We start from the raw sequence: 53,076 nt of genomic DNA, 5'->3' as shown, positions 1-53,076 counted from the left end.
CAACTATCCCTTCGAGGAGCTCCCAGAATAGGTCAGCTCCTATAAGTACCTCAACAGGCTGACTTTCATAAAAGTTAGGATCTGACAGACGTACGTTGTCTGGAATGCGGTATTGATTACGTTTGCTCGGAAACGTAGGCAATGACGAGGTTAACTGCGGTAAAACTCGACATTGTAATCGCGTTTTAAAATCGGTAACAAGTGAATTTATTTTTATTTCACATACTCGCGAACTATGTGTAGCTAAATTCATGATACCATTTAGTTCTTCTGTGGACTGTATAGATGGCGGGTTTAATTTGTTAAACAACGCTTCGGTAATTAGACAACCTTCGCTCCCATTATCGAGAATCACTCGCGTTTTATGATAATTACCGTAACTATCTAGGATTTCGACAATAGCGGTTGCTAAAATTACAGGACGCTTCGAAGACAATCGCGCGTATAAGTCTTCGTCTATGTGTGCGTTCGATACCTGCAATACGTGTTGTGCGTGTGCGACATTATTATCAGGGATCGAGGAGGCGGAGGAGGGCGACCTTGATGCGTTGTCTGTTGCCAGCAATGCTACGGAGCGCTTGTCACTGGCACCTTCCTTCTCGTCCTCGTGAATTATGGAATTGTGTTTTTTGTTACACTTCCTACACGGGCCATATCGGCATTCACTGGACGCATGCCCTGTTCGTAAACAATTCTCACACAAACATTTATCGCGAACTAACTTTAATTTATCTTGCAAAGTTAAATCAATGAATGCTTGACACGAATACAAAGGATGTTTACCGTTACACATCAAACATAATTTTTTGTTAGGTATTTGTTTGGAGTGAGATTTGTCCACGGACTTTTCGGTAACAACATTGCAGTGAACCTTTGGAGCCGTGTGCGTGTTTTGAGTGTATGATTTTTTAGCATCATGCTGCGGATAAGTGCTATTTGAGTTAGACCGGCTGTGCGTAACCAATAAGGTTTCCAACATATCGGCGCGGTCACGTATGAATTTTAGCAAATCATCTACCTTAAGCGCGGGTTTGTTTTCGTTCGACACTGGTAATAAAGTGCTTTTATATTGCTCCCACTCACGTTCGGTAGTGGAATCTAATTTAGAGACAACTAAATAAATGATTAGTGTATCCCAACTTTCTGTGGGCTCACCGAGCATTTTTAAAGCGCGTAAATTCTTTAAAACTGTATCTAATAACTTTCTTAACAGTGCCGGCGATTCTTTGTTAAGCGATTGTATAGAAAATAATGCCTTTACGTGATTGTGCACTAGCAATCTACTATTGTCATACCGATTCAGTAGCAATTCCCAAGCAATCGCGTAATTATCTGCCGAAAATTCAAGCGAATCGATAACAAGAAGCGCATTACCTTTGAGCGATGATTTTAAGTAATGGAACTTTTGAATGCTGGTTATTTCTTGCGAGTTGTGCACTAGGGACGAAAATGTGTCACGGAATTGTAACCAGTGTTCATAAGATCCGTCGAAAGTAGGTAAAGAAATGACGGGGAGCCGAACTGTTTGCGCTAAATTATTAGGAGCTTGCACTTTAGGTTCGTTAGCTTTCTCCGAGCATTTCACCATACATTGTGTCTGAGCTAAAATCGCGTAATATTCGCTTTCAAACACCTCTCTGCTTTCAAAAAGTGAGTCCATTTCGCTATCGGGAATTAAACCTTCTAACTGATTATGAATTTCAGTATAGTCATCGAAAATACCCTGAGCTCCCTGCATGCGTAAATTGAGCTCTGTGCGCTGGGTATCGGACAAAGTTAAACCCTCAAATGTATTTACGAACTTTTTGAAATTAGTTAGCCTACATTTTACGGAACCTCGCCTACGGTTTAAATGTTTTATCGTTTCCGAGTCCGTTACTTGATTAGGACCTAACGCGGCGTGAAACAATAGGTCATCTTTGCCAGTCATTTTGCGAATCAAATAAAGGCAGGCGCTAAGTACTCACAGTTGCAATCACCACCAAGGTCGAGCACAGCAAGGCAGCCAGCAGCAAAGCTGACGCGGGCTGCTTGCAGACTTTTGCGAAGGTCGACTCGACGACGTGCGATAGGGTCACAACGAAAGCACAAGCACTGGAATTGAGAAAAGCACGGTATGACGCAAGCGTAAAAGGGAAAGGTAGGATAGGTAAGCTGGCTCGTCTCACCGAAGATCTTCGCCGCTGCCGATGACTCTGGTCGTTACAGCACTCTGCCAATGCGTTCTCACACCCAATCCATGGATCCAAGGCTGGTTGATAATCCGGCTCGAAGGACCAAATTTATGTCTGCGCGTATAGACATACGTTGGGGCTGATGGCCAGGATTTGCGCTGATGTGGATGGCAGGTTGATGAAATGACGAAGGCAGCAGGTTCTTCGAATTAACTACATTTAATTCGGGATTTTACATTGTTTTTACGTAAATTAAATAAATAAAAATGAGCAACAAAAAAGATAGGTATGGGCTACGTGGTAGCTAGTTGAGAGTGATATGCAAATTCGTAAGTGTCATCCTGTGTCGTCATTGGTGCGCGCAGGGATGACGAGCCGCTACACCATTGGCTGTCGATCACGACATATCTGATGTATGCTTCTCATTGGCTGCTGGTGACATGACGCGATAACATGTATGTGACGTCATGGTACTCGTGGTAGGTGCATCGCAGCCGGGGATGGGCGCGCGGGTCGCTAGGCGCGAGCCAGGTTGAAGGTCACGGGCCGCCGTCGTTTCTATGCGCTTTAGGTATTGCCGTAACAGTCACACTTTTTAAGTTTGACAGTTATTACATATGTACTATTTCTATGGTCGCTAGGGCCCAGGGATGTTGCGAACATCCGCATCCGCATCCGCAACCGCGGAACTTCCGCATTATTTTCAACATCCGCATCCGCATAAAATCGATGCGGAGCTTATGCGGATCCGGATGTCGAACAAGTCGGTACAGGAACGTCTTAGCAGCGGCGTAAGTGCTAGGTAATTTCTTCATTACCTATAACGAAATCGTCTAGATCCAGAAAAGTCGGCCAAGTTACTGTTTATTAAATATAACGCACCTATATTCTTGCTTACATACTAAACATTTCGTTTTTAGGGTTCCGTAGCCAAATGGCAAAAAACGGAACCCTTATAGATTCGTCATGTCTGTCTGTCTGTCTGTCTGTCCGTCTGTCTGTCCGTCCGTATGTCACAGCCACTTTTCTCCGAAACTATAAGAACTGTTGAAACTTGGTAAGTAGATGTATTCTGTGAACCGCATTAAGATTTTCACACAAAAATAGAAAAAAAAAACAATACATTTTTGGGGTTCCCCATACTTCGAACTGAAACTCAAAAATTTTTTTTTCATGAAACCCATACGTGTGGGGTATCTATGGATAGGTCTTCAAAAATGATATTGAGGTTTCTAATATCATTTTTTTCTAAACTAAATAGTTTGCGCGAGAGACACTTCCAAAGTGGTAAAATGTGTGTCCCCCCCCCCTGTAACTTCTAAAATAAGAGAATGATAAAACTAAAAAAAATATATGATGTACATTACCATGTAAACTTCCACCGAAAATTGGTTTGAACGAGATCTAGTAAGTAGTTTTTTTTTTATACGTCATAAATCGCCTAAATACGGAACCCTTCATGGGCGAGTCCGACTCGCACTTGGCCGCTTTTTTTTAAATAAAAATACTAAAAATGTAATATTTGACGTTTTCTAAGTACCTAATCTTGACATCCGCATCCGCATCCGCGGATGTGAGCCTTTAAATATCCGCAGCCGCATCCGCATCCGCGGATGTCAAAAAATTTGCATCCGCAACATAGGGACCTCATACCTCACCTCATATTGTTTGAGACTGAAATGGTAGGTCTTCCTGGACATCACATCACAGTCATGTGAAAACAAATTGAAGTTTGCGGGCCTGTATTTTATGGTATAAGTACCTACGTACATTACTACTGTCTATTATAGTATCTACTCCTTTTAAAGAAATACAACCAAAATCAGAAAATATTCTTTCCGGCTGCTGTCAGTTTTGACATACGTTTCGCTGTCGGCATTTCATTTTTAATATTTCAACATACTAAGATTTAAAGAAGTAACAGATTTAAACACCACTTTTAATGAAATGACAATGGTCCCGCAGTGTAAACAATGGTTAAAATGCGCTCGGCAAAATTTACTCCAATTCGTTACTAGAGGAGAACATTTAGACTCGACTCAAAGGCTAAAATAAATCGTCTATTTTCTGGATCTAACAGTAGTCGTGATCGTTTTTAACCCCCGATGCAAAAAGAGGAGTGTTGTACGTTTGACGCCAATGTCTGTCGGTGTGTCTATCTGTGGCATCGTAACCACACCTCGGACACTGGCGATCAAATGTATGAAACAAACGCGTTCCTACGCACACAGCCTAAGCTCGTGTAGGTGAACGCGTACCATGCTTGTGTAAGTGAGATAAGACATTGTAGGGTAACTGTGAGGTAACCGAGAGCGGGTCTCAGCGGGTGGGCGGCACTTTCAACGGGAGGCAGGGAGCGTCCATACTGTATGCTAGTACTCTTTATTATACTGTGTGCCAAAAAGATACTGCGTGTACCTAATGCACAAATACTTTTTTGGGGAATAGACTAAAAAAATACGGGAGTAGAAAAAAACTTTAATAGTATTTTATACAATCATGATAATTATGATAGAGAGTTTTGAGGCGAGAGGTTTTAGCATGGCATAATAAGTAAAGGTACGAGATTGAAAAGCTTGATTAATATCACTAATGTATACAATACTTTTTCTACTATACAACATAAATAATTAAACAAAATTAGGTAAAGTATCTGCCACCCTCTAATACTTTTCCAAATAGAACTTTTGGTGCTGACTGTACAATTGCGGCCCTTCAAGCTACCCGAAAGATTAATATTTGAGTGTTTTAGACCACTTAAAACAGTATTGGCGGCTCTTTGATTCCTAAAGCTGATGATTTCCATTGCGATTGGCTCTTCTGGAAAGTTTGCCGACCCCTGCCGTAGCCTATTAACTGCCTTTAAAATGTAGGTTTGCGCAAACTGTTGAATATTTGATGTCTTCGGATTAACTCGTTCGTCGGCAAACACAGACAGAGGTAGCTATTCACAAATAAGCAAATAACCGTAGAACTCTGCCATTTCTGAAGCGATTTCTTAATGTAAAGTGCATAGACTAGGAATCCTCTAGACGGAGTTTAGAGCAATTATTTCATGAAACCGCAATATTTTTGGCAACATTGCCAAAAATACTGGGGTGCGGGGGACGAGGTGAGCGAGTCCCGTGCCGTGATTGGCCGTTCAAAGACACGGACGTCCACAAAGACACTTTTGACTCGAAGGTGGAGTAAAACTACCGTATATTTGTGGCAGAGGGAGTAGCGCTACTATGCTCAGTCTAGAGGATGTCTTGTCTGTGGTAAAGTGTAACGATATATGTAGTAGAGATCATGTTCTGATTAGGAAAATGTAAAAAAAACTTATTCTTATAAGGTGTGTCATTAAAATAGGCCAATTCGATATACAACACCAGTCTGTAGGTCCGTAGCTGACCATAACTTATTACCAACCGCCTATTTGTAGAGACAAACCAAAGAAAGTCTGCAGCGCAATAATTTGACATCGAATTAAAAAACTACATATGGCAATGTTTTTTAAGCAGTCAGTAAACGTCATGCACTATGGTATCTGTTTGTCAAAATCGTTTAAATATTCATTGTGTTTTGTGATGAACGGAATAAACATGGTGAAACCTTACAAAACCGGCGTGCGGGAGTTACTTTTCCGCATGACGAATAATTTTACACTTGTAAAAAGTCAGCACGAGGCGATTCAAGCTGAAAAACGACAATGTTTACAAAATTTGGAGTTGATGACGGGTAAGTGGAATGAAACATCTTAATACTTCACCATATGTACCTACTTAGATAATATAATATTGGTTTAGACTAAGGTTTCACAGCAAATTGAACACACCTAATAGGTATAGGCATACTTATGAACTTCCTCTAACATTTCGAGAAACTCATTGGTACTAGCCGGGTTTTGAGCTCGAACCCACAACCTCCATGCTTATGGCATGGGTACCTACTAGTTAAAGCTAAAATTAATTTTTAATATATGTTTATTGTTTTAATGGTTTATTTCGTTTTTCCGAAAACTTCAGTTCGCAAATTGCGGGCAATTTCTCTGTCAATCTAATTACGCCTTAATGGGAGTAAAAGAGAAAGATGCTCGCATATTGAGAACTTCGGTGTTCGCGGTAGGCCCTCTGTGCCTATTTACCGCCGTCGCGGATATTACAAAAGCTTATTAATTTTGATGAAGCCAAATGTCACATTCTCCCAATATTATTTATCAATATTAGTATATGTCTACATATTAATAGTGACATCTATTGTTGGAATGAAATTTATTTTACCATAAAAATTAAGCTGTGCATACAGCTTAATTTTTTCATAGACGGTAAATATGGTAGAAATTTCACAAGTATCAAGACTATTTAATCCATTTTCTGTGGTGTTGTCGCATACTGATTTTTAAAAACTACTTTTAATCTAGCGCTGCAGACTTTCTTTGGTTTGTCTCTAATACTATTTACTGATAGATCCGGGTGCCTGGCAGTTGTTGATCAGTGGAGCTCAGAGTGGCAGCCTAGCCCAGCAAAGGGTATAAAGCCTGAAAGCGAGACCCTTTCAGGCTTTATACCCTTTGGTCACATATAAAGCTGGTCTTATAAGTCTAACTAGTAAGTAGTTAACGGAGCTTTCTGAACGTCGGCACAGTTTGCCTACAGGAATAGAATGGATCGATTGAATGCTATTAGATTTGTGTATGTTCCGTTTTCAAGGGAGGTAGAAGTTCTTGTTAATTTATTATTTAAATATTTATTATTAAAAAAATATTATCTCGAGAGCTCACAATGTGGTAATTCGTCACTGTATATACTAGTTTACTCGTATAGAATAGAATTAATACGGGAGGGCGATTCGACTTTATAATCTTGTTATGAAACGGTCCAACGGTTGTTATAAACTCGATATGATCTGCCGGCAGTCAACATCAGATCAGATCATATCATATTCATAACCGTTTGATAGCAATTACTATCTAATAGGCCTCCTGGTTACTTTGTATGAAAATTTCCATTAGTTCTAGAGTTGTATACCTACCACCTACTTGTAATTATAAAGGTAGATTTGAAGAATGCATAAGCATTAATTGTTTAACGTTTATAAATAATGCATAATAATATTTCGAACTAGAAATGCAAATGTCCATGAAAAAATATTTATCGCTCGTCGTCTAACTAAATGAAGGCGGTTGTAACTTTTTATGACTAGGCCGATAATATCGAACTGACATTGGAAGAATGCTCGTAAAAATAAAAGATTATGCGATGCGGATTTTGAAATAGACATCTGTTAGATATCTTTTGGATATCACCAAGATACGATAACGATATGTTTACGATCTAACCTGTCAAATTTGACATTTGCGCGATTCTGGAGATACTCGTGAACGATTTTCACAAGATATGGCTTAGAGATCCAATTCACATCTAATAGATATCTAACTCTACCTAACGTAAAAGTGACATTTGTTGCCCGAATTGCGCTGCAAAAGAGAACTATGTATGTAGTTGAAATGTAAACTATAACGTATCTAGAATGGATCTAGTACGTGTCGTCTCTTGTGAATATCTTGAAGTTCGAATACGGCAGAATTTTATTGTGAAGTGGGTTGTAGAAAATAAAAAGACGAGCTAGTTTATGAAAAATATCCCCCATGAAACAACTACGTAGAATCCTGCCTACCTACACAATTTTATTGTTAACATTTTGAAAGTAGGATTGGATCTGAAACTAGATGAAATTATGGTGTTGGTTGGTAGGTGATATTTAAGTATCGGTACCCTGTGAATCCAACACACTGTAACTACAATAGGCAGACAACTTAGATAGAACTGCCCATAGGAAATAGTATGTAACGCTCATTTGTTTCTTGCATAAGTATGTATATTATTAATATATAGTTTAAAAGGCTAATATCTGGGTGACCGAGCTTCGCTCGGAAAACATATAAAAACTCGAAAATGCTCGTTTTCCCAGAGATAACACCTAGCTAGATCGATTTCTCGCCCCCGAAAACCCCCATATAGTAAATTTTATCGAAATCGTTAGAGCCGTTTCCGCGATCCCCGAAATATATATATATATATATATATATATATATATATATATATATATACTAGCTGTTGCCCGCGACTTCGTACGCGTGGATTTGTATATTGGTGGTTACATATTCTACATTAGCTTAGAACATTATGCAGCAAAAGATAGCAGTAGGGACTGTTAATCATTTGTTAATGATTATACACAACCTGGCTACGAAGTTTCAAGCCCCTAACTGAATAAAATTGTTCTCGATATAATCCCTCTCAACCTCCAGCATATTTTCAAGTCCACTATTTAGTAAAACCTACTATCTACGAACCTATCTATTTACGAAGTTTGAAGTTCCTAGCATTAAATAAAATTTGATCTCTCTACCAACTTTCAACCCCTTCTTAAATCTTTTAGGGGATGAATTTTTAAAAAAGCGAAATTACTTTTCATGTATTCTAATAATATGCCTTTATACAACGATTCGAATCGTGCCGCACTCAAATAAATGTTTGGCCTCCATACAAATTTTCAACCCCTTTTTTACCAGCTTGAGGGATGAATTTTCAAAAATACCGAAATTACTTTTCTTGTATTCTAATAATATGCCTTTATACAATGTTTCAAGTCCCGCACACAAAAAAAATGTTTGATCTCCATACAAACTTTCAACCCCTATTTAACCCTTTTAAGGGATGAATTTTTAAAACGCTGAAATCACTTCTTTGTATTCTTATAATATGCCCTTCTACAAAGATTCAAGTCCCACGCTCAAAAAAATATTTGATGTGCATACAAACTTTCAACCCCTTTTTCACCACCTTGGGGGATGAATTTTCAAAAACGCTGAAATAACTTTTCTTGTATTCTTATAATATGCCTTTATACAAAGATTCAAGTCCCGCACTCAAAAAAATGTTTGATCTCCATACAAATTTTCAACCCCTATTTAACCCTTTTAAGGGATGAATTTTAAAAACGCTTTTCTTGTATTATACAAAGATTTAAGTCCCGCACTCAAAAAAACATTTTGTGTGCATACAAACTTTCAACCCCTTTTTCACCACCTTGGGGGATGAATTTTCAAAAACGCTGAAATAACTTTTCTTGTATTCTTATAATATGCCTTTATACAACGATTTGAATCGTGCCGCACTCAAATAAATGTTTGGCCTCCATACAAATTTTCAACCCCTTTTTTACCAGCTTGAGGGATGAATTTTCAAAAATACCGAAATTACTTTTCTTGTATTCTAATAATATGCCTTTATACAATGTTTCAAGTCCCGCACACAAAAAAAAATGTTTGATCTCCATACAAACTTTCAACCCCTATTTAACCCTTTTAAGGGATGAATTTTTAAAACGCTGAAATCACTTCTTTGTATTCTTATAATATGCCCTTCTACAAAGATTCAAGTCCCACGCTCAAAAAAATATTTGATGTGCATACAAACTTTCAACCCCTTTTTCACCACCTTGGGGGATGAATTTTCAAAAACGCTGAAATAACTTTTCTTGTATTCTTATAATATGCCTTTATACAAAGATTCAAGTCCCGCACTCAAAAAAATGTTTGATCTCCATACAAATTTTCAACCCCTATTTAACCCTTTTAAGGGATGAATTTTAAAAACGCTTTTCTTGTATTATACAAAGATTTAAGTCCCGCACTCAAAAAAACATTTTGTGTGCATACAAACTTTCAACCCCTTTTTCACCACCTTGGGGGATGAATTTTCAAAAACGCTGAAATAACTTTACTTGTATTCTTATAATATGCCTTTATACAAAGATTCAAGTCTCGCACTCAAAAAAATGTTGATCTCCATACAAATTTTCAACCCCTATTTAACCCTTTTAAGGGAAGAATTTTAAAAACGCTGAAATTACATTTCTTGTATTCTTATAATATGCCCTTATACAAAGATTCAATTCCCGCACTCAAAAAAACATTTGATGTGCATACAAACTTTCAACCCCTTTTTCACCACCTTGGGGGGTTGAAAAAGGGGTAGTAAGTTTGTATGGAGATCGAAATTTTTTTCGAGTGCGGGACTTGAAACTTTGTATAAGGGCTTATTATAAGAATACAAGAATGTATTATACAAAGATTCTAGTCCCGCACTCAAAAAAACATTTTGTGTGCATACAAACTTTCAACCCCTTTTTCACCACCTTGGAGGATGAATTTTCAAAAACGCTGAAATCAGTTTTCTTCTCTTTTATTATAATACCTTTTTACGAAGTTTCAAGTTCCTAGCTTACAATAAAATTTGAACCCCAAGACAAATTTTCATCCCCTTTTTAACCCCCTTAGGGGTTGAATTTTTAATAATGATCAATTAATGTTATTTATTTATTTTATGTTACGCGTTTATAAGAAGTTTCAAAAAATTCGTAATGGATTCCATCTTTCAACCCCGTTTTAACCCTGTTAGGGGATGAATTTTTAAAAACGCTGAAATTACTTTTCTTGTATTTTAATAATATGCCATATACAAAGTTTCAAGTCCCGCACTCGAAAAAAATTTCGATCTCCATACAAACTTACTACCCCTTTTCACCACCTTAAGGGATGAATTTTCAAAAACGCTGCAATTAGTTATCTTGTATTTTAATAATATATCTTTTAACGAAGTTTAAATTTCCTAGCTCAAAATAAAACTTGCCCCATACAAACTTTGAACCCCCATTTCACCCCTTTAGGGGATGAATTTTGAAAAATCCTTTCTTAGTGGACCCTTAGACCTTATAAGGAACCTACTTGCCAAATTTGGACTTTCTAGTCCCAGCGGTTTGGGCTGTGCGTTGATTTAAGTCAGTCAGTCAGTCAGGTCTTTCACGTTTATATATATAGATATAATATATATATAAATAAATATATAAATAAACAAGAATTGCTCGTTTAAAGGTATTACATTAGATAGATAGCATAAGCATCAGAATTAACTTTTTCGACGCCATGACAAACACAAAAGCTGTCACTCGGACGCCAAGTCACCGAAGTGTCAAAACTGAAATTGGACTTTATGCATATGCGCGTAGGTATATGTTGCTCTGTGGTCTGTGACGGATTAATTAATCCGTCTTTGGAGGTCTTTGGCGTTGTACACAATCACTTATTTAGTGATTCCACATCAATACTAAAACCGATGCGATATAAGTACATCACTACATAGTATAAAACAAAGTCGCTTCCCTCTGTCTGTCCCTATGTATGCTTAGATCTTTAAAACTACGCAACGGATTTTGATGCGGTTTCTTTTAATAGATAGAGTGATTCAAGAAGGTTTATGTATAATTTGTTAACCCGTGCGAAGCCTTGTCGGATCGCTAGTAATTAATACGAAAACCGATGCGATATAAGTACATAATAAGATCGATACTCGATACCCCCATACCCCATATATTACCTACAGTATTAGGGTCATAAGACTCGGGCTCTGAAGTTGCGATAAGGCAATTCCGGCCCCGATATCTTCGAACCCTCGATATCGGCTGATGGGTATGATTGACGTTTTATGTAACTTGCTCTGGCCTTGAGTGTACGATAAACTAAGGGGTCTATTGATTGGACTATCGCAACAGGAATGGGCAATGCGATTAGAGATTCCACGAATATTCGGCAAATGTTCGGAATTCGGCCACTTTGCTGAATATTCGGTATCCGGCCGGATGTTGCCTACTATTCGGCCAAATGCCGAACATCTGTTGCACCTACCTAAAAAGAAAATATATATAACCGAATACTCTGAAAATGCAAAAACGATCTTATTAGAGCTTCGCCAGGCGTGGCACACTCCGCGATTTCGTCGCGTTGCTAAAAAGTACATTGCGGCCCACACCAATTTTGGCGTCTATAGTTCGTTTTTTTTAGCATTAGAAAGAAGGTAAGCGATCTTGACATGTCTTTTAATTGAAAAGCGCTTTTTAAAAATCAGTAACTTATACTTATGAAAGCAGAAGAATATAAATGATCGTATTAGATTCATAATTGTGACTTATTTTTAAAACAAATGTTTTTCAATTAAAAGACACATCAAGATTGTTTACCTTTTTTTCTAATGCTAAAAAAACGAACTATAGTGTTATAGAGTGAATCTTCTGTACCTTATAAATTTATTCTGTGGCTCCGCACAAAACTGTTCGCGGAGCTCTTATGAGATCACTTCGCTCTTGCAAATCGGTTAAATGCGTTTTTTCTCAAAGACCGTTTCATTTGTGAGGATCGAATCGATCGAATATAGGGTTGACAATGACAACTATTATAAATAGTGTCTCAGATATTTTTGTAAATAAAACCAGTTTATATTTTTATCCATTTATTATAATTCTTTGTAAACTCATACACTTGATCTATTCAACCACTTATCATCGTTATACACGCCGTTACATCACGAAATGAGACTTACTTACAAAAACCTACGCACAATAATGTATTAGATAAAATACCTTATTATGTGTCGTATAGAGTTCATATTCCCAGTTGTATTACACTGAGATGTTTGCTGACAAGTTAAAATTTATCGTACCCCTTTCTACGCTTATTTCGACGTTTCAACCTTAGTCAAAATGTCAAAAGCGAAAAAAATTGCCCCATTTTTGTTATTTCTGTAAGGTGACAAAATTGGGATTACCCTCTTTTGGTTTTTTTTTTGTAAACTTTATATTTGATGGTTTAATCTCTTCTGGATGTACTCGAGGTTATTAAATATTATTTTCAAGGACTTTTTATTACCAACTGCATCTAATACATTACAATGTGTAGAATAAATACATAGTATATAGATTATCGAGCGCACCATAATTGACTTGAAAAAGCAAACCAACGCCTCTAAGCGGAAACTAAAAAGAAATAACCAATACTAAAATCAGATTAATTTTCATTCATAAATTATATGCACAATCATCAAAACTTGAGATTTTTAAAGAATCAACAAAAATATGGCACTCAAATTTATAGACATCGGCAGTCGTTTTTTAAATCATAATGCAAAAGAAAATGTACTATGGTAACTATTATAGTTTCAATGTCTCTACTGAGGAAATAAAATTGTAAGATAACTTCAAATTAGAAAAGTAATCTAGTAATCACAGAGGTGACAGATAAACAAAGGTCGTTGGAGACGAAACTGTGACTTCACGCACGCACACATACTCACTTATCGGGTTTGAGCCATTCACCGCTCAACCTCTAGTTGTGAATGTTTTTTTTATATAGAAGCCAAACCGTACAGACACCTACAACACCAGAGGTTCATTCATTCCACAGTTTAGCTGTGCGAGGCAGGAAGTTTCTGAAGAAACACAATTGAGGACTGCCAACCATCCAAGTTCAAATGGAAATGTCGCGGAAATAAGCGGCAGGGATTAATCTGAACAATTTTACGGAGCACTCCCCGTTATACAAGCGATAGAAAATGCAAAGCGAGGGTACATCTCTACGCAGCGCCAGAGTCAAGTGACGCGTGAGTATCGCGCGTAGAAACGACAAAATCGGCGTGTTATGAAATCGCATTTTTGTCTTACCGAGTGTACCTCTGCCTATCTATACACTCTGTGCTAGTAACAAATATTACAACTATTTAATAGATAGTTACTGTGATAAATATTGTGCAGTAATTACATGGAAACGGTGTAACTTATCAGATAGATAATTTATTGCATTCAGATCCAGAATGCTCAGATTATGCTCGGCAGTCGATAAGTGTACGGCGTGAGTGAGCGTCTAGCGGAGCGTGCGGCGGGGCGGGCAGCGTGGCGACAAGCGGTGGCGTGCAATGAACCGCTTGCGCCCTCTATGGGCCTCCGTTTCTCCCTCTCTATGGCATAACGACAGATAGGGACAAACGACGATCATCAACTGATTAAGATAGCAGCCGTTTATGAATCGCCATATGTTTGCATTTGTTTAATACGCGCGTCGCTATGCCCCGCTGCACGCTCGAGCGTCCACGCAGTACACTGAGTATGGTTATAACAAATTATATAACGTATAATTTAAAAATGTTACATTATCACCCGAGTTATTTTTATTAAAATGTATATCTTGATGGGACTAGTTTCTCATTATCAACAATGCATTATTAAGTATATGTAATCAGGAACAAAATAAGACATGTTTAAAGTGTAAAAGAATATTTAAGGTAAACTCAGTAAAGTAACAGTTATTCAACTCATTGAAGATTTGTTCAGTTAGTGAATTAAATTAAATTTCTTAATAAATACGGAATAAAACTCATAAATAATATAAAGTTAACCAATGCCTACGACTGTCGTCATAATCTTAGAATTTTAACAAGAGTACGGCTTGTTCCAAAAACACATGCTTGCCAGTTTAGAAAAAAATAAATTAAAAAGAAACAGCCAGTATTAATAAAAGACAAAGAAAAGCATAGACAATTATTCCTAGCAGAATTGTATATTTGAAACAAACCGCACAAAATCCATGTCTGAAACATGTCAAAGACGGTCATAGTGCATGATATAATTTTGACAAATTGATGAGAAATCAGAAATCACCTTTGTACAAGATGGAACATTATATAAGTATTAACACAACTTGCGCTTGCGGTCACCACTCATAGGTGGCTATCGTACGTACTAACCTCGTGCCGCCCAATGTACATTAGGATGTACACTCAGTTTCGATGGAATGTCAACCTTAATTAAAAACAAAGTAGGTAGCATTTCATTTGTCTCGTAAAATTTTCGAAAATGAAAATACGGCAAGGTTCTAACTTCCTTGGCTATAATTTTGGTGGGCTACGAGGCTAAGTAAGTACTGTCGTCGTTCGTACCAATTTAGCCTCCTAAGGCCCAACGAAAAATTGAGTATGTAGTCAGTACGGCCCGTAGTCCTACCAGTAGTACTATTGTTTTATACTCATTCAGACCCAAGTACTTAAAAGACTTTTTTTAATGTTATTGTACTTATACAGCACCTTGTACAGCACTTTGATTTTTTTTTTTACGAACTTGTTAAAGGGCTCACAGACAAAACAAAACAGTCCTTTAGAAGTTCGTACACGCCAATTTCGATAAGCGCAAAATTTGAAATGGGTTTTCTATTAAGTCCTACTGGTAGGACCGTGGTACGCTATGACTACACAATTGTTGTAGGAGCTGGGTCTGAATAAGAAAGTTAATAAGTACTATGGGTAGGACCTTGGGCCTTAGGAGGTTATTATGGAAGTGCGACCTTTTTAACTAAAAAACTCCCGTGAGAGTCGAAGATATCGAGATTATTTTAAATGTATTACGTCGAACTCGAACTGGACTCGTCGAGTCGACTTAAGAATACGATTGAGTAATCCGTTTAAAATAATTTTAACATGAGGTAGCGCGACCGTTTATTTCAGTTGTGTCCACTTTTACGACCTTTACCACGAGTAAATAAAAAATATCTAGAAAACCGAGTTATAACAGTAATCATTGGCGGTTATAGTATAAAAGAATGTAAGATGCTGGTCACGGTGTAGCTATTAACATGAAAAAACCTTCACATGACCTCTCGCTCTTATGTGCTTCATAATGCGGTTTGTTTAGTATTTAGTATATGAGAAAAATGCGATATGACCGTCCCCAAACCTATATTTTAAGCTTAACCTTAATTCTTAGCACTAATTAAATTAAATTATGCATATCTTTGGCGAATACACTGCTTGCGGTACCGTGAAACTTATGAAAAAAAAGATGTAAAAAATGTACTAAACTCGTTGTAAAGTCTCACAAAATTCTCTATTAATACTGAAGTATAAAACATTCCGCTCTGTAAGTGGTACCTTTTCACTTAAAACTACGCTTTAATAATAGATAATAAGACTATTTTATACATTAGAAAAGTGACCAGGAAATTGGCTTTACGGATACAGATAAAGTATAAATTATACAAAACATGCTTTTGACAGCTCGTCTGCGCCATCTTGTTTTTCTCGAGCTCCGTACAAAACTTTGTTCACGGAGCTCTTATTTACCTTGTACTTATCTAAAATAAGTTAGGTTACTTTATTTACTATTAGTAAGTATTATGTTTTCCTCCTTTACTGTAAAGTAAAGAGGAATGCACCAAGAGTGACTAAACGGGAAAGTCCCAAGCACTTAGTCACCAGATAATTATTAAAAATGAAAAATAATAACTTAAACACTTACAAATTAAGACTAATCAAAAATGATCGTCAAAATTGTTCTAACCTTTCATGATCACATTTCTTTAAATATTATTATTAATATAATTGTGGTGTTACAGCGATAGCAGTACGTTCATTATGTTAAATATCATCCCCTACTTTGTCACATAACAGTTCATTTTGAACCTTATTTACAGAAGGTCAAAGTTGAAATTCCAATACCCTCGAGATGGAATGTTCATTTAGTTCGATTAAACATTAAATTAAAAAGTCTACGTTATTTAAGTTTAAGAAGACTACAATCTATTTACAAAAGGTTTGCTACGTTTCCAGTCCGTATTGAGCTGACTTTAACCATCTAAATTTTCCAATCTCTTACGCAGTCGATTTTGAACATTATTTTGCTCACAGCATGGTTGCTTTTGCAACGCTAAAAGCTTGGAAAACTTAGTTGGATCACGGAGCATCATAAGAGGTTCTAGGTTATCCGTTCAAATATACAAGTCAATAAAACGTTCACACACACTACAGTAACTTCGAGTCGTATATTACAGTTATATACACGTTAAGACAGGTTCCTACAGGCTTCAAGCCTTGCTAATGCTGCCTAGGAATTTTGAGACGAATTTCAAATGGCACAAGGTCGAAAATCATAGTCATTGCAATGTGTGCGTTTTTTGACTATCGTTTAATCCTTGTGCATTTGAAATTCGCAAAAAAGTTTCCGATTTCAGCAACTATGAGTTGCCAAGTGTAACTCGCTACTATTTGGCATCTTTCTAGCACTTCCGCTAAAAAGCGTCTAAATACCAACAGATAAGTTTCAAAATCCGTTGTCTTAACCAGAGTTACTTACGTCTATTGAGCGAAAACCGATTCAAAAACACACAGTCAGACAAGAGAGGACTCTTGAGAAATTTTTGTATTTTCACTTTTTTTTAATAAGAAAGTTTTCAAAAAATTATGTTATTGGTCGTTAAACTTTACTGGCACAGCCTTCATGTGGACATGATCAAATGATACTAGAAAAAGTAAGGTCACATTTTTACCAAAAATCATTCTAAGCTATGAAAAACCAGTAAAAATAATAGGCCTTTTCCAAACTGGTAAAAACCGCATCGAAATTTTGTTAAATATTTGTGCTATTAAAAAAATCTCTTATCTAACGTTTGAATAAATTAACGCCGTTCATAACACACATTAGACCAACATTTATTATTCCTTGAGATTTGAGCATCCTTACTTAATAGTCTCCATTTTCAACAACACAAATTACAATTATTGCATGCTTATGGCAAGAAAAACCGCTTCACTATGGTTCTAATAAGATATCCTTTATAATTATAATTAATCACTCTACTTAACGTTTTTTAAAATTTAGCTAAAAACTTTCGGACGCCACAAACGTGACGAAAAGAATACTGACCGTTTACGAACAGTTAGATAAAAATGTCACATTTATTTCGAAAATTCATTAAGTATCGCTTCGACTACCGTATTTACCCTAAAAACACGGGGTCGTTTGAAAGTCTTTCAATAATTTAGTACCAACCGTTTTCACTCTTAGCACTTTCAACGCTTCCCGAACGGAGGCGTTCGAAATTTAAAAATCGAAATCCGAATCACTGTGCACTATGAGAAGGTGGTATGCGTCGTTCGTGTCGCGCCGGAGATCGCACCTTGCGAGGGAAAGGATAGGGTTTAAAGTTCAATGATAGCATGCAGGCGGCGGCACCGTTTGCGCTGCGTCGTGTTTTGCACCTTGCGGGTTGAGGATAAAGCTTAGAGTTCAATAAGTCGCTTAATAAAGAAGGTCGTAAGCGCCGTTCGCGCCGCGTTCGAATTTGCACCTTACAGGTTGGGGATAGAGTTTAGAGTTCAGTGACGGCGTAGAGGTCGCGGTGGTCGTGCTGCGGCTGCGGGCGGTCGGGGCGGCGGCGGTGCGTGGTGCCCGTGTTGGGCGCCGGCTGCTGTCGCCGCGGTCGCTGAAGCGATCTGCGACATCGTGGATATTATCAAAGAGAATTTTAAAACATATCAGTGAAAGAATAAGGATCAAAGTCAAATGGCGTTCTAACAGTTTTAATCTTCTGTCGTAAGATGGCAGTAAATTTACTGTGGCTACACTACATAATTTGCTTTGACAGCCTCTATTTAAAATGTTCTTTGATATTATTGATAATTGTTTTTAATAAGGATAAGCGCGCAAAGGTTCACCCACACTTTCGTGTGTTAGATTTTAGGTTATGGGGTACATGTATTCCAATTTCTTGTTTATGGAGTCAAAAAACGTGATTCCCACAGCAATTAAAATGTCTCAAAATTCATTTGTTTACATTTTTGTGAGAAATGTTGATAACGGTATCATGTTCTGCGAATTTACCTAAATATAAATATGTAATAATATTCTAAAAAAATCTAGGTGAGTATGGTTTAACTTTATACCATAGACTATCGGAAGCAGTATTAATTGTGAGAACGCATCCATAGTGAACGCAACCTAATATGCGGTCTCCATCGCACTTCGTTGTCTCGCTCTTTGTTCGCGTCTAGCCTTAGAAATTAATGGCCGACGAGATGTAAAATCATTTAATTAGTAAAGGGCTTGATTCGAGTCTCTTTTATCAAATATCACAAGTATAGCTTCGAAATAAATTAAAAGTGGAAAAATTCACTGAATTGAATACGGTCTTGAATTACGGTCGGGAATTGGGTACGGTCTTGGTAGCTCAGATGGCAGAGCACTGTACTAGTGATCGTGGTCGTGGGTTCAAATCCCACCCAAGACAGTGAAATTTTCCACTTTTAATTTATTTCGAAGCTTAATAGCATCGTTCGCAGACGTTTCTGCTTAATACGAAATTAATCACAAGTATAATTTGTGGATCTTCAATTCCATGTGTTTTCATATTAAGCTATTAAAGTAATTTTAGGCTGAATGTTATCCAAATATAGGCAAAATAGTTTTCTGATTCGAGCCAGTCGTTGCTTAAATAATGTGACAAGAGAGCTAGATATTGACATATTCAACTGTTCCATTCCTTCTGCGAGGCGTAAATTGATGACAAGTTGCTTTAAGTGAAATGACTGACAGGTGGTAGGTACGTATGCCCGAGCCCGAAGTAGATGTAGTTTATATAGATATTATATTATCCAAGTGCTAGTTTTTAAGTCCAACATACTCACTATAAGTTGTTTAATTGGTCATAGTAACTGCAGTTGCTGTTTGCTACTCGTATGTATAAGTATAAATTGTTAGGTAGTCATTGAATTATTGATTGTAAAACTTGATCCAACTTAAGTAATTAGTTTTAGTATTTAATACATAATGTTGCCAACATATTATTGCATGTGCCCATGTAACATTGTGCGTGCTATTTAATTTAATGTTAAATATTAACATGTTGCTATATGTGAGATCCTACAATTGGCTCTGTGTCACTATTAATGTTGTTATTAGCATAGTTATAGCTGTTGGTTCTCCATGTAAATAAAATAAATAAATAAATAATAAATTTACATAAGATTCCTTACCTATACTCGAGCGCGGCGGCCGACAGCGGCTGCGGTTCCGTCCGCCTCGGCGGCCGCACCGTAGCATATTTATCCTGCTCCCTCGGCTCCCGCGGGAGCTCCCTTGGCTCCCTTTGCTCCCTCTGCTCCCTCGGCTCTCGTTGCTCCCTCGGCTCCCTCGGGAGCTCGCGCGGCAGCTGCGGGCGGGGCGGGGGCGGGTGCGGGTTGTGGTGCTGCGGGTGGGGCAGGGTGTGCGCGGGGCGGGGGTGCGGGTGCGGGGTGAAGGTGGCGAGCGGCGGCGCGGGCGCGGCGGGGCGCAGGCGCGGCGCGCGCGGCCCGAACGAGGCGTACTTAGGGTCGAAGCGGTTCAGGGCGGTGCGGCTTGCCTGACCTGCGAATAACGTTCAAACAAACATAAATTACTTGTTTAAACCTACAAGTTGACTCCTTTATAAAAATCCAAGAAGACTTTGATGCGACAAGAAAAATCCTCAATGATTAGGGCTCATTTAGACGGCGCGAGGACTCTCATGCGAATTTCATTACATTGCGTCATTTGATCGCTCGGCTGAATTGGCGTAACCTCAATGGTCCGCAATGTAAGTAACTAAAATCGTATACGAGTTCGCGCGCCGTCTAAATCAGCCCTAATACACTACATTCAAAATAAAACGAGAGTGACATAACTAAAGTACACTTGATTCCACGTTTATAATATCAACCTAAACGCACCACAATAAGGCTCACCCTTGTTAAGTTCGGTGTTGAGCGCGCCGCCGGGCCTATCTCAGTAGAAGTCGTTGCTCTCGAGCGTCTTGCACTGCTTGCTGAGGGTGGCGTGTCTGCCGTTGTGCCAATATCAACCTAAACGCACCACAATAAGGCTCACCCTTGTTAAGTTCGGTGTTGAGCGCGCCGCCGGGCCTATCTCAGTAGAAGTCGTTGCTCTCGAGCGTCTTGCACTGCTTGCTGAGGGTGGCGTGTCTGCCGCTGTGCCAATATCAACCTAAACGCACCACAATAAGGCTCACCCTTGTTAAGTTCGGTGTTGAGCGCGCCGCCGGGCCTATCTCAGTAGAAGTCGTTGCTCTCGAGCGTCTTGCACTGCTTGCTGAGGGTGGCGTGTCTGCCGTTGTGCCAATATCAACCTAAACGCACCACAATAAGGCTCACCCTTGTTAAGTTCGGTGTTGAGCGCGCCGCCGGGCCTATCTCAGTAGAAGTCGTTGCTCTCGAGCGTCTTGCACTGCTTGCTGAGGGTGGCGTGTCTGCCGTTGTGCCAATATCAACCTAAACGCACCACAATAAGGCTCACCCTTGTTAAGTTCGGTGTTGAGCGCGCCGCCGGGCCTATCTCAGTAGAAGTCGTTGCTCTCGAGCGTCTTGCACTGCTTGCTGAGGGTGGCGTGTCTGCCGTTGTGCCAATATCAACCTAAACGCACCACAATAAGGCTCACCCTTGTTAAGTTCGGTGTTGAGCGCGCCGCCGGGCCTATCTCAGTAGAAGTCGTTGCTCTCGAGCGTCTTGCACTGCTTGCTGAGGGTGGCGTGTCTGCCGTTGTGCCAATATCAACCTAAACGCACCACAATAAGGCTCACCCTTGTTAAGTTCGGTGTTGAGCGCGCCGCCGGGCCTATCTCAGTAGAAGTCGTTGCTCTCGAGCGTCTTGCACTGCTTGCTGAGGGTGGCGTGTCTGCCGTTGTGCCAATATCAACCTAAACGCACCACAATAAGGCTCACCCTTGTTAAGTTCGGTGTTGAGCGCGCCGCCGGGCCTATCTCAGTAGAAGTCGTTGCTCTCGAGCGTCTTGCACTGCTTGCTGAGGGTGGCGTGTCTGCCGTTGTGCCAATATCAACCTAAACGCACCACAATAAGGCTCACCCTTGTTAAGTTCGGTGTTGAGCGCGCCGCCGGGCCTATCTCAGTAGAAGTCGTTGCTCTCGAGCGTCTTGCACTGCTTGCTGAGGGTGGCGTGTCTGCCGTTGTGCCAATATCAACCTAAACGCACCACAATAAGGCTCACCCTTGTTAAGTTCGGTGTTGAGCGCGCCGCCGGGCCTATCTCAGTAGAAGTCGTTGCTCTCGAGCGTCTTGCACTGCTTGCTGAGGGTGGCGTATTTGCCGTTGTGCGGCGCGCGGCCGAGCGTGTGCGCGTGCGCGCCGCCGAGCGCCTCCGCGCCCAGCGAGCTGCTAGCGCCGCGCCCGAGCGTCGCGCTGCCCGACATGCGCGATCTGCTGTTCAACATAACATGTTTAAAGGTTAGTTTTACTTTGAACATGTTATACACGCAGAAGAGAGATCAAATTACCGCTAATTGAATAGTTAACAACGGAGAGCTGTCACAATGTGACGACAGGCACAGCTGCGAGAGATAAGGTACATATATGTGACGTGGGTCGCTAGTCCAGTCCAGTCCTATGTAACTCTACGCGCGACCTCGGATTGATACCTACGCGTCGCGCGCCGTAGACGGTACAAAAAGAGTAGGCTGCCCATTGATGTAGTATAAAGAACTGGATACCCAATCAGCCGCCAAAAATGGCCCCAGAAAAGTAATGTCAAAACAGATCATGCATTACTTTTTCGTTTAGTCTTGTTTGAAACGCTCAAATGTGAAGTTGTCAACAATTACGAAATGTGCCGTTAAAATATGTAAAAATAACAATGATAAAACAAGGAAAAAGGATGGAATGTATTTCTTTCGGTTAGTTCTTTGGATAGCATTACATAATTTATGTAATCTGGTGGTAATTTTATGGTTTTGAATAAATTAATTTGTTAGTACCAAAGAAGGGATGTCAAGGAACAAAAATCTAATGAGTCGATGTGAGGTCAATATTTTTTTATATTTTTATATGGAATTCATAAGGAATAATATTATGTTTAAATTCAAGATTTCCAAGAAAACCTATGCGACGTGCAAAGTGGACTGCTATTTAATTATAGCAAGAGATAGGGGTGATGCAGTTTTAAACAAGGCAAAACGGCACTTGTGTGTCGGCCCATTTCCCTGTTTCCGACATATACACCACCAATAAGGGCTTATATCGACTAACTGTAAATGCTAAATCTGTCTGAACACAGTGACAACCACAGGATTTTTTTTATACTTTTAGACTTTATAAAAAAAATCCAACCAGTACCTAAATGTCCCCGTGCACCCGTGCTATGAGTAAATGTAGATCTTAAATACACAGTTATTTAATAAGTAGAATTTATTTCAAGGAAATTAGTATTTAAAGACGTATACTTACGAATTAAAAATTTAATTTGTTTGAATTTGAACCACGAATTAATTTTATTTGAGCTCCCGATTAAATTAAATTTGTTTTATTTATTACCAGTGATCGGAATTGGTAGTGCCATTTCACGGGACTTCGGTGCGTAAGCTTAGTATGGATATACCTTTTCACCCCGGGATTTCATATTACCTACTTCAATTAAAGACATGCCAAGAAATATTTTTGTGAAAAAATCGGCCAAGTGCGAGTCGGACTCGCGTTCCAAGGGTTCCGTACATTAAGTCCGACTCACGCTTGACTGCACATTTCTAATAGGTTTTCCTGTCATCTATTTAAAGAACTATTTTGTGTATTTTTTATTTTATTTTTAGACCCAGTAGTTTCGGAGATAAGGGGGGGGGGGGGGAATAGTCATTTTTTGGCTACTTTCTAGAATAAGTTTGAAAAACTTTATTTTTGAATTTTCTCATTTACCCCCAAAAATGGCCTCCATATTTAAAATTTATTTATTTACGTTACACGTCCATTTTTGGATCACAAACTTACATATGTGTGGCAAATTTCAACTTAATTGGTCCAGTAGTTTCGGAGAAAATAGGCTGTGACAGACGGACGGACAGACAGACGCACGAGTGATCCTATTAGAGTTCCGTTTTTTCCTTTGGAGGTACGGAACCCTAAAAATAAGAGTCTTGGAATCCCGAGTCTTATCCATGTTAAGTACAATGTTTGAGGTCATTCACCCCAAATGGCACTACCTATTCCGATCATTGTTTATTACTTCAATTGGTTTTCCTGTACAGTAATACATATTAAAGTGTACCAAAGTGACTCTATTCGTTCATTATTCTCGTTTGACGTTGTTTGACGTAAATACGTTACGTTTAGTGCCATCGGACTAAATTTTTTAACAGTGTTGGTACTTACGTTTGCAAATTTGACACTTAATGCTTACGACATTAAGCTCTTTTCTGTACGAAACATTTATCTTGACTCAAAATTTACGTAAGCGTTTTTATCATCAATGCAAATGGTGCGAAACGTCATTGGGATCCACATTTCTTGACGTTTTTGTTCTGCTTTGTGTGTCTATTTCTTTTATATTAAGTCAGTGAGGCTGCCAATGACACACACGCTTACCGTCTAATGCCGCTGCGCTCGCTTTAATTTTACGAAGTTATCTGCTTTGCCCGAAGCTTCACTAGCAGAGAATGCCTTGTAGCATTAAGTCCGCCTTTTGTAGGTTCGTATTTTCTAACGCCGGAGTGGGTTTAGTGGGTAGAGCCAAATTCTCCCCCCCCCCCCCCTCTCGCCAAGAGAGGGATAAGGAGCGGCGAGTCCCACACACCGTGCGTTAATGCATTCCCACTCCGTAAGTTCGTATTTTCTTTAGTGTATAGTAATAAAGACTAAATAAATAAAATGACTTCGCCTCGTAAACCATCGAGTTTTAATGCCTAATTTACTAAGGCCCACTTGCACCATTCCACTAACCCGTTAAACCTGGAGTTACCATGGTTACTAGTACAATTTGACACTGGCTTAACGGTTTAACCGATTAACCCGGATTAGTGAGTTGGTGAGTCGTTATACAGGATTTTGACTCTTGGAGACCCTATACATCTCTAAGGATAATTTGATTAACTACTATATATTGTAATCTTTTACTTATGATGACACTTAAGAGACATATACATCTCTAAATAATTTTAGATTATAGTTTTGTATCTTTGTGTTCTTTTTAGGGTTCCGTAGCCAAATGGCAAAAAACGGAACCCTTATAGATTCGTCATGTCTGTCTGTCTGTCTGTCTGTCTGTCCGTCTGTCTGTCCGTCCGTATGTCACAGCCACTTTTCTCCGAAACTATAAGAACTATACTGTTGAAACTTGGTAAGTAGATGTATTCTGTGAACCTCATTAAGATTTTCACACAAAAATAGACAAAAAACAATAAATATTTGGGGTTCCCCATACTTCGAACTGAAACTCAAAATTTTTTTTTTCATCAAACCCATACGTGTGGGGTATCTATGGATAGGTCTTCAAAAATGATATTGAGGTTTCTAATATCATTTTTTTCTAAACTGAATAGTTTGCGCGAGACACTTCCAAAGTGGTAAAATGTGTGTGTCCCCGCCCCCCCGTAACTTCTAAAATAACAGAATGATAAAACTAAAAAATATATATGATGTACATTACCATGTAAACTTCCACCGAAAATTGGTTTGAACGAGATCTAGTAAGTAGTTTTTTTTTATACGTCATAAATCGCCTAAATACGGAACCCTTCATGGGCGAGTCCGACTCGCACTTGGCCGCTTTTAATTTTTCAATACTATTGTTATAGCGTTTTTTTTTGTAATTCGACATTTAGAGACTTTATACATCTCTATGTAATACTTTAGTTTGATTTTATATTTGCGGCTTAGAAAGTTGTATTTTATAATTGTAGATGTGTTTTTTTTTTGCTGTATGTAAATTCCATGTTGACGTGTAAAAGTGCCCTTGTGGCCTATTTGCTGAATAAATCAATGATGTTTGATGTTTGATGGTGCAAGTGGCCCTAAAGGGTGTTTGAACCCATCAGGGTAGATGTAAGTAGTCAGGTAGACATGGGCGAAATGTGTCAGTAGAGGGAAAAGATTGATATATATCTTTTTATCATTGGGATATGTATCACTCTTTTATATCTTTATATCCGTGTGTAACAGTCGTCCCGCTCGCAACATCGGCACCTGCTGACTTTGAGTCATGAGAGAGAGTAGTTAATTATAATGACGCGTCCGAATCCGTCCGAACGACCGCTGTCGCTCGTTCGTGTTACTTCGGTCGATGCGCGACCGAGACTTCGCTTATCGCTTTCATAAATCGTCGCCGAGGGAGTGAGACGTACGGATATACTGATACATTCGGATTCGTAAAGACAAGAAGAGTGATTCATGAAACGAGAAAGATATATATCTTTTTTATCTATCACTCCGGAGTTACCCATGTCTATAGTCAGGTACCTGGGTCGCTGGTCGAGATCGCACAGTTGCACCGCGGCGCTGTAGCTGGGCGGTTTGCCGTTGGGGAAAGGCGCGGGGCGGGGCAGGGTGCGGCTGCAGGCGCTGCTGCCGCCGCTCGACAGGAACGGCGCCTGCTCTTCGCCGGTTCCGGCGCGTCTGGACATACAAGTGTACAAGTATTACATGCGCTTTTTTTCTACTCGTCTTTGATTAAGATTTTATTACGACCAACTTATGTTAAAATACTACTTTCTATTGAGTGCTCGACTCAAATATAATGAGCTAATTATACAACACTGTTGTGAACTATTAAAATCCTCTCACCACGGACGAGAATAAAACTACAAATTTTAGAACACTTGTTAACTTTAGTTGTTGTGTTTTCATTAACGAGCTTCTTACCGCTCGGATTGCACTTCGTATGTTAGTCAGTAATTATTACTTATGAAAGCAAAATAATGTAAATAATCGTTTATGATACATAATTGTTGCATATGCCGTGAGTTATTTTTCAAATTTGTTTTTCAATAAAAAGACACGTCAGGATTGTTTATCTTCTTTCTAATGCTAAAAAAACAAACTAGGTATAGAAAATGTATTGTATACAATACTGACATATTTTGCTGTTCAAATCTCGTGGCTTACAGGCTGAGAATAGTATAAATGGTGAGAAAACTACGTACTTGGTGTTAATGTAGATCCAGGCGTGCGAGTCGACGAGAACGATGGCCGTGAAGAGGAAACCGGCCGCGATGGCCGCCAACAGCTGCAGGGACAACGCCTACAAGAAGACGTTCATATTATATTCGGCTGCTAACTTAATCTGTTGATGATCGTCTTTGTCCCTGTCTGTCGTTATGCCATAGAGAGGGACAAGCGATGATCATCAGCTGATTAATTTAGCAGACGTTTATGAATAACTCCGTAAGAGTATAATGATAACTAGGTTTGTATGAAGAGGGCGTATAACATTTTCTTAAATGTGTAAATAAAGATGTGTCTAGGGATTGATTCGACTCGGGTCGAGCGTACGAACATACATAATGGTTCTATGAACCAAGTCGCTGGGAATACCGAGGATCACGGTAGATTTACGCTTCGCTGACGTTTAACGTCGGTCTTGTTCGTGAGCGCCGGTCGTACATACTACTATCAGTTCATGGACTTGCTGTATGCATGCGGCACGGGCGTCTAGAAAAGTCGTAATTACGATCGTTTTCGCTTGGCAGGACTTAATGCAGGGCCTGAGTGGACGGTCGAAGCGGAGCGTTCGGCGGAGCGTGCAGCGTGGCGTCGGGCTCACAAGTAATTTGAGCAGCGTGCACTAAGGCCGCTTGCGTTTGTTTAACATGCACGCCGCACGCCCCGCCCCGCTGCACGCCCAACTCGAACGTCCACTCAGGCCTTACACTTAACGCGACCGACGTCAGGGACCGATGTCAGTGACATCGCCAAATCAACCTTAGTTCTGCAGCACAGACTAGGAATCCTCTAGATGGAGTTTAGAGCAATTATTTCATGAAACCGATGCTGCGAAAAATACTGGGGTGCGGGGGACGAGGTGAGCGAGTCCCGTGCCGTGATTGGTCCGTTCAAAGACACGGACGTCACACAAAGACACTTTGACTCGAAGATGGAGTAAAACTACCGTATATTTGTGGCAGAGGGGGTAGCGCTACTATGCTGTCTAGAGGATGTCTTGTCTGTATTCTGCAGTTACCTGCAGCCCCGCGTCGCAGGCGGCCCGGGCGCCGGCCACGAAGTAGGCGCGCGCCATGCGGCACTCCAGCGCGCCGCTCAGCGACACCAGCGCGCGCTCCGCCTCGCCCGTGCCGGCGCCGAGGGCTCCTAAAGCTGGCTGCAGCGCTGAAAATATACATGAGTGATTACTGAAACCCCGGCTCGTACCAATGAGTTTTTCGGAGCTTATGTATACTTCGTTTTTTTTAGCATTAGAAATTTGGTAAACAATCTTAATACGTCTTTTAATTGAAAAACACATTTTAAAAATAAGTTACGGTAAATATGTAACAATTATGAATCTAATACGATCTTTTATAGTCTTCCGTTGTCATAAGTAATAGTTATTGATTTTTATTTTTCAATTAAAAGACATGTCAAAATCGCTTACCTTCTTTCAAGTTCTTTCTAATGCTAATAAAAACAAACTATAGGTACGAAATATCATTTGATATTTACCAGTTGCTTTTCGGTGAAAGAAAACGTCGTGAGGAAACCGAACTAATCCCAATAAGGCTAGTTTCCCGTCTGGGTTGGAAGGTCAGAGGGCAGTCGCTTTCGTAAAAACTAGAGCCCACGTCAATTCTTGGGATTAGTTGTCAAGCGGACCTCAGGCTCCCATGAGCCGTGGCAAAATGCCGGGATAACGCGATGAAGATTAGTATCATCTTACGGCAAACAGTATTCAGAACTGATGCCAAGAAAATAACGGTGCCTCCTCGAACGCTTAGTGTAAGGCCTGAGTGAACGCTCGAGTTGGGCGTGCAGCGGGGCGGGGCGTGCGGCGTGCATGTCAAACAAATGCAAGCGTATAGGAGCGGCCTTAGTGCACGCTGCTCAAATTACTCCTGACCCGACGCCACGCTGCACGCCCCGCCGAACGCTCCGCTTCGAGCGTCCACTCAGGCTTCACACTTAAACAGCCGACGGCCATTCCCACACGTTGGGTAGGTCCTCTGGCGTCAGAATGCTCTCAACATCTCACCATGGTACAAATGGAAAAGGAACTACAATATTTACCAGGGTCGTTGAACAGTTGCGGCGCGCCGCGCGACAGTATAGCCAGGGCCTGCCGGACGGCGACCACCGCGCGCTGCGCGTTCCGCAGCTCGGCTGTGAGGATGTTCTCGCGCGACACCTTGCACGACAAGTAGTAGTGCACCATCTGAAATAGTTAACAAGTCGAGTGACAACTTATTTATTTACTAGCTTTTGCTCGCGACTTCGTCTGCGTGGAGTTAGTAATTTCTGGTTAAAGACATATTTATTAACTCAAAAGAAACGTTACATTTCACTTAATGAGTAGGTAGTTCACAATGTAAACAAGGAGAAGTTATGACGATTTGTGAGCGTCTACATAACTATACATAAAACATAGGTGTAGCAGAAAAAACAATATATCAAAACAAAACAAAGTAACTAGAACTTATAAGTACTAAGTGGGAGTTTGTTAAGTACATATTATATATTCATATTATTTATTTATTTACTTTTTTTTTGGGTAGCTTATTTTTAATCCAATCTGCTTTTTATCGATTCCCCATACAAACTGCCACCCCCTTTTCACCCCCTTAAAGGGTGATTTTTGGGATAAAACTACCCTATATCCTTCACCGGAATTCAAACTATTTCCATACCAAATTTTAACTAAATCGCTTCAGTGGTTTAAGCGTGAAGAGGTAACAGACAGACAGACACACTTTCGCATTTATAATATTAGTATGGGTTACTCAAATAAGTGACACAGTATTACAGTAGAAACCAAGGTACTGTAAAACTACAAAACAAGAATACAAGAAGACTAATAACAATATATGTCTTCTTTTAAGTGTAAGGCCTGAGTAGACGCTCGAAGCGGAGCGTTCGGCGGGGCGTGCAGCGTGGCGTCGGACTCACAAGTAATTTGAGCAGCGTGCACTAAGGCCGCTCCTATACGTTTGCATTTGTTTAACATGCACGCCGCACGCCCCGCCCCGCTGCACGCCCAACTCGAGCGTCCACTCAGGCCTTAAGCTTTGGATTCCTCTGAAAACGGTGCCGTAATATGACGGCCGTCATATAGCGGCCGCAAAAGACGGCCGTCTTTACGGTGACGACATGTGGAAAGTACCACGGCGTCATAACACACCGTCAGCCACCAAAGTCAAAGCGGCAAATTTGAAAAATGTGGCGCGAAGGGATAACGTCCCATAGAACATTTGAATTTCGCGCCTTTTTCTACTGACAAGATTTGCTTGACCATCTATAATTTACTTGGAGGATGAAATATCATCAGAAGAGGAAAATAATCGTAGTACGGAATCATTTATTCAAATCTCGTGTCATTTATTCAAAATGGCGTCACCGCTTTCTAATAAAACGTTCACGAAACTATCGACGCCGTCATGACGGCCGTCTTCCAAATGACGGCACCGCTTTTTTACGTTACGTTGACAATTAACGCCGTCTAGGAAACCGCGCCATCTTGTTTACATAGACAACGTTCTAGTGACGTCATTCAACGCTATATAGCGGCCGTCATATTACGGCACCGTTTTCGGAGGAATCCAAAGCTTTACACTTAGGCATTTGGTAAGTAAGCGCCACTTGCGCCATTTCACTAACCCGGGGTTAACCGGTGAAATCAGGAGTTACGATGGTTACTAGTACAATTTGACATTAGGTTAACGGTTTAACCGCTTAACCCTGGGTTAGTGTGATGGTGCAAGTGGGCCTAATACACTAACGTCCAGCGGCAGCCTGTGCGGCGCGTAGTTGGCGAGCGCCGAGGCGGGGTCCTGGCAGGCGTCGGCCGCCGCCACCGCGCCCGCCGTCAGCAGCGCGCCGGCCAGCCAGCACGCCACCAGCGCGCCCAGGGCTCCCACCTGGAACACAAAGGTACACTAAGCGGCGAGTCAAAACAATGTTGGCACCTGGCGTCAACCCGTAACTGCTCAAATGGTAAACAAAATAATAATATTCGGTACAATAAATACCCCAACTTACTTGTGTGGGTACTTACCCACAGTCCCACATTGCTACAAGTACATGCTGTATAAAAAAGTAGGTAGATACTTACGTTAGTGTAAGGCCTGAGTGGACGCTCGGAGCGGAGCGTTCGGCGGGGCGTGCAGCGTGGCGTCGGGCTCACAAGTGATTTGAGCAGCGTGCACTAAGGCCGCTCCTATACGCTTGCATTTGTTTAACATGCACGCCGCACGCCCCGCCCCGCTGCACGCCCAACATGAGCGTCCACTCAGGCCTTACACTTAGGGTACTAAGTGTACCAACACATCGGAAATTCACGAGTCTTATTGTTCTTCTCTAACCCATGACATGTTTTTATCTCGCTCGCAACGCCGTATTTTATTTACTTCGGAGAAGGGTCGCGACTCAAGCGCGCTCGAAAATTGAGTGAAAGACACTGCCAGAGCACAGTTATTTGGGTTTAGACGTTGGGAATATAAGACTTACACAGAGCAGAAGCAACGCACGCCGGGAGCGTCGCGCCGCCGCCGCGAGCAGCGCCACGCACACCGCGCCGCCGCAGCACCAGCCCGCCATGCCGCCCGCCCAGCGCGCCGCCTCCCACACCCAAGCGCGCTGCAATCATAAACGGATCTCATTACACACCACCAGGGGCCCGTTTATCAAAAGCTTGTAACTTGTAATACAGGCAGATGTCACTTTTTGACAGCATTTGTTAGACAGGGCCTTGTATTACAAGTTACAAGCTTTTGATAAACGAGGCACAGCGGTATCTGGATAGACACCGGACCATCCAGTGCATCGGCGAGGCGCAGATCTTCGAAAGATTACGTAAGTTTTAGCCGAATATATCGAACCCTACCTTCATAAAAGCATTCAAATTGCCGCGGATGCCGCAGCGGACACATTATTCCTCAAAGTAGACAGCGCGCGCAGTAACGTTCCTAGCACAGTTTGATCAGAAACCAACGCGTCTGGCGCGTCGGCTGGTCGATGACTATCAAAAGCTATCTTCTATATTTTACGTAAATTTTAGCCGAATATATCGAATCCTACCTTCATAAAAGCATCCAAATTGAGCTGCGCCAGCGGCCTCCTCAGATTATCCGCCGCGGACGCCGCAGCGGAGGCATTGTTCCTCAGAGTGGACAGCGCGCGCAGCAGCGTGCCCAGCGCCGTTTGGTTGGAGACGGGCGCGTCCAGCGCGTCGGCGAGGCGCGCGAGCGGCGCGCGGGCGCGAGAACCCATCGCTTCTTCCAGGATGCTTGACTGTGGAAAAAGAAAGTTGAAAATATGTGAGTGTTGGACAATTTTTTACTGACAACGTTAGACCACTATGGAAGAATTAAACCCACACGCCTCCATTGCTTCAAGATGTTCGTAAAGAGAGTGTTTTTGCTAGGTCTTCTTGAATACATAATATTTTAAATCCTCCTTATATTATACTCCACCACAACCCCACCTCTCACGGCAACCTCAGGCAGCAGGCAGGTCGTTAGGGGCAGGGAAGCAAGTAAGGACACGCAGTGGCGGCGCGTCAAACATATCCATAAGCAAGCTGGGGCTAATTTGGCTTACATATTTCCTTTACAACTCTGCTCAAACGTCCAAAAACAGGCAAGCCGGTGGGAGTTGACTTTTATGGACGCGCCGCCACTGAGGGACAGGAACAGGAAGGCTGTTACATGATTTGCTTGCCGCAAAACGTGTCCGCGGTCATGATCATAAAGTGCCAAAAAAGGCGTCGTCTTACCTGGTTCTTGACAGTGTTCACCAGCGCCGCGAGTTGGTTTCCAGCCTGGATGCTCTGCAGCATGGCGTTGTGAAGATCGTCGTTGCCGAAGAGACCTACGCCTATAGCGCCGCAGCACAACACTGATAAGATCATGAGGGTTATCTGAAATACAGAAGAACGCGGTAAATGTAATTAAGTAAGGGATAAATAAAATGAGATGAGAGCAGTTTTACGAAACTATCATAACTACACGTTTGTATAGCAAGTGTGTTTTTTCGCAAGCCGCAAAAGTTTTTGCAAGTCAGAGCCACAAGCTTACTTTCTAATCGTTGGAACTATAACTATAAGGGCGGACTTAAAGGGAGGCCAAAGAAACGTTGGGTATATACAGCACAAAGGAAAGCCTTAGGAAAATGTGTGAAGAAGGGAGATCACCAAAGGAATGGCAACTATCAAACATCCACCACACAGACCTGCCAAACAGAGCATTGCTACAACTGCAGATTTGTATGCCCCTGCATTTCAACTTTCATCATAAAAATTTAGTAGCTTGGTTACGAAAATTATGAAACAATAAGTCTGTTCACTCAGTTCACTGTTACTTGTCTTGTCCTGTGTTAATTGTTTTCACACTGCCCCAACTTTTACAGCCAATCAACACGAGAAAGTTTCATCAAAAACTCTAACCTAAAACACATTACCATGTTAATGTTTATACCAACGGCATTTAATGGGTTCAGACAGATCGCTGACACATTGAGGGCCATTAAATAGGACGTAAACCTTGAACGATCCCATATTGCTGCACCAACAAACATATCCAACGTATCTACATTTGAAAATTCATTTGATTATGCAACCTATATGTAAGGCAACAAGGTATGTAATTGAATGAGGTTTTGAAAGCACATACGACGTGTTAAGCGTTGCGCGTGCAGCATATGGTGACCGTACTGTGAGAAGTCTGATTGTGTTCACAGTATTAATAGAGTGTTACTCTTATTACTTTGATTGTTCCAACGTGCATCGGATCTATGTCAACGAACTGATTGTTATGTCATGAAACTTGTTTTAGTCAAATGCGTTTTTTAACTCGTCAAGAGTAAAATATCAGTCGGAGCACCCATAACCTCCTAAGGCCCAAGGTCCTACATATAGTACCTATTCAGTTCGATGTAATTTAAACCATGTTCAATTGGAACAGAGTCGCTTTTGCTTTGTTTCGTTCAATTTTCAAACAACGCAAAATCAACTCTATTTATTACAATTTAGGTTCAAATTTCAGTGGCAAATTTTGGATGTTTCGTTTGTATTGCTGGGCCTTAGGAGGCTAAAACTAAATCAGCTTAAGCCAAGCATAGTGTTCAGAATAAAAGACGATGATATAACATAATACACATCAGGAATTTTAACAAACCTGCAGTGTACTAGCTCCCATTTGTGCCCGCCGCCCATGAGACGGGGACAAATGGCAATACACCTTCAAAACAGGTTGGTATTGCTATACAGGCATTGCCTAGTACGCGGAGACCCCTGGAATGTATGTAACGTAACCATAATCCGAAACAAATGTTCTTTATTCTTATTCTTATTTAACTCACTATAGTAGTACCTATTAACTGTCTCCCCGGCTCTTGCAGTGGTATTATGGACGTTATCGGTATGAAGAGGTTATCGATGTAATCATGATAGGATAAAATGTCCGTCTTTCCACCGACCGGTGTCAAAAAGAGTCTGTTGCTGTTGCTTTATCATGTCCGAAGATGTCAGCAGTATGTAGTTTAACACATTGAGTGCCGGGCTGCCGGGAACCCACTCGACAGTTTCTCTGTTCGTAGTCGCTTTCCTATACAAAGCGGGAAAACGCTGAGATCGACTACAAGCGTAGCGCTACGAAAAAGTGAATATGTTTATGTTACTTCAAAATGAGTGTTGACAGCTGACCTTCAGAGCAGTGATGCTCCTGGGCGGGCGCTGCTTCCTGTCGCAGCACCTCGTCAGCAGGTAGATGAGCAGCACCGTCAGGGTCAGGATCAGCCATGCTCCAGGGATGGAGCCGAGGATACCCAGGCTCTGCAAACGAGAAAATTAATAATTAAATTCTACATCACCAGTCGAAGTAAACTGAACTCTATGGCAGACTTTTGTTAAGACTGAAGTATTTAAATAAGGAGGACGACTACATTCATACACTGTATGTACCTACAGTCAAGATAGTGACGACCAAAGTGTCCAAATATCGGAACACATCCTTATTTCTATGGTAAGCAAGCTGTGATACGATATATTTGGGCACTTTGGCCATCACTATGTACGTTGTATGCTGACAGTACATACAAAATTAGAGCAGCGACACTCGTAAACGTTATATGTGGCAAGGATAACTCAACCTAAAGTAACTAGACGCTCTGTGAGCTGTAGACCTCGCGAGCAGAGCTTAAAACTGAATAAATGTATGGCAAAAATATTTATTAAAATATAGGTATAGTACATGTAATATAAACAAAAAAATTAAAACTACATAAAGCTACAAACAAAAATTAAACGAATACGCTTAACCCGCGCTTGATAAATAAAAAATACGAAATTTTTAATTTTTTCAAAATAAAAAAATAAAATAAAATACAACTATACGAAATTTAAGTAAAAAAAAATACAAAAAGTTATGCTTATGTAGCAGTATACAATTACTTGGGATGGAACCAGGGACCTGCCGATGCAAACAAAAAAAGCGAACGTTTGCAAAATACGCCATTATAGTTCTTACTAAAGCTGACGAAATTTAGCTACTCATTCTCAAGTAAAAACTAAATATCTAAATACCGCCAAAACCAGCGATACAAATTTTCTGAATTTTTGGCCATTTAATCTATAAACATATCTCAAAAAGAAAAAACTCTTATGATACCGATACGACTATTTGTTTAGGCGAGAGCTATCACGACTCCGCCATTTTGAAAAATTTCCAAAAACCGGATCGAAAAAAAAAAATATTTAGTCATAGAATTCGGTCACAAAATTTCACGAAAATCGGTTAAGAATTGCGACCTGTAGAGGAGAACATCCGGACATACAAAAGCAAAATGCCTGAGTCAAAACGTAGACCTTCGCTACGCTTCGGTCAAATATACTGGCGGTATGGTAAGAAAGTGTTTTTCCTTCCATTATGGCCTATACTTCAAAGAAAGATTAAGAACAATATTTATAAGTTATAAGCAAACGGTGCTCAAACGTCATATCAATCGTAACTGTACAAAGACTCAAAGAAACAGGGTGGTTGAATAAGCACTTGTCCTTACAAATTGACAGAACATAAGCAATCAATAACACATTTTGAGTGCTTATGGCATGTGTACTTGACACGCCAATCCACTTGACATCGTACACTTGTCGTGTAAGATCTAGCCGCGTAGCCAAAGTGCCAATCGCTTACGCTCCGTAGCGATCGAAACGCAACTGTCACTGTCGCACTAATATGGAAGAGTGATAGAGAGACACAAAGCGATTCGATAGCGAAGCGCAAGCGATCGTCACCTTGGCTAGGCCGCCTGATCCGACCGTATTACGTCTCCTGCGCCACTCTTAAAACCATCCATGGATTTGTATTAGGATTTCAATAGAACAAATATGCGTTGTGGACCGGAGAGAATAACAGCAAATCAAAGAAAGAGACCTCGATCCGAATATTCTGGCATTGTAGCTCTGAATAACACTACGTGTAACGCATCGTAAACTGCATCGTCACAATGTTTAGATATAGGAGTTGGGCGCTAACGAATCGCTTCTCTTTCCGGGTTAACGACGAAGTAAGTAATTGCTTATTTAAGAAGGTGTCATTGACTTTGCACCTGCCACTGATCTTGATCATCACAATCGTTAAAACTATACAAAACTTAGAAATGAACTAATGACGCCTAATAGATGAAATAATTTTTTTTTGTTCATTTGGTAAATGTTTCTAGTACATCACGCTGCCCTCGTTAGCTTTTGCAAACAGGCACATTTCGCGGCGCGTCGACTGTTTTGGAGGGCGCTATGTTCTGTCACACCTAGAATCCTGGAACATGTGACGTCACAGCACTGACCTCGAGATAGACGGGCGAGTCTGGCGCGAACGTGTCGTTGACGCGATGTAGCGTGACGTTGATGTGGGGGAGCGCGTGCAGCAGCCGCGAGAGCTGCGGGGGGGTGTAGCCAGAGACGCCCCCGCCTATGTTGGCTGCATCACACCTGGAACATGTGACGTCACAGCACTGACCTCGAGGTAGACGGGCGAGTCGGGCGCGAACGTGTCGTTGACGCGGTGTAGCGTGACGTTAATGTGGGGGAGCGCGTGCAGAAGCCGCGAGAGCCGCGGGGGGGTGTACTCGTCGGAGACGCCCGAGCCGCCCATGGTGGCTGTGTCACACCTGGAAATGAAAGAAAGACATCTGTTAAAGTACATTCAGAGGTTTCTTATCTGTCCCCATGTCCAGCTAGCCCATGTCCCACAGCTAGGCAAAGGCCTCTTCCCTTCACTCGACCACTTGTGCACAAAAAAATCATATATATGCTTTTACAGGTTATAAAGAAATTTCTTAAGAGTCAAAACCGCAAAAGAAAGACGTCGTTTTAGGGCACACTAACAGGTTTATCGCGGGCAGAAACTAAATATTGTGAGTGGTGGTCAAAAATCGTGGGTTCAAACCCCGGTTGTCCTGTATAAAGCAGATAAAATCGTTCTTGAAATGGGAAAACGCAATAAGATGGCTAAAAATCTGTCAGGATTGTTTTCATATACAAACAAGAGGTAAAAATAAATAAGAATTCTTGGAATAGAATAATAAGGCGTTTACGGAGTCAATGGTTATAAAAGCTTGCAAACATAATGTACTTAGGTATACCTTACTAAATGTAACTACATAATTTTTACTGCGACAAAGTCGCGTCCTTTGCCCAGTTTATTTTTAATTCTCACCGCGCTGAGTAAGTAGGGCAATGTGTCTATGTCGCTGTCAAGAGATCGAAGGGATCTCGACGACATTCCAATCGCTTTGATGTGTGGGTGTACTGTTACCGACAACGGATTAGTGTGTAACCCCACGCAAGGGCAAAATTAGATAGTATTTACACCCACCATCAGATATATCTGAGCCGTCAAAGTGCTCAAAAATATCTGAACACGCCATAGCGTAACGCATAGCGCTTTGATAATATGTAGCAGCGTGTTCCTGTGCAGGAATTTGTGATCACCTTGGCTGCTCCGATATATCTGATAGCGACGGTACGGTCAAGGAATTTGTTTTCTTGGCCACTTCGTTTATGTGAATAATATGAGATCCCCAGTTTTTCAAATTGGAGGTCGCAATAAATCCTGTTTCTTGGTACAGTAGGTATGAGAATCACGAAAGGTCCCAATAAAAATGTTAAGACACTTAAGTACCTACACAATATTAGGACACGATTTAAAGGCGAATCTCACCAGATGTGCATTTACACAAAGAGATATGCACACGTGTGTTCACGCCGTACCTACTGCTTAATGCATTTGTTGTATATCGGGTCATTCGGGTCTTTGAATTAGATTCTTCAAAAAAACTGTGTTCCTTTTTATTGTGTTCGATGTTTCCCTAGTGTTACAATTACTGTAGGGCCTCTTACAATTGAAACATTCTGTCAATGAATTTGGCCTCTAACACTTGACACAATCAATTTAACTATCAGTTTATGACATGGCAGTGACATTAAAAATAGGCGGCATTGAAGTAAAGTTAACTAATATTGTTTAACGTTACATAATGGAAGCGAGGGTGCCAATGCCAAGTTCGAAAGTTAAGACCGAAGGCGGATAAGATTGCTACGAACAAAATTGGCACTTGCTAGATCGAAAGGGACAAGGACGTCATACCTATAACCATTTTAGAAACGGATAACTAAAGAAGTATTCAATTATCTTTCAAACAAATAATTATTAAAATTGGTAACTTGTTACGACTTATATCGACCATCGCAAACGGATCACCTCTCGCTAACTGAGCGGGAAGGAACGATGAAAGATGGACATTAGTCTACTTAGGACTTAGGGCAAGTTACTGATACTGATATTAAAGTTGTCAAAGAGTCAATCGTGGAATCCATAAGTTAGTCAGACGAGATCTGCCGTACATGCATTGAAGTATTCAATATATATAATATTGAATAAAGCTCTTAACTGGCGAACCATATTTGCAAAACTTAAACAAGCCTCTAAATTGCAATATTAACATACATATGATCGTAAGTAGGTTTGTTTATTAGTCATTTCTATTTTCTCTCCCAAAAAACTGCTCCGCTCCAAGTTCGGCGAGGTAAATATGGTGATTAAAAATGTTTGTGTATTCTATCGTAATTTAATTTAGTGTTAATGCGCAAACGGTGCGCTGTTAGCTATCAATTAAGATGGAAGATAAGACAGGTACCGTTCACGCTTCATTAACCAAACTAACAACATTATGTTGGAAATATGAGCCTCGCTTTTTTAGGGATTATAATACTACTCCCTTCTTTGTTGTATTGGATTGCCGCAGGAACTATATTTTACTCAAGCGACATGCCCTGGCCTTTAGATCTCTGTAGGCCTTTGGATTACTAAGTACTAGTTTACACTAGTCTAGAATGACACTTCACCTTTGTAAATTTCGTCGAAATCGTTAAAACCGATTCCGAGAGCCCAGACAAGCATAATTTGAATTCTAGTAATAACTGAACTAAAACTCAAACAACACGGAAGCTCAAAGTCTAAAATATCGACCTGGACAAAGCGTTAAAAATACTATACCTACATGTACACGACCTGATTGCCTAGACATTAAAGTAGTGTATACATATTTTTGACCCTGTATCCGTATCGTATCCGTATCCTGTATATATATTAGACGACTGTACAGTCAGCCTCAAAAGCAACGGATCGACTACGCGTCAAAAGTATCCACCCTATTTGGAAAAGTGAGGGTGACAGATACTGTTGTTTCATAAACTACTATTGACGCTGACTGTACCTACGAACGTACCTACGCAATTGATGACAGCTCTATCATCAGATTATACCAGAAAATCAGGTACATATATCGGGCGAGAACGAGAAAATTAATTCGCGGTTAGTGTTATTTTTATCCTCACGAGACGCATAGAATGACCACAAGCCTCACTTAGAATAGATCTATGCTTGGTGGACTGGAAAACGTAATGTTTCTACAATATTTACAATTTTACACACAGTTTTCTAACGAAAGCTGTCACTAATGTAAAATCATTAAGTACAATCATTCCCCTGATCTGACATAGTTATTTACGATACAAGTGCGGAAAATAGGAAATCGAAACGAGTGGCGATGGCGATAAATTAAAACACGACCGAAGAGGAAGAGAGAGAGAGAGAGAGAGAGAGAGAGAAAGCTTAATTCGTACGAAGACACAATATACCAATAAGCCAATGACGATAACATTTCCATTTTGGACAAAAAACGGCTTCACACCTATAAAGGTTTACTGTTCACACTATTACCAACATTATCGCTATACAAAAACATAGTTTCTAAGAAGTACACATGAAATTAGCATGGTGGCGTGAATAACCCATCTGGCGGGGCCACCGCGTGGCACCCACGTGGCGCTTATCAGATGTACAGCTGTCATGCGTCTCTCTCACTCTGTGCTGTGTAGGACAGTGTAGAAAGAGATAGATGATTTGTCGCGTGACAAGGACTGGTGGAACTGGTGGAGCTGGCCCTTCGGTGGTTTATTTCTCGTGTTTTAAAAAATATACCTACTCGCACGTAATTGTATCATAAGATTTTAGAAATTTTGTATGCTTGATTATACTCGTATTGACGACGCCACTGTCATATTTAGCCACTGTATTGGTGTGACATGTTAAATTATGTTTTATTACTTCTTTAATGTACTACTTATAGTCACTAAAGTCTATTTTTTTATTCGGTAGACTGAAATGACAGTTAATTGTATGGACATGAAATGTCATTTCATACTATTAACTGTCATTTCAGTCTACCGAATAAAAAAATAGACTTTACATAGTCACTTCCCGCTGTCTGTCTGGCCATAATATGTATGCTTAGATCTTTAAAACTACGCAACGGATATTGATGCGGTTTTTTTTTAATAGATAGAGTGATTCAAGAGGAAGGTTTATGTATAAAGTTTATGTATGCGTCAAGATCATTATGAACACCTGGCCCGCTTAGCAACTTCTGCTGCTGACTGTACAAAATAAAGTCAGAGGCCAAGTTAAAACAACAACAATATAAACTCACCAGAAGAAGCAAGAAGATGTCGGCTACGACGACATGGCCGCCAGCGAGTCACGCCCTCACCGGGGACATCTGTGAACAACACAAACACATAGTTAAGAGCCAACAGGAGCTAAGATTTAAATATTTTAGGTAAATATACCCGTCTCGCTAACGGAAGCGGCTCCTGAAACTAGTGCGATAAGGACAAGGCGAAAAATCCTGCGTAAAAATATCAAAAATCGAGGTTTCGTACTCGACTGTTTCCTCCTCCAAAACTTAACCAATCGTAACCAAATTTGTAAATCTAAATGATTATGACATTATCTGTGTCGGACCGTTTTGCTTTTTTGACTAATTGATGTCAGTTTTGAATAGCACGCCTCTCATTGCGGCATAGTCAATTAGGCCATTTTTGAAGGGCTCTAGCTAGGGTTGCCAGATCGAAAGGCGCTATTATCGGGAATTCATATCCATTTTTCGGGATTTTGGGACTTAAGTCGGGAAAAAAAGCATTCCAATTAAAGTAATTGTATCAAAAACAACGATATTTTACATTATTGGCACTACGTCAGGCCAGCTGCTCTGCCAATAGACGTTTTTATATAAAAATAGTATAAATTATTTGAGATCTTGAACAAACAAAAAAAAAATCTTCTCATTATCTACCTATATTATCATTTATCATACTTATTAGGTATCAATAATCAAAAAAAAGAACTAATTTAATTCTTAGCTTGCGCTTGGCACATGTATTTTATTTTACTTTTTACCGATTTTACAATTTTTTCGCCTTTTTCACTACTTAACGTGAAGCTGTTTTTCGGGACAATTTTCACTTTGTCGGGAATCGGGAACACATGCTAAAAATCGGGAGAATCCCGCCAAATCCCGACCATCTGGCAACCCTAGCTCTAGCGCCTTAAAAAACAAAAATATCAAAAAAAGCAAAACGGTCCGACACAGATATTGACAATATTAATCTGTGTTGAAAAAATCATTGCTCTAGCTTCAAAACCCACGGTGGAAACAGTCGAGTACGTTTGTATGGAGAAATGACCACTCCTGTTGGCTCTTAAAACGGGGTCACGTTGTTTCCCGTAAAGTTTTAAGTTATAATGTATTGTTTGTCATATTATCATTAGTCATAAAACTGAAACCGTTAACATTTCAGGATTTTCGTTAGGTTGTCCTATATAGATAGGTTAGGTTAGGTTATAGGTTATAGGTTTGTTTTATGACAATCCTGAAAAGTGACGCGTTTCTGAACCAAATGAATTATGACTAACAAAAATGCGGGCAAACAATACATTATGGCTTAAAACGATTTGGGCAACAATAGAGACCAAGTTAAAACAACACACACACACACACACAGTTAAACATAGACAATTGGCTACTTTCCTTCTAGTCAAATCAGCTTCTCTTTTAGAACTGTCAAAACGATTTGCCAATATGGAATTTATATGAAAACGTGTGTAGTGACGTCACGGTCAACTCACCTACAAATATTTCTATCCGATTTATTAAATAGAAATTGCATTTAAAAATCTGTGTTATTGTAATAATTATCTGGTGCTTTATTTCGTGCAATAATTTATTTTAAGTAGAGGAAAGTACCTAATTAGGCATGTTCGTTATTTTACGATTTTGATACCAGTAAATCCAGTAATAGACCACAGTGAAAAAATAAAGAGCAGTTAGGGTCAATGAGTTATAAGCTTATAAGTAATAAGTATTAATAATAATAAGTTATTCTTGTGGACATGGTAAAATAAACGGTTTTTAAAGTCTTATTTACTCACCGAACCCTTATTCAAAATTTTACTTCTTTACAGCTGTATAATGAAAAGCTGTAAAATTTACCCAAAATCGTTACTTTTTGCATTATCCGAACGTTTTTGATCAATTTAGGTTTAGCCTGAAACTTTATATAGAATCAATAATTATAGGTACCGATAGTGTTTTAATTGTTTTTGTTTCTTCGGATTTAACGTAAACTCCTATGGCGATAATACATATCATCCAATTTTACGCTTCATAACGTTTTAACAACTCCCACATTCCAAAAACATAATAATCTCGATTTTCTTTCATTTTCCTCTAATCTTCCAAAAGCTCCAGCCTTAAATACCATTCAAATCTGCACTTTAAATCTTCTAAACAAAGCTGTATTTAGAACTGTATGACTGATCAAGTCCCTTCTCAAACAGTTGGTTCATGCACCCTCGTCAACTTGCCCTACATAATGTACATAGACAAATGTTAGGGGTTTGTGTGGAAGTGTAATGATGTACGAGTTAGTCGAGCACAGACAAGACATCCTCTAGACTGAGCATAGTAACGCTACCCCCTCTGCCACTTATACGGTAGTTTTACTCCATTTTCGAGTCAATCCCGTGCCGTGATTGGTCCGTGTCTTTGAACGGACTAATCACGGCACGGGACTCGCTCACCTCGTTCCCCCGCACCCCCGTATTTTTGGCAGCATCGGTTTCATGAAATAATTGCTCTAAACTCCGTCTAGAGGATTCCTAGTCTATGTAGTCGAGTAACCCACTGGCTCTGAATGTAGTGTGATACTAAGTTGGAAGGACTTATAAATGATATGAGATTTAATGATGTAAGTAAGTAATGAGTTTAGTTTATTACTAAGCTTTGTTAAAAGTGGTAATATCTATGTATTTTCTTATTCTAATTTTTATTTTTCTGATCAACATGGTTGCAAATGTTGCAATAGCCGCTTATGTAATTACATTTAACCCGTGGAGTGCCCTAGCACCACACGTGTGGATACTAATTCCATAATATGTATGTACTATTCTGGGTTCTGGGCGCTCCACGGTTTAAGTAAATCGTATGATTTCCCTCGCGGGACAGGCTTTGCCTATAGTGTGGGGGTCAGTATAAAATGTAAAAACTCTAATATTTTTTTTCGGAAATAAACTATTTGTATTTGTACCTATAGGTACTCAGTATACTCAGTCTGTGAATATGCCTAAAGAGATTAAAAGATTTGATGGCTTACAACACCTTCTTTTAAATCCCCCCTCAATTGGAGGAGGGTATCCCAATATGGAGCCGGCAACAAACTCAGCGATAACCTGGTGTTAACTAACGATGAAGTTTATTATAATATATCGTCAATAGAGTACGTATTAACACTTAACAATAAACATTGCAGTGCGTAAGTAAAGCCTCCTACTCACGGTTCATTGCTCCAACAACAATTGCATTCCCGTTAACGGACGCATTGTGACGGATATCGGATGGAACACAGAACAAGTTAGAATGACGATGCGAGCAGGGTACGTGTCGCCGCCGGTTTTGAGCAAACGCTCGCATGCTACTCACCCGCGCTGACCGAAAACGAAGTAAACATGCCTTTTTGCGCCACAATAACCTTCAGATTAAGAAGCCAGACCTCAAATCTGTCTAAAGGAGGCGTATCCATTCACCATCAGGCACACAAGTTTTTACTACCGTTGCGCGAATGTTACCTAGTAAATGTGGAGAGGAACGAGCGACGACACCGGTTCCGATACTAACTGCGCGCGATAGCCATTCTAACCTCTTTAACATGTTCTGTGGGATGGAACATGGAATACAGCGAGTTTGATCAATGCTTTTATTACACTTCTAGGTTAATCCTACTACCCGTGAAAGTAATTACTTTGAGAGGATTTTGCTTTTATCCAGTATAAACAAGATAAAAACAGATACAGTATACTAAAACACTAAAGAATATTTAAGGTAAACGTACGGGTGTTCGACATGCTAGTGCCCAATAGATGACAGTGACACCCTGCTGGCACCTCTATTGACAATGACTTAAGTTTCAAGATGGCATGTACTGGAACCGCGTCGAGCACCAGTACGTTTACTTTAGTGTCGAGAATTTTTTTTTTCCGATTTTTATTCGCACTAAGGTTTTTGCGCCAATTTTATAGCCTTCCACATGGGGCTCTAAATGTCGAGGTTTTCTAATGGGAGAGCCATCATTTTTTTTTGCGATTTCGATATTGGTGTCATAATAAAAGTAGCTCAATTTTGCGAGCAGAAACGAACCCTACATTTAATGCTGCATAGAGGATGATACGCTGTATGTACCTTTAAACCTCCTTTTTCTCAACATACGTACTTTATTTACTTAAAAGTAAGCGATAAGTATATAGTAAATAATGTACATATCAAATAATAATGAAGTGTTTAATGCAGTAGAAAGCAATTCCACCTATCAACTTGATAACGACTCCCGAGTGTATGACTCAATCCAGCAATCTCGTAATACCATAAAACCACTTCTGTTTAACTACTAACAAAACTTAAGTAACATAATGTGAACCTTATATCTTTGGAATAAGGTTCAAGCATGGTCAATTGTGTGCCAACAATGGTACCGGTCCCTGCTTTCATTGCCAAGTGCACCGTTTGGAGTGTTATTGCCAAAGCATATTGGCTTTAGTTAGGTTATAAGTAGTCAAATTACTTAAAGCGATATTTGTACTAATAATTTATACGTATGTCAAGATATTTCCATACAATGGTACCCGTTTTCTCTCGACTCAAGTATAGTCTACGTGTAACCCCGAAAAAAAAAGTACTTGTAGTAAACACCCCTATGATGGACGTGGCACCAATAATGAGATGAATCTTTTGCTCTTAAATGTCACAACATTGGTGCCTTTACTATGTTTACCAGTTTATAGAGACGCCAATAGAAATATACGAGTACGCGATGAGAATAAGGCATGCCTTATTTACCATGGTAAAGAAACGTTTAACGATTACGCTTTCTAATATGGACTTAACTCGTCTGAAAATAGAGCTGTTTTTACAATGAAACAGGTTGACTTAGATACTTGATCAGATACCCTTTAAGGAAGAAAAATATGTCATACGCTTCACCTGCTGGTCTAGAATGTATTAGGTAATGTGGGTTTTTGCTGTCGTACCTATATAGTAAGGAATTATCACGCTACTGAGGGGTTTTAGAAATCCGTACCATCGGCCGCACTGTTAACTGAACTCGTAAACCTTATTACAAAAGGCATAAGGTCCACCGATGGACAGTTAAGAGTGTTGCTTTTTGTACATGACAGAGGTGTGTCAAGTTTAAGCGTGAATTAATAAAAGATCTGTGAACCTTTTATTACCCGATATTCTTTTCAGTTAGAGGGCCTATCAGTGCCTATCCCAAATCTTTTTTTTTCTGAAAATGACTTAAACGAAGCATGAACTCAAGCATGCTGAGCTCGAGCATGAATAATAGACTCGGGTGTCAAAAAAGTTGAAAAAAACTTGAGTTATTGTTGGTCAAACCAATTTGTCAGTCAGTAACAACCATGAAAACTATACTCATCCTTTTCTTTTGGGTGCTAGTACCTACTAGTGTAAGACAAAGATAGTATAATTCTCTCTGTCTATGTTTGAAATGAGACAGTCCTTTGACAAACTATAACTTAATTACGAGTACGAGTCTGAAAAATACTTTAAGTAGAGGACTCGAAGGACTCCGAGTAGTGTTGTGAATAACGCTCATTTTCAGGCTTAAAGACTCGAACCCTTAAGACTCTCGAGGCTTAACGCCTCACAGGCAGCAAAGACGATATCTTACATCCATACGCATCAAATAAATAAATACAATTCTCAAATATAGCCGAGTCTTCAAGACTTACGAGTATTGAGGGCTCGAGTCGTTAAGCCTAAAATTAAGAGCCAACAGGAGCTAAGATTAAAATATATTATTTTATTATACCCGTTTCGCTAACGGAAGCGGCTCCTAAAACTAGTGCGATAAGGACAAGGCGAAAAATCCTGCGTAAAAATATCAAAAATCGAGGTTTCGTACTCGACTGTTTCCTCCTCCAAAACTTAACCAATCGTAACCAAATTTGGAAATCTAAATGATTATGACATTATCTATGTCGGACAGTTTTGATTTTTTGACTAATTGATGTCAGTTTTGAATAGCACGCCTCTCATTGCGGCATAGTCAATTAGGCCATTTTGGCCATTTTTGAAGGGCTTTAGCGCCTTAAAAAACAAAAATATCAAAAAAAGCAAAACGGTCCGACACAGATATTGACAATATTAATCTATGTTGAAAAAATCATTGCTCTAGCTTCAAAACCCACGGAGGAAACAGTCGAGTACGTTTGTATGGAGAAATGACCACTCCTGTTGGCTCTTAAGCGCGATTCACAACACTGACTTCGAGTCTTGACCAACACTACTCAAATGTTGTAGAACCCAAAAAGAGGTTTTTTCTTATTCAACTGTACCGACACGTAGACGAATCTCATAGATGAACTACAAAATACTTACTTATAACTTTCCGTTAACTAATAAACCTAAATTAAAATACGAAATCAATATTCACCGACACCGTTAAAATACCTATCAATCACAACATCACAACTAATGGTCTCCCACCATCATTATCACTCATTCAAAACCACAATAGTACAGTGCTCTCTTTCGCACACAACTCGTTTCGACATACCAGAGCGAGACAGCAAAATGTAATGCTTTTTAAAATAAATGGGTCGAACGTCTTTTGTTATTTTTAATTTGACGCCAGTTGAAAAGTCGAGTGTTAAAGTGGGCCAACTAATGCAGGAAGATATTTGTTTTTATTTTATAAGTTAAATCGTTGAGATATTGTTTTAATAAGTAATCAAATTCAAATGTAAACTTAAACAACAATGTAACTTAAAACAACATAGCATTGGTTGTGTATGTTGTAAAAAACCGCATCAAAATCCGTTGCGTAGTTTTAAAGATCAAAGCATAAATAGGGACAGAGAGACAGCGGGAAGCGACTTTATTTCATTCTATGACTGTTCCAGGTCTGTACATATTTGAAGTGACAAAGGTAGTTCGAAAAACTCTTAATGAATTTAGAACGCGTGGTCCTAACTTCCGAAATGGAAATAATCTCCTCCCTAACCGGCACAGACTAAAACAGTCTGAACAATGTGTGTGGTACATAGGTCCTAGAATTTATAATCGTTTGCCAAATAAGTTGAAGTCAGCAAAATTATCAGACAATATGTTTATTAGAAAGCTAAAGGAATATTTAATAGATAAGGCGTTCTACTCATTCGATGAATTTATGAATCCAAACAATGTTATATGTGATTATTGAAATGAGATACTTATTATTGTTAATATAAAATTAAGATGTAAATATGTATAATAAAATTGACATGTAACTTACGTTATGAATAAAGAAATTGAACATTGAATTGAAAATTGAAATATATGTATGTAGTGGTAATGGTAAGTAGTATATAATATATATACCTCCTATATAATATCCGGATTTATTACTTTCGTTGTAACATACCTATATGCATATTATGCACTTTCAAAGGTCCGAAATATGCACTTACTTACTATTTTAATTCTTTAATTTACTTACTTGTAGCAATTTAAAAAGTGCATTTTGCTTTATCAGGTGTTACAATGTTTTTAATAAAGTCAAATTATTTTTGATTGCATCCTCTTGCCTACCATAGATCATACTGATGTTACATTATTAGTTTTTACAACAAGTCAAATTATATTTTCAGCGTGTACAACGGAAACAAGCAATATTCACGATTGGAGATCTAACATTATTGGTATTTTCCGCCATGTAATGATACGCCAATACTCAGTAAGGTGGATAATCTACAGATAAACGCATTTAGGAGTAAATCTTGCACAGAAGAACTATTTTAGCCTTGCGAACATAATCGTTAGAAAACATCCATATGCGTAAAAAACCGACCAAGTGCGAATCGGACTCGCACACAAAGGTTCTGTACAATTACGCAAAAAACGGCAAAAAAATCACGTTTGTTGTATGGGAGCCCCACTTAACTATTTATTTTATTCTATTTTTAGTATTTGTTGTTATAGCGTAGCGGCTACAGAAATACATCATCTGTGAAAATGTCAACTGTCTTAGCTATCACGGTTCTTGAAATACAGCCTGGTGAAAGACAGACGGACAGAGAGACAGACGGATAGACGGACAGCGTAATAATCTTAGTAATAGGGTCCCGTTTTTACCCTTTCGGTACTACGGAACCCTAAAAACAGTCCGTCTTATATGCCAAGGGCAAAAGTATCGAAGAAAAAAACTTAATTCTTTGATATTTGTATTCTAACTTCTTATAGGTATGTTATTACTGTTATTAGGCATACGCCTGTGACCCTAATACTGTCGAGACACGTCGTCAGAACTGCTACGTACGTAAACCAACATAAATACATGAGTCTCAATTAAATTCAGCAAATCAAGTATAGTATAACATAGCAACACAAAAAATACATAACACTTACAAACTCGTTGCAGGTTCATGTTACAGGCGTAAGTGGTCTAATCGCAATAAAGGTTTATCTTCCAGGTAAACTAATAGTGTTGAGAATGAGTGTATAAACGACATGGAGGTAGAATTAGAGCGCGGCCCGGTGGCCGAGGACGTTCCGGCCGCCGGATGTTCGGCCGGATGTTCGGCCGGATGTCGGATCCCGCCGGCCGTCGTTATCGCAGCTCTATTGATTCTTACATTGATTTATTCAGTTTCAAATTAGTGTAAAATTGTCATTGTTAATGAAGGGATATTTTCACTTCAAGCCCAAACCTAAAAACTCTACTATAACTTAGTTTGTTTTGAGGAAAGATATTTAGCATTAGCTAAATGCATTCGCAAATTGTTAGTCGAATATGAACATTTATACATCAAAAAGTCATACTAACACCTTATTGCCGCGGTATTCGGAAAACAAGATCCGTTCTAGAGAAGAGAACACTACGATATGTACTAGATACCTGGCAGTTTATATTTCAACTATACTTGGTCAACCAGATCTTGACAGTAGAAAAAGGCGGCAAATTTGAAAAATGTAGGCGCGAAGGGATATCGTCCCATAGAAAATTTGAATTTCGCGCCTTTTTTTACTGACAAGATTTGGTTGACCAGCTATAGATATCTTTTGCAGCTCAATTCGGGCAACCAATGTCACCTTTACGTTAAATTATCGTAGTAAGATCGTTTCAAAATCGTTTTGAGATCTAAAAATATATAACGAAACGTTTTAGACATTGTGGAAATCGTTCAAGAGTATCTCCAGAATCGCGGAAATGTCAAATTTGACAGGCTAGTTCTTAAAAATTCGTTGTCGTATCTTGGCGATGTCTAATAGATATCTAGTTCAAAATCCGAATCAGGCCCTTGTATTGTTTGCTCGCTATAACGATAAGGACGTAGAAACTAGAAATGTGTGCCGCTAATAGTGCCCGGTGGGAATTAGATCGCGGCCTAGTCGGCCAGTAAGCCATTTTCCGGACGCCGGACGTCAGACGCTGACCGGATACCAGATCTCGGTATCGCGGCTCTATTGGTTCCCGGCTTGTCCGGGATTTATTGAGATTGGGTTGGTGTAAAGATACAGTGGGAATGACTGTTCCTACTTTCCTGTAGTAGCGTTCAGATGCTGTTACTATTATACTAATTGTTTGTTTTTAGGAAATGAAACTATGGTAACCAGACTAGAATGAAAAAAAAACAAAGGTTAATTTATGTAATAAATAAATATTTAATATTTTTTGTTCCCGTCGTCCACAGCGTGTCCTGCACTGCATGCTGTCCCGCACACTCCGCTGGCTCCACAGAAAACCAGCGCCGTTGGCCACGCTAGTCGTGCCAGCTGCATTGCTGAGTGGAGACCATTTCGGCTTCACATCTCTATTTCCTCTGGTTTGTTTATCTTTGCCTTGTATTTGCAATATGTGTTATTTGTATTGATGTGTTGTCTGAAATGTCTGAATAAATGATTTCTATTCTATTCTATTCTAAATAATAAATATTTGGTGACATCTTACACAGATCAACTTAGCCCCAAACTAAAGCAAAACTTGTACTACCTATGGGTTAATTCTCTTTGCTATGGGTGCTAGGCGACGATATACTAAATACATAAGTACTAATATAAGTACTTACATAGAAAGCACCCTTGACTCAGGAACAAATATTTGTGTTCATCACACAAATAAATGCCTTTACCGGGATTCGAACCCAGGACCATTGGCTTCACAAGCAGGGTCAGACCGGTCGTCCGATAATGAAAATCTAATGTAATCAGTCAGTGTAGGTACGAAGTAGCCTTACTTAATGTAGCATTTCAAAAATTTCGGAGTTTTACGAGTGCATATTACATTTAAAAGCGAAAAGCATTACAAAAAAAATAAAATAAAAAAATAATAAATAAAAAAAAAATAAAAAAAAAATTAAAAGCGAGCTAAAATTAGTGCTCTATTAGGAGATTAATTTCGGACCTTGTCATCGTAGAACTTACTTGTGTAATAAACCTTGAGGCCAGTAATCACCAGATTAGTTCCGAACCTGGGGTTATTAGTACTAAGTAGCGATGGGTATATAGGAGTCTCGGAGACAATGAGCCACTAGTACACAAATAACCATTGCTTTTAATGGAAAATGCTATGATTAAAAAAAATCAAATAGAGTTAACCTCTACTTGACAATTTTCAACTAAAAGGTAGGTACCACAATGTCGGTTGTCGATAAGGTAGATTTCAAATAGAAGCCTTATGGAAACAGCGTCTTATTGACAACCGACAATAAGTACCCTTTTGGTTGAAAATGGCACAATTATAAGTTATTTTATTTAGACTCAAGAAGTAATAAATAAGTAACAAGATACCTCCGCGTTATCCATTACATCCAACATTAAATCCTTGCGCACCTAAAGTATCAGTTCCCAGGTACGTTTAAAGTCCCCGTTTGAACGCAAGTTGGTCCACGTTCAGTGTAAAGTTCCAAATCCCGCGTTTGATTAAATTCCTTGACAAGTTGCCACAAGTTTCCGAAGCTTCGGTTTCACGTCTACGGCAGATTTAGATTTAAAATATATGGTATTCATATTTAGCAGGTGGGGCTTTTTAGGGTTCCGTACCCAAAGGGTAAAAACGGGACCCTATTACTAAGACTCCGCTGTCCGTCCGTCCGTCCGTCCGTCTGTCACCAGGCTGTATCTCACGAACCGTGATAGCTAGACAGTTGAAATTTTCACAGATGATGTATTTCTGTTGCCGCTATAACAACAAATACTAAAAACAGAATAAAATAAAGATTTAAGTGGGGCTCCCATACAACAAACGTGATTTTTGACCGAAGTTAAGCAACGTCGGGCGGGGTCAGTACTTGGATGGGTGACCGTTTTATTGCTTGTTTTGGCTCGACTCGATATTTGTTTATGGTGCGGAACCCTCCGTGCGCGAGTCCGACTCGCAATTGGCCGGTTTTTTGGAACTATGGAATGGACGTCATTATGCAGTGATTGTGATTATTTTAGCTAAGAGGTGGGATAATTGAACATGAGTGTACTTGTTATATAAACCGACGACAGTGGAACTAATAAAACAAAGTTTTTTTTATGTCAATTTCACTTAATAGCCATAATTATATAACTATCACTACGATAAAATCACGCGTACAAAATGATTATACAAATATAGTTTGGCCAGGAACTGTCTAATTTCAAACATAGGTTCTTTACCTAACGCTAGTACTAGCACCCAAAAGAAGGGATGAGTAATATCAATATCAATCTATCAAAATACAAATATCAATCATCAGAGCGGTCTCTCTAAGAATTAGAGGAACGAGAAGCCTTTAGAAAGATTTGGATCTGAAGACGGCTGTGGAATACCCATCCTTGAAGATTAGATTTCTCTTCTTTCTACCGTACAACTGTTTTTAAATACGTTTAAAATTGTATTATTTAATGTAATAAATGCGTTAATCCCCCGAAGGGATGAGTAAAGTTTTCTGCGCTCTTATTTACTGACAATTTTGTTTTATTCGAAAGAAAATTATCTACTGAGTACCGATCAATCGCTCTAAGGCGCCTGGCTGATTACCCTACTTCCTTTGTCCCTTGTTCAAAACTAGGACGAGCCAAATTAAAAAATGAATAAGGCGTTTTTCCGTTCACACTTCCCAACGACCTGCGATACTGGCCGCTAAGAGAAAAGGCTCTAATTAAGAAACACTGGCAACACTGCTAATATATCAAGGGCCGTTAAAATTAATAGCCGCCTCTGGAGCATGCGCGGCGGCAAAAGGAAACTGTGTCGCGTTAAAAAGAAGAACAAACGAAGGTTCAGCGGGAGGGAATTGAAGCGTTATTTCACTTATGAGGTTGTAAAGAATCAATTCGGCGCTTTAATTTACGGCACTGTATTGATTTCTGATACCACGTCTACTGAAGATG

The 53,076-nt window shown here is 39.7% G+C and overlaps 2 protein-coding genes across 2 annotated transcripts; both read right to left on the bottom strand.

Annotated features, from left to right (window-relative positions):
• Positions 1-15,706: 15,706 nt before the first annotated feature.
• On the bottom strand, positions 15,707-20,381 carry LOC134650774 (uncharacterized). The gene is made up of 4 exons (XM_063505708.1): positions 20,372-20,381; positions 19,847-20,216; positions 16,145-18,307; positions 15,707-16,107 (listed from the first exon to the last, which is right to left on the bottom strand). Exons 1-3 carry the CDS (start codon positions 20,379-20,381, stop codon positions 18,184-18,186), a joined length of 504 nt encoding a protein of 167 aa, XP_063361778.1. The 3' UTR covers positions 15,707-16,107; positions 16,145-18,183.
• Positions 20,382-21,851: 1,470 nt separating this feature from the next.
• Positions 21,852-40,897, bottom strand: LOC134650743 (protein tweety). The gene is made up of 12 exons (XM_063505674.1): positions 40,813-40,897; positions 36,780-36,930; positions 34,466-34,594; positions 32,540-32,683; positions 31,843-32,055; positions 31,273-31,401; positions 30,546-30,683; positions 28,840-28,984; positions 27,800-27,945; positions 26,763-26,860; positions 26,080-26,235; positions 21,852-22,062 (listed from the first exon to the last, which is right to left on the bottom strand). Exons 2-12 carry the CDS (start codon positions 36,912-36,914, stop codon positions 21,891-21,893), a joined length of 1,605 nt encoding a protein of 534 aa, XP_063361744.1. The 5' UTR covers positions 36,915-36,930; positions 40,813-40,897; the 3' UTR covers positions 21,852-21,890.
• Between the last annotated feature and the right edge of the window lie 12,179 nt (positions 40,898-53,076).

Source organism: Cydia amplana, chromosome 9 (genome assembly GCF_948474715.1).
Source record: "Cydia amplana chromosome 9, ilCydAmpl1.1, whole genome shotgun sequence".
Lineage (NCBI taxonomy): Eukaryota > Metazoa > Arthropoda > Insecta > Lepidoptera > Tortricidae > Cydia > Cydia amplana.
The sequence above is the reverse complement of the archived record's forward strand: the minus strand, read 5'-3'. Positions and strand labels throughout refer to the sequence as shown.

Coding starts and splice junctions, on each gene's coding strand:
- LOC134650743 (XM_063505674.1), bottom strand. CDS start 36,914: ATGGGCGGCTCGGGCGTCTCCGACGAGTACACCCCCCCGCGGCTCTCG. Junction 27,946..28,839: donor GCAACTGTTCAACGACCCTG/GTAAATATTGTA, acceptor GTATATTTTCAG/CGCTGCAGCCAGCTTTAGGA. Junction 26,861..27,799: donor CCTGCGACGCGGGGCTGCAG/GTAACTGCAGAA, acceptor GTCTTCTTGTAG/GCGTTGTCCCTGCAGCTGTT.
- LOC134650774 (XM_063505708.1), bottom strand. Junction 18,308..19,846: donor GCCGCCGCGCTCGAGTATAG/GTAAGGAATCTT, acceptor ACGATGTCGCAG/ATCGCTTCAGCGACCGCGGC.